Here is a 72,089-nt window from a genome sequence, read left to right as displayed (position 1 = left end):
GTGATTTAGAAAGGTCCCACTTTCTCATGCTGTAGTTCACTCAATGTCCACTTGGAGGCAACATAGTACACTATTTTCTTTACCCAGCCATCAGACTTGACTATTTGTCATCCTATCGCAGAATCATCTTCTATCACACTTGTCACTTCAAAGACGGTATATGTTGATCTAGGTGAGGGATCCACTTAAACAACAGGAACATCAAGACCAGTGTAAATATTTGACATTCAAGAACTATCTGTCAAATGCTTCTCTGGCACGTTGCCCACAATAAAGCGTTTTTCACAATAAAGCTATAAAAGACGGAAGATTCTCTACGCCAGGAAACACATGGCGGAGTAATTGGAAATGGGAACTAATTATTGTTTACACAGCCCGTAGTGTTGTGTAGGAACAAACACTGCGTAATTATAGGGCAGGCTATAAATACATGTATATGTAGCAGAGCTGAGTTTGTCATTAACTGTTTATACCTGGCGTAGCTATATATATATTAGTATAATATAGACCAAATAATACTATGTCCAAAAATACCGTCATACAGTGCTAAGTAATAGTACCGTACACAGTTATTGTTATCAATACTGCATATATTAAGGTGCCCAAATACAAGTGCTCTATGTCAATACAACTACCAATATGGGCTCTGGTGGCCACATAACGCGCCAGTATTAAAAATGGCCCATAGTATATAGGGCTCCTGCTACAGATATTGCCTTAGGACCTTCAAGTTGAAGTTGAAGGTAGTGTTTCATCCAAACCCAGAATATCAACCCAGACCTACAGATAGATAGGTTAAGTTAACCTGCCTATTTATCATTATACAAAAGAGATCTTTCCAGTAACGAGCGCGTGGACACTTATCTCTTTGGAGCAATGCCAACACCCAATCTCTTGCTCCAAAGAGATTTGACCCATTCACAAGGAGTGACGTTCACCTATCTATATGCACAGTAAGGTTCTGGTGACAGACCCCCTTTAAGCCTCTGGCCTAAATAATATGTCATCATAGGCTATTACAGGGTGGGGTGTGACTGTCCCTGCGTCATGGGGCCCAAGGGCAACTCTATAGTCGGTCACATCACTAAATTAAGAGGTAAAACTTTAAGCGCACTGTGTTATATCACATAGTCATCTCTGCTACATGGACAAACACATCCCTGCTATATCTGACTGTGCTGGATGAATGGCCCCGGTTTATAGCATTGCAGCACCATGGCCTCCGGGGTCTCGATGGGTGATTATGATGTTCGGTTGAATTATTTGTGTGTAACACCGTATAATTAATTCCACGGTGACCTGCCGGATTCTTTTTCAGGCCTAGTTATCTGTTATCACATTCAGACTACGCACACATGAGTACTAGGAACATATCTCATGCAGCTGCTGTCTGGGGTGCCCGGTGGCTCTGTCTTCCTTGGCAAAGTCCTTGCAGGGACAGATCAGAACACAAGCTTCTGGAGTTAATTGCTGAGACATGTCCACACCATGGAAGTGTCAAGTTCTAAGACCACCTGTGCTACTGTACATGTCATTGAGTAGAGACAGAACGCATGGAGGGTATGCCAACTGCTTAGAGTTATCTAGAATTCTCCATAAGAACCGAAAATAAAAATTCATTTCACCCCCGTTCATTGCTTAGCCATGTATCTCCCCAATTTTTTATTTATTTATTAAAAACAAATACTGAAGTTTTTCAAATTTTTACCAAAATTTGTAATTTTTTTTTTACATTTTATTTTGTGCACAGGGGGGCGGCCATCTTGCCTGAGCGTCTCCTCTGCTGTGTTAACAGCATTTAGCTATATGCTTTACAGCATAGCCATGGTCATAGGCAGCAATAGACTGGAGTTGGCTCATTGAAGTCTATGGGAGAGTTTTCTAGGCAGGTAGTGGATAGCTGTGACATCATCTACGTGATGTAATCGATAGAGGTGTTATCTTCTATTGTAATCCTGTCTGTAATGTAAATGAGGTCACTGCTGCAAAGAAAACCCTACAGATAAAGGAAGTTTAAGGCTTAGTGATCATTGTAAAACATAGTACTTTTTAAAAAAAATAAATAAATTTAATTTGGTTTAATACATAGTAATTTCCTGGTGACACATTCCCTTTAAAGTGACTGACCAGTAAGGTGTTCGGACTTTATATGTAAGTCAATAGCTATGGGGAATTTTATAAGCCATTTATTTTTCTTATCTTGCCACTCGGTTGCTTTCTAATTCAGTTCTTTTAGGATTTAGCTATGATCTGTGACTACCACTTAGCTACAGCACTTACTGAGAATGTGAAGTAGTCTGAGACACCCCCCTGTCTAGTCATTGGTTCTGGCTGTGATTCGGTTCCTCCCCCTACAGCTCTGCCTCCTCTTATTGGCTGTTTTATATAAATACTGGATTATCAGATGCTCATAGGGAGGTCAGTGAATGGGCACAATGATTCTAAAGTATAGATACTCAACCATCAGGGAATAAAGGACACTGTTAGAGTGGTTATGAAGAGCATGTCCCACTCTGGAGGACCAGTCCCCTCCATCGTAACATAGACATCCCATAAGTTTGAATGGAAATTGTGTAATGCTTAAACTTCCATGTAGGGGTGCTGCAGGGAATTAAAACAGTTACTACCAGCTTTCCAAATGGAGGTCCCAGTAAGGCAACATTTTGTGACCAGCTTATTGTCATGGATTGTCCAGGATGGAAAGTCCAGTGCTGAAATACTAGATGTACTCTACATTCTGTTGTTATATGACATCTGATATATTTCAGTATTAGATGGTATTTTCCAGGCCACTAAACATCAGTGATTATGATGAATTTGCAACTTGGTAATATGACTGAGATATAATGTGCATGACCTCAAATAGAGATGCCTTGGTATAAGACTCTGTGTGCCTTGGCAGGCATAAGGTGTACAGACGTTAAGTAGTAATAGTGTACATTGCTCAAGAGGTTCGGGGACTGTGGTTTTATAATCTAAGGAAAAAGCAGTTGGCAAGATCTAACTGTGTCCAGCAGGAACCATGACATCTAAGATCCATTAGTTCATAATATGGTAATATTGTATTACTAGACTCCCCAGCAGTGAACAAGAACTTGGCTGAATATAGCCTGCTCAAGAAGTATTGGATTTGTTACCTTTACAAAAATAACCAGGTTCCCGCTACCCACATTACCCACAACGTACAATGGAAACATTATTGGGAGTCCACATACACGCACCAAATTGGTTGTCAATATACTGAAGTTTCGCAACCAATAACACTAAGGGTGCATTCACACTGAGTAAACGATAGCTTATTCTGAACGTAAAACACGTTCAGAATAAGCGGCGTCTAAAGCAGCTCCATTCATTTCTATGGGAGCGGGGATACGAGCGCTCCCCATAGAAATGAATGGGCTGCTTCTTTCACTCCGTGCAGTCCCATTGAAGTGAATGGGGAGTGCCGGCGTGTACGCTCCAGCATGAGCAGAGCTTGCCGTATACGCCGGCACTCCCCATTCACTTCAATGGGACTGCACGGAGTGAAAGAAGCAGCCCATTCATTTCTATGGGGAGCGCTCGTATCCCCGCTCCCATAGAAATGAATGGAGCTGCTTTAGACGCCGCTTATTCTGAACGTGTTTTACGTTCAGAATAAGCTAGCGTTTACTCAGTGTGAATTCACCCTAAGGATAAGACATGGAGGAATTTGGAGAAGAATTTGACACCTCAGATTCCTCTCCAAATTATGGACCTTTGGAACCCATGGTGGAAATCCAAAGAAGACCTTCAGATGGTGGAAAACTGAAGAAAACCTTCAAATGATGGAAAGCCGAAGAAGACCTTCAGATGGTGGAAAGCTGAAGAAGGCCTTCAACTTTCTGCCACAGGTTTGCCAACTGATCAGTCTCAGACTCAATGTGGTTTATGAGCCGGAGCCTGACGTGAGTTTTGCAGCTGAATCAGTCATGGAATCCATGGATAGATTGAGCAGGATGATCCATTTTTCAGAATGCCTCTGTCATTATCTCCTCTTGAAAACAATAGCAAGGAGATTCTGGCCAGAATTTGGAGCTTATTGTGAGGCAGAACTGCCTGAAAATTTACTTCTGTTGTCTCCATGTGAACAGAGGCTGAGGCTTTTTGAATATGGCTTCCTTCTGCTGATAGGCCTAGATGGATGGGCTGAATCGGCCCTGGAATCCATGGCAAAATCAAGCAGAACACATTTTTTTTCAGCATTCTGCTCTGATCTATGCCCTCCATGGAATACAATGGGAGGCAGAATTAGGGTGGATTGTCCCACTGATTTAGGTGTAGAATTTGCCTCATCATTAGTAATGGAGGCAGACCGGTTTGCAATTGGGACAGATGGGTTTGTTAGACTTGTCTACAAGCAGCTATAACTAAAAATATCATTCCCTGTTAAAAAGGGGTGTCAACTTTAGTGGACTTCCAAAGCACTTGTAGCTATTTGTAGGCAAATCTGGTACATCAAGCCCCGCCCCTGTTGCACAGACTGATATGCATATAAAGACTATTATCACTGCATTGTACAAATGAGTACATTGTACAAGGGAATTGCCAATACTCCAAAGAAACCCTTTGCATATTGACAAAAAACACCCAATAGCTCAGCAACACAACCCCCAATTCACAAGGGGAATACACTGCCTTGAACCTAACGGTTGATACATTGGGTTCTGGTGATGCACGTCCTTTAAAAACCCCTACACAACACTTTTTTTTGGTTTGGATGTATTATAGACTTGGTACACTCTCTTTAAATCCTTTGCCTTGTAATGTTACTGAGATGTCTCTGCTGATCTTATCTCAGTCTGTACAGCAAAGCTGAAAATAGGAAACATGCTGTATGTGTGAAAACTTGGATATTTTAGGATCATTATTTATAAATACTCATAACATAATGGATTTGTGGGTGCTTTAAGGGAGGAACCATCAACATCAATAAATTTCTGGCACTGACTTTAAGGCAGAGATGAACATACACTGGCCGCCAAAAAATGACTTATTTAATCTACAAGTTGATATATAGTTATGCTATTAATATAGAAAGGCATAAAGTTGTCAATGTGTAACCATCGCCTCCTTAACAACAGTGCTGGATCACTTTCTTGAAATCTGTGGGGGTCCCAGCTGCTGAACCCCCACCTATGAGGCTACAGTCATGGATCTTACATGGATCTGACATGTCATTAAGGTCAATTATGAGAAAACCCCTTTAAGCTCTTGGATATAACCTATGTCTACACTTCAAATACTTTCCTGCCCTCGGACTGTAATATTATCTAGGAGGGGTACATCACTGCCTTGGTTGTCGAAATGACTGAGTATTCCACTGATTTATATCTCAAGAGGTCTGCCAGTATTCGCTGTGCTGTGTGTAATAAAATCTTACTCCAAAGATTTCCTAGAGCTTGAAGTATGTGAAATACTTAGTAACCACAAGGAGCTGACATGGTATATTAAACTGGACAAACTGACAGCTATACCGCTACTGATGGAACTTGTCAAATCTCAACAAACCTGCTATTCAAGGAATTCTACAAAATTAGTATATGGCGGTAAGGTGATACTGGATGTCTGACATTATCTATTATCAGTAGGGAAGCACCAGATGATATACACAATGATGTCATAGTATAGGGATACTGAGCATACATCATAAGACAGGGATAATACACACAGTGATGTCACAGTACAGGGGTAATACACACAGTGATGTCACAGTACAGAGATAATACACACAGTGATGTCACAGTACAGAGATAATACACACAGTGATGTCACAGTACAGGGATAATACACACAGTGATGTCACAGTACAGGGATAATACACACAGTGATGTCACAGTACAGGGATAATACACACAGTGATGTCACAGTACAGGGATAATACACACAGTGATGTCACAGTACAGAGATAATACACACAGTGATGTCACAGTACAGGGATAATACACACAGTGATGTCACAGTACAGAGATAATACACACAGTGATGTCACAGTACAGAGATAATACACACAGTGATGTCACAGTACAGGGATAATACACACAGTGATGTCACAGTACAGAGATAATACACACAGCGATGTCACAGTACAGGGATAATACACACAGTGATGTCACAGTACAGGGTAATACACACAGTGATGTCACAATACAGGGATAATACACACAGTGATGTCACAGTACAGGGATAATGCACACAGTTTTGTCACAGTACATGGAAAATACACACAGTGATGTCACAGTACATGGATAATACACACAGTGATGTCACAGTACAGGGATAATACACACAGTGATGTCACAGTACAGGGATAATACACACAGTGATGTCACAGTACAGGGATAATACACACAGTGATGTCACAGTACAGGGATAATACACACAGTGATGTCACAGTACAGAGATAATACACACAGTGATGTCACAGTACAGAGATAATACACACAGTGATGTCACAGTACAGGGATAATACACACAGTGATGTCACAGTATAGAGATAATACACACAGTGATGTCACAATACAGAGATAATACACACAGTGATGTCATCGCAATGGTGATGTATCAGACACCAGCAGGGTTCAGATTAAGACTGGTGGGACAATCAAAAGCCTTATGAGATCCCCCTTTTTTACTGGAATTGTTTTTCCTTAGCGTTCCCTGCTAACAAAGCTATTCTTATAAAGTGGAGGGTCATGTACAGTTTTCTGCCATCCGGTGTCACCTAATTGGGAGGTGAGCTACAACAGCACAACTGCGTCTGGCTCCATACTCTGTGCAGATATCAGCTGACCTGTGGAGGATCCTTGCGTTGGACCACCATCAATCTAATATTGAAGACCTATCCTATCTGGCTTTGGACAATCTTTATAGTTTAAGGAAATTCATTGGTCAGTAGAAGAAACGTATAATTGTATAAATAACTTCTAGTTCTACCATGATGATTGACCGTAATTATTAAAAGTCTTAGTAAGCAGCAAATGCACATCAAGCTTTTTTGGATTTATTGGGGTCATGAAGAAAGGTCTCAGGGCTACAAAATAGTGAGGTTAAATTACACCACAAGGACATATAGCAGTTGTTTAACAGTCTTTCTGACCCTTCCTCCATTTCTTATGAAATTGGATCCCTAACATAATACAATAATACAAAACGAGATTTATAAATTTTATATATTTGTTAACCCGAGTGGGTCGATACTAGCCACTAACACATATAGAACTATCTATCAATGGATCATCCAGCAAATACAGATAAAAGTACAATATAATACAGAAAATAAAATGGGCTTAAAAGAGTAGAAAAGATATAATACCAAACAAAGTTATGGTTTGGTACGCTGGGGCCTCACTCCTCTGGTCTCAGGGCGCTTTCTTAAATCAGTCCAAAGTACAAGTTGTTCTATTTATTGTAAAAAGACGGATAGGAAGAAAAAAAACCCAAAACATAAAATAGATCTTTTGAGAAAACCAGTTACAGCAGTGATAAGATGTGAATTGATGTTTGGTTATTGTATTCCTATGCCAGCTGGCTGCTCCAAGCTATATACTATCACATCAAGCTCTTCTTGGAAATATGATAATTGTAGTGATTTAGTTGACAGCATGTAGTGAAGAAAGTAAAAAAGAACATGTGATGAAACAAAAGTAAGAAGGTTCATTGCATCTCATTCTCAAACTTTCCATATACAATGAAATAATCGGTCAAAACTATTTAATTCATAGAAGTAAGAAAGTGAGAGTACAGAATCTTTTCCTAAAATTCTGTATTGCGCCATCCCTCTATTACTCCTCTCAGAAATTTATAAATAAATTGACAACTGGGCGTTACCAGTTGGGGGCGTGTCCAAACACCCTCTGACCAAATGATGGCGGTGCCTAGGAGTAATAACATGGGAACGGCACACTGAAAACAATGGTTCTTTTATAGTCAATAGAAGAATTTATTAAAACAGACATGTCAGGAGAGAAGACAAGTCCTGTAACTCTCCCTCTCTCCGCCACTGGCTTCATAAGGTGGAGGACATTAGTGTTATGGAAGACTTCACTGCGTCGCTTCGGGACGCTCGGGAGGCATACATGAAAGCCTGGACCCCGTGGATTCTCTTCAAGGGTACCTGCATGTACAAGGACCTGATGGATTGAAGTGCTTCAAGTTCTGGTGGGTTGTTGGTCGGCACTGGGCGCTGTTATACCCCTTCCCCCTCCCCTGAATTCCTTCCCCCGTCCCTTTTTTTTTTCTCTCTTTTCTCCTTCTTTTTCTCTTCCCTCTTATCCTTACTGTGTCTCTACCTTGGTTTGTTTTTATCTATTTGTCCCCTGTGAGTTAGTCTTATCTGCTCTGTTTATGCCCCATCCTTATGAACATTCTTTTTGTATTATTTGCTGCTTAAAGGGGTATTCCCATAACCCTTGTTCCCCAACCTGAAGACTCTGTGCTCTCTTCACTTCCTGGATTTCTTGGCACATTGGTGGGCAGGGTTTCACTTGCTCTGCTATCTGCTATGTTTGCAGTTAGTAATGAGGCATTGGTTGTAAACGCATTACCACAGTATGAAGCTGGTGTAGAAGCTGATGTAGCAGAGCTGGATTTGAGTCAGCTTGCATTACATACAGAGGTAACGGACTCCTTATCAGCCCTTATCAGCCAATTCAATTAAACATTATGTTGTTTATAAATAAAGAATTTATAAAAAAAAATCAAAAAACTTTCCTACAAACAATTCAGAATTTTCCCCCCATTCATTTCCATAAATTTGTGCCCCCGTGCCAATACTATAATACATATTGAAAAATTCCCTGTACGGATTACGGCAGATCAAAGTGGTCGTTGACAGAACCTGTTTACGCTGACAACTGTTTGATCACACTATTGTATATATAGTAGTGTCAATTTCAGAAGGTCTGGAAATACTAAATTTTTACCGCCAGTGGAAATGGTAAGTGATTCTTCAACTCCGAGGAACATGTTCTCTCTATATCAGATTTATAGCTGAAAATCTACAGCAAATGTGGTAATTATTAGCAATTCCAGAAGTCTGTAGTACAAAAAAACAATACATTAAAATGATATTACAAGGCTTTATTTCAATGGAAATAACAACTAACCAGCCAGACATAAGTCAGCATATTCTCCGCACAGACGACTGGAAGACATTCACCCGTCGTAAATCTTACGGTCAACTTTTTAGGAATTTTGTGCATCAGTGACTCTGGTGTAACCATATCATCCGAGTTCATTAAATCTGAACCTTGGACCGAAATGTTAAGGAATTTGATACATACAATGTATATAGTGCAGCAAAAATTTTAGAATAGTAGAAATAAGCATATGGATGGAGCTCATTCATCAGGTGCCAGGCGGTAGGGTTCAGTAGGGGCTTGAGCTAGAATTTGTAGGTTTTGAGTACAAAAAAAAAACTAATACAGACATAAATATAGACCATACTCATACTAATCAATGACATTTCAGTGGTTAGCACTGTTACTTTGCAATGCTGGAGTCCTGGGTTCGAATCAAGCCAAGGAGAACATCTGCAAGGAGTTTGTATATTCTCCCCGTATTTGCGTAGGTTTCCTCCAGGTACTCCGGTTTCCTCCCACACTCAAACTACATACTGATAGTGAATGTAGATTGTGAGCCCTATCTTGCCTCGTTGGCTATAGTCTGTCTCTCCTGATATAAATATGGCTGCTTCTAAATACCAACATTCAGCATCAAACTATACAGTAGGTATATAAGTTATCACAAAGTGATAGGTGGGAATTGTGCTCAATTGGTTTAATGAGAACTTGGAAAACTTAAATTCCAGCTCTTTTCAATCTTTAATAGGCATCCGTACACAGATTGCGGTGCAGTTGGAATTTTTTCTCTAGCCCCCGCCATTCCCGAGCAATCAATACTGTTAGTTTTGGCACCTGATATTATATTTTGTCTCTGTATTGTCAGGAGGGCGGTGACAGGCAGGAACAGATAAGGGGTGTGATTCTGAGTTGTGACACTGGCTGCCTCTGGTGCTGGAGTCATGTCCCCCTGTTAGCTCCTACATGACACCACCCACTTAGACAATCTAATTAGCATATCAGGCACTAAAACTAACTGCACTGATTGCTTGGGAATGGTGAGGGCTAGAAAAAAATCCAACTGAACTAGAATCAGTAGAGGGTGCCTATAACCAAATGATAAGAACTGGTGTTGGTGAAGAGGGTGAAAAGTCCTCTTAAAGGCTGAAGCCCCATATAGCGGCTCGCTACATGGGGGCTTACCCTGAGACCTCCTCCAACCAAAGTTGCAGATCAAAGTCCGGACACATGCATTTCTATAAGCTCAGACACATGACAACATTTTGTGTCCATGCCATACACAAAGACTGCAAATTACGAAGCATGTCCTATTTTTTCCAACATTTGTGGCACATATGAGTGTAGGAAATCATACAAGTCTTTTTACAGATCTGTGATTGTAGATATGGAATCAGTGTTTGCACTGTGGTCATGTGAAAGGGGCAACAAATATAACAATGGGACAATTTAGCAACATTTCTACAACAGTTTTCTAACATGAAAAAGTCACAAAAAGTGCACAAGCCCAATTTTTGGCAAAAATTTGCAACTTTTTGCACTGTCCATGCCTCTTTTCCAAAAAGTGAGCTCTCTCTACAACTAAATTTATATAGGAAAGAAAATGAATCCTGTATAGATGATTTCATGGTGAATTTAATTTGCTATAACCCTGTGGAATAATGAACCCAAATTCAGTAATTTATTGATACTTTTCAATAGTTTTTGTTGCATTCCTTTCCTTCTCAGGATTCCGCAGATTATAACCACAAAATATCCAGCAATGTAGAAACCATCGCTGCAAGAAAAACACTATTAACCACTTAAAATGGAGACTCATGCTGAGACAATGTTGATCTTTGGTAGATGCCTTGACTTTGGTGACTAGCGCTTAAACCACACGCATTTTTCATCAAATTCCAATAGATCCATGAAAGTTTCTTATGTGCAGTCCAGCATAAATCACTCCACTAGGTCAAATAGAAAAAATGTGCAGATCAGGTCCCAATTTATAGACTAGCCTAGAACGTATCACATGATTTTGTAGTGGCACAAGCTCAGGATTGACTACCAGTAAAAGAAAAATCTAAAAAAAACTGAATGCAAAGATCTAAAGAAAAAACATAAAACTAAAAAAAAAAAGCCAAACTAAAATGTACCGTACTCCAAACTCTAAAACCAGTTATATGTTGCCATTTTATTTAATCCATATCATGTGTTGAGGAATGAATTTTTAAAATTGTATTAACTGGTAGTGACGCGTCTCAAGCCCTTTGTGGAGGCCGCCGATTGGTCTCAGCAGTCACGTGGTGGGGACTTCCACTGGAAGGTAACAATATTGAAGACACTGGAGCAAGGTATGATTTTTTAAGAAATGTTTCACCTCCCCTGGTCTACTTAAATTTTAAAAATTTTGCCTGGACAACCCCTTTAGTTGTAAGCTAAGTTCCTTGTTCATGAAGCCCTAATTGGGCCTGTAGGAAGCTGCTTTTAGTGGGCAGGGGGCCCCCTTACCTCCTGGACTTTCTGTGCAGCTTCAAAGGTTTTACATATGGTGTAACTCCTAATTTAATGGTAGCTTTGGTATGGTATTTCTCACACTTATCAACTCACCTGGAACGTCTGTGAGTCTCCCAAAAAAAGCAGTGACCTCCCAGAGTCCGTAATAGTGGACAAATCTCTCGGGCATGGTGCTGCATCTGCTGTGGTCTCTGTAATTTTATTGCTTCTTATGTGCCAGTCAGATCATGAGGAAGGATTGTGACTGGCACATTACAGGTACATGTCCCAAAACGAGGGACATTTTTGGGGAAGTTTGACAGCGAATTTTGGCAATCATAGGATATCCATTCCCAAGATTTCCTGTATGGAAATTTTAGACAGAATATATCTAGATATAAACTATACAATAAACTTGTTGCTCAGGAATGGTGGGGACGAGAGAGAAAATTCCAACTGTTCTGGAATCAGTTAATAGATAATAAGAGATAGAATTGGTGGAGGTGGTAAAAGCTCCTCTTTAAATTGTCCATACACATTGAATGCATAATGGCTAACCCATTGATTTATAAGGATTCGTTCTGCCATTTAATATGCTTGGGGCCTCCAAAAATATTCCCATCGGCAGATGTTAAGGATTAGGCACTTGGATTTCAACTACCTTATCCTTTTCTTCTTGGTACGATAAGCAGCACTTAGAAGAGAATTGGCATGCAGCTTTTTTGGTCTAGCCCATTATGCATATGTGGGGGGGGGGGTTGGGCAGGGTAGCTGTTTGGCTAATTGCTATCAAGAGTATATGATGTGTTTTAGGCATCATTGTCATAGGGGTTAAACATATTTATCCTCTATCCATATCTGATCCCTGAGACCCCCACCAATCCTGAGAACAGATGCTCCCCTTGCTCCCATTCATTTCAATGGATGTGCCAGAAATAGCCAGTCCAATACTCTGCAATCTCCATCATGCTAATTGAAGTCAAAAGGAGTGGGGGAATATTTGCGCCCAACAGGGAATTTGACCACAAATTCACAGCAGGGGTAACCCATTCCCCAAAACCCAGGATTAGCTAGCGGTCTCCATCAGATCCCCACCTATCAGCCAGCTATTCTTTATCCTATGGATAGGAAATCAAGATGTTTAGTAGCACAACCCATTCTTGGTTTTCAATTCTTCTCAGTATTTGCAGACAGTTTTTGAAGGAAATCGTCAGGGAGGATGTTCCCGCCATCTTGCAGCACTAAGCCCAGATCTATGAATGTAGGCTTACTCCAATCCGTCTGTCTCTTCATGTAATTCCAGACAGATTGGATGATGATGAGATCAGGGCTATGCGGGGGGATATATCATCACTTCCAGAACTCCTCTTCCAAAGGGCAAAGGTCACACCAAATATTGATGGGATTTAGATTTCTCTTTTCTTCACTCAATTCATTTAGATAATTGACAAAAATAAACTATTAACCCTTTCTTTGCGGCATTTTTTTCCCCACACCTGCATAAAGTTTTTATGACTGCATATGAGCATCACATTCAAATCAATACAGAACTAGTGAGAGGTTTTGGCTGCCCCACTTTCACTGTTGTGACCCATATGATAATTGAATTGCCAGAGAACCCAATTATTGGATGACTCGTTAGTAGATAACCGCAGCTGCTGAGCGCACATAAATCTGCAGTGATGGGTATACTGTACTTCGTCTGCGATCATAACCTCAAATCTCTGTGTATTCTGTGTTTTTAACAACAATGTCAGGTTCAGACATCTGTAGAAAACATTACATAGTAGAGACGTGCAGATGGTGTCATCTCAATGCTATGCAGCATGACAAGTATTGATCCCCTTTTATTTAATACATGTTGGAGTCTTGGCAAAAATTACAATCACATCTTCAAAATGTTGCGTCAAGCAGAGATGGGAATATTCCAAAGTGAGACGCGTAATCATCATCTAAGCTGGTAGGATTTGGTTAGAATAATCTAATTTCAGCAAAAAAGATCTAACATTTTTATATTATGTTCTGTATACGAAATCATTAAGCGAACCCAAACCGCACAGTTTGGGTCTGTGCCGAACATCATGGATTCGGGTATTTGAACCTGATTTTCAGTGCTTACGTTTGGGTTCTGATTTGGCTCATCCCTAAAGCTGGTTAATTGATATATGCTGTATATACAGTGTAGACTGCTGTGTATACAGTGTAGACTGCTGTGTATACTGCTATGTATACTATGTAGACTGCTGTGTAGACTGTGTATACTGCTGTAAAGAAAACCAAAAGATGGAAAGGAGTACTCAACATGACACTAGTATTTATAAAAATACTATTTTTTTTTAGTAAATATCATGAATACATAAACAAATAGCGGACAAATAACATCAGACAAAAAAGTAGACTACTGTGTACATTGCTATGTATACTGTGTAGACTGCTGTGTATACTGTGTAGACTGCTGTATATAGCATATAGACTGTGTAGACTGCTGAGCAGCCAATCTACCAGCTTTAACCCCTTCCCGCCGATGGCATTTTTTGATTTTCGTTTTTCGTTTTTGACTCCCCTCCTTCTAAACCCCATAACTTTTTTATTTCTCCGCTCCCAGAGCCATATGAGGTTTTAATCTTTGCGGGACAAATTTTTCTTCATGATGCCACCATTAATTATTCTGTTTAATGTACTGTGAAGCTGGAAAAAAATTCTGAATGGGGTGGATTTGAAGAAAAAATGCATTTCTGTGACTTTTTTACGGTCTTCGGTTTTATGGCGTTCACTGTGCAGCCAAAATGACATGTCCCCTGTATTCTGTGTTTCAGTATGATTCCGGGGATACCAAATTTATATGGTTTTATTTACATTTTAACCCCTTAAAAAAATCCAAAACTGTGTTAAAAAATTTTTTTCTAAAAGTCGCCATATTCTGACAACCGTAACTTTTTTATACGTCCGTGTACGGGGATGCATAGGGCGTCTTTTTTTCTGTGGGGCTGGGTGTGCTTTTTAGTTCTACCATTTTCGGGAAATGCTATTGCTTTGATCACTTTTTATTCAAATTTTTATCAGAATCAAAACAGTGAAAAACAGTGGTTTGGCACTTTTGACTATTTTTCCCGCTACGGCGTTTACCGAACAGGAAAAATATTTTTATAGATTTGTAGAGCGGGCGATTTCTATGGACGAGTACAGGGGGTGTGGACCTCAAAATAGAGATTAAATTATCATAGGCATATAATGGTTTCAAATATTCCCATTTAGGTAGCTATGGTGGAGTGGAGCCCATTTCTAAGCATTGCTATGGTATTTATTACTTCACTGACTGTGATAGGCTCCACAGCGAGGTCATCATCACATGACCAGGGCAGAACCTCATGACCTAGAAATTTACAAGGTTCTTGTTCAACAACATCAAGAAGAGCTAATCATGAAATGGACCCAATAAGGAGAAGACGTTGTGTAACCTTACACATGTTGCTCGCACATCCAGCATATTGATGCCACACATACTTTTGCTATGGTTACAGTAACCCACATTTGCAGAAAATAATCCTAAATTAAAACAATTCCACATTTTCCAAAATTGGCAACTTTTAATGGGTTGTATTCATTTTGAAACTCATGAACATGTCCATACTGTACAAAAACATTCACAGGATTGTTTTTGATCTAACAAAATGATGACATGATCATGTGCCAACTGTTCACTATTTCTAAGGATAAAAGATTAGATTTTAGTTAAAATCGAGGTAGTTGAAGATGACAAGCCAATAGATCAGGGCCCCTTATTACGTATAAGTTTAAGGTCCCAATTAACCATGCAACTTTTTTTGTTACAAATTTTGCTGCGTTTTTTGGACCAAAGTCAAGAGTGGATTAAAGGATTCTACCATTAACATCAAATTTTTTTCTCGTTGACATGTAGGAATAGCCTTAATAAAGGCTATTCTTCTCCTACCTTTAGATGTCTTCTCTGCGCCACCGCTAGAAATCCCGGTTTTTGTCAGTATGCAAATGAGTCCTCTCGCAGCACTGGGGGCGGGCCCCAGCACTCAAACAGCACTGGAGGCATCCCCAATGCTGCGAGAGAACTCTCTAGCGCCGCCTCCATGTTCTTCAGGAATGGCCTCTTCACGCGTCTTCTTCCGGCGCTGGCGGTCAAACTTCTAGGCCTCGGGCAGAGCCGACTGTGCATGTCCACAGGCCACAAGAAAATGGTTGCTTACTTACTGTGTAAGCGTCCATTTTTCTTGTGGCCGCGAGCAATTTGATTTTAATGGTAGAATTCCTTTAAACAGAGGGGAAGCGTCTAAAAACTTCCTTTTTTTCGTTCATGACATCTCTGTGTGTATATAGATACTGTTCAGCTGTTCCAAAGATATAAGCCATTTTAATGTTGATTGATTTGGGTCTACTAGACAAGTGGGTGGTAACACTGTGCTTTCTCTAGGGGAGCAGTCTATGCGTGCTGTATGTCCTGCAGTGTTACCGCCCACTTGGCTATTAGTAATTTGCATCAACACTAACAGGGCTTATATCTTTGGAATGGCTGAACAGATTTGGATAAAAAATACATCAAAATGCTCAGGGTGACAGCACCTATCAGATCATGCATGTCATTGAGCTCTTCACACCTGGTGACGGGGCTTCTTTAATATTCTATGGCTTAGGTTGGTAAACTGACTACATCATATACAATATTTCCGAAACTACATGGAAAAATAAATCTATTCTCCATATAAAAGGTGCAAAATTAATCTCTATAACAGCTTGAACTTTTTCTGGTTCATATCGTGGACTAAGCACGAGCAGTGGTTGTTGATATTGTTCTGAGGGGTGAAACTGTTAAATCTCTGCGGCTTCCTTCAAAAGTAAAGGATGTTTCTAAAACAGATCGAATGGCTGGGCACAATGAATGCACTGTCTGTATTGTGGCGTTGGTCTTCCTGTGTTATCATAACATACCCAGTAGGGGAGTCTTCTAGATAATGGAAAATGCAGCAAAATTGCTGACGCTGGGATTCTATTTCAGAAGGAAACCAAAAGTATTCTAAATTCCTGGCTCTTACTCTGACGCCTTACACACATTTCCTATGGGTATGGGCATTATCATTACAGATATTCAAGAACTGCACATTTGTTTTACAAGTTTTACTTTGAGATTGTTGACATCTTAGTACAATAAACTAAGAAAGAATTCTTGAATATCCAGTATTATGCTAAGTTCACACCTGCGTTTGTGCATTTGGGTTTCTGTTTGGGTGGTCAGCTTGGGGAAGCAGATACCTTCAGAAACCCACAGACCCCATTGACTATAATGGGGTCTGCCAAGTTTCTGCTCAGTTTACACCCAAAAAGGGCAGAAAATGCAGAGAGAAAAGCGCTGCTTGCAGGACTTTTCTCTCTGCATTTTTAATGCTGAATGTGGAATGGAATCCCTAGGTGGAAACAGGGCGCTGGTGTGAACCTATCCATAGCTGGTGGGGTTGCTATTGCCCCCTCCAAAAGCCCTAAATAAAATAATATTTACCATGATTTCCACCATTGTAGCCTATTGCTACTCTTGATCTATACAGAACATGTGCACATCCAAGTTTCAGGTTCGGGTGGTTCAGGACCAAGTTTTGTCTTGTGTTGAAAAAGTTCAGCATGAATCACAACTTAAATTGACTAAGAACACAGTGTATAACACTGTCAGGGCTCCTAGGAATCTCTTTATAAAACATAGTGTATAACACTGTCAGGGCTCCTAGGAACCTATCTATAAAACATAGTGTATAACACTGTCAGGGCTCCTAGGGACCTATCTATAAAACATAGTGTAGAACACTGTCAGGGCTCCTAGGAACCTATCTATAAAACATAGTGTATAACACTCTCAGGGCTCCTAGGAGCCTATCTATAAAACATAGTGTAGAACACTGTCAGGGCTCCTAGGGACCTGTCTATAAAACATAGTGTATAACACTGTCTGGGCTCCTAGGAACCTATCTATAAAACATAGTGTAGGACACTGTCAGGGCTCCTAGGAACCTATCTATACAACATAATGTATAACACTGTCAAGGATCCTAGGAACCTATCTATAAAACATAGTGTATAACACTGTCAGGGCTCCTAGGAACCTATCTATAAAACATAGTGTATAACACTGTCAGGGCTCCTAGGAACCTATCTATAAAACATAGTGAAGAACCCTGTCACGGCTCCTGGGAACCTATCTATAAAACATAGTGTAGAACACTGTCAGGGCTCCTGGGAACCTATCTATAAAACATAGTGTATAACACTGTCAGGGCTCCAAGGAACCTATCTATAAAACATAGTGTATGACACTGTCAGGGCTCCTAGGAACCTATCTATAAAACATAGTGTAGAACACTCTCAGGCCTCCTAGGATCCAATCTATAAAACATAGTGTAGAACACTGTCAGGGCTCCTAGGATCCGATCTATAAAACATAGTGTATAACACTGTCAGGGCTCCTAAGAACCTATCTATACAACATAGTGTAGAACACTGTCAGGGCTCCTAGGAACCTATCTATAAAACATAGTGTATGACACTGTCAGGGCTCCTAGGAACCTATCTATAAAACATAGTGTATAACACTGTCAGGGCTCCTAGGAACCTATCTATACAACATAGTGTAGAACACTGTCAGGGCTCCTAGGAACCTATCTATAAAACCTAGTGTATGACACTGTCAGGGCTCCTAGGAACCTATCTATAATACATAGTGTAGAACACTGTCAGGGCTCCTAGGAACCTATCTATAAAACATAGTGTATGACACTGTCAGGGCTCCTAGGATCCGATCTATAAAACATAGTGTATAACACTGTCAGGAATCCTAGGAACCTATCTATACAACATAGTGTAGAACACTGTCAGGGCTCCTAGGAACCTATCTATAAAACATAGTGTATAACACTGTCAGGGCTCCTAGGAACCTATCTATAAAACATAGTGTAGAACACTGTCAGGACTCCTAGGAACCTATCTATAAAACATAGTGTATGACACTGTCAGGGCTCCTAGGAACCTATCTATAAAACATAGTGTATAACACTGTCAGGGCTCCTGGGAACCTATCTATAAAACATAGTGTATAACACTGTCAGGGCTCCTAGGAACCTATCTATAAAACATAGTGTATGACACTGTCAGGGCTCCTAGGAACCTATCTATAATACATAGTGTAGAACACTGTCAGGACTCCTAGGAACCTATCTATAAAACATAGTATAGAACTTTATTATTGACAATGACAGAGTTAACTGTCCTTTGCCTGTCTGTATTACTGTAGGAATCTGGCTCACACGGCACAGATATTCTCCCTCATTCCTATCTATGATTTCTACCACCATCAGCCTGTAATCACCGTAATTAAATCTGGCAAAACTTTGTTCCACTTCTTCCACTCCTATGATTTTCTAACTGTATCGCAAGCTTTGCTGTGTATTGCTCAAGAAAATGAAATAATTACTTTGGATCATATAGTGATGTGTAACACATCCATCCCTACTTCTACCATCACTGAAATGCCTTCTGTTCCAGCACACAGCATCTTATATGTGACAGCAACCATTTTAGACATTGGATGACTTAATCAATACCCATAATAACCTGGACACCCCCCATCTTCCTCTAGCCAAACGCTATTACCTCAATAGATTCCCTGATACAGCTGGGCTGTATCTTACTCACTGTACTTTACATTTTGCAAAAATTTACTCTTTTTTGAGTAGGTTTACGTTACAATTTTAAAAGTACATTGCTCTCCTCCTATGACTAACTAGGGCAACGAACATTAACCGTAGAATGCCAATAGAGCTCCCCCATCTGGTGTCCATCTGCATTCACAATATGTTAAAAAAATAAATGATGGAAGTTTCTTCCATTACAAAAGTAAACAAACATGACATAAAAAAAATGTTCATCGTGTTATTTACATTAGAGTCAATGGTAAGAGACACAAGGGCTCCCTCTGTGTCCATCATTTTACCTCTGTTAAAGTCTGGGGTTTTTTTTTCCTCAAGTGGAGTGAACGAAAAGTGGGTAATATTTAGTGAACGGGCAGAACCTCCTGTGGCCTAATAAATTTACTATCTATTTACTTTCACCAGGTATTGCTATAAATAATAGTGCAGATCAATACCAGCTCATAGCCAATGAAGATTTTATTTAGTGGTGCAGAGACAGCCAGAGAGTTCACTTCAGATTAAAAAAGACGTTTCATCACCTCTATACAGTCCAGTTCTATCCGTCAGTTAATAGATGCTACTTCACTGATTCTGGCACAGTTGAAATTTTTTCTCTAGCCTCCACCATTCCTGAGCAATTAATGCTGTAGGTTTGGTGCCTGATATACTATTTAGGCTCTTTACTGTCAGGGGGCAGTGTCAGGCAGGAGCAGACAAGGGGTGTGATTCTGAGCTCTGATTGGAGCTCTGAGTCACGCCCCCTGCCTGACACCACCCTCCTGACATTACAGAGCTTAAATAGCACATCAGGCACCAAAAGTAACTGTGCTTGTTGCTCAGGAATGGTGGGGGCTAGAGAGAAAATTCCAACTGCACTGGAATCAGTGGAGCAGCTACTATTAATAGATGCTGACAACTGGTATTGTTGGAGGTGGTTAAAGGTCCTCTTTAAGATTGGTGTATAATGTTAGTCTTATCAAATTCCTCCTAATTTGTTTCAGGTTCTTGCAAACTGGCATGTGTTGCTTTAGTTTTCCCATTTATGTATATGTTTAGCATGTATATATTTACACATCTAGAAAGGAATCTAGTGAAGGCCTTTATGTATAGTACTTTGAAATTATTGGTATGAAAGCCTGAGACTGCACTACTGAAATACAGTCATAAGATATGTTGTTCTGATTCAGAGGCCAGGGGAGGTGAGGAAACATAATAAATACTTATACTTACCTTCCCTCATCTCTCCCGGGCTCTTTCAATGGCACCTAGTACTCATTCACGGACGTCTTTGAACCTCTTCTGACCTCCTGGGTGAAGCCAAGAGCCTTGTGGGACACTTTCAGCCTGTGATTGGACCTCAGGCAATGTCATGACACTATGACCAAGCCCAAGATTTTTGGAAAATCTGTAGAAAGTGGTTCACTCATCTCTAGTAGGAACCCTGATATAAGCCAGCACACATCCTAGAATATGTCACCGTCCTGTTTCCAGGGTCACGCACATATAAAACACGCTTCTGCTAAAGTTCTCAATGTACAAATAAGCAAACCCGCCATTTATTGCAAACATGACATTCATGTGCCTGTTCTCTGTATATAGGAACTGCCTCCGTGTTGACAGGGTTGGCTGCAGATTTGCAGGTGAAACAACGATAGCAATTGTAACGTTCACCATAGATCGCAGTAATACGCTAAATTTCACACAAGGTAAGGACTGAGTGAGTATTCCTACTATAGAAATATCTACTATACTGCAGTAAATGTGGTCAAAGGATCTTAGAAATTTTCATATTGTCCACGTGTCTCACATACTTGGGGCCAATGGTGTCTAGTCCAGGTTTGGACAGAACAGATTGTGTAGCGTTGGTTGGGATATTCTCTGATGGCTATTGCTTCTTGGAGGTTTAGCCAGAATTCTGAGAATTTCTATGCAGCTGCAGATCTGGGAGTCTAAAGCCAATTGTATGAACAGGATCTGACCTTACAATGACATTCTCATCAATGACTGAACTTCTTTTATATTATTTTTTATGGTTTTGGCTTCAGTTTTTCCCATTGATTTTACTGGGGAAACCAAAGCAGTAAAGGAGCCCCCTATAACCAATCTGTGGGGCCCCCAGCAATATTATACATCGACCTTCTTCTATAATATTCTAGTATATTCCATCTTGACTTATTTTCTATCACTTATACCGATCGACGTAGCTAGCCAGACTCATTGGTCCTGTAAACCTGGAACACCTGCAAATGGCTCTTTTAGGTTTCGATGTATATTTACTTATGTACAGAGCCTTTTTATGACTTGGGCATGTGTTACATTTGTGCGAAATGTGTTAATCTAACACCTGACGTGTTAAACCTGGCATTGACCTGATAAGTGTAAAAATGGCCGCTATGCTGAAAACGTCCTGCAAAAACGAATCCAAAATCTGTGAGACTGGTTATTCCTGTTCTATATACATTGTAATAATAATAACAGGGTTAAATGGACTACAGTATTCTGGGGAGGAGGCAAGAGCAATATTGTTGTATGATTCTGTCCTGTTATTCTGAATCCGATGAGACAATATTGTGCTTTTTTTGTGTGCCTGGAAGTAAGCCACACGTATAGTTAGGTTATCAGTTCTGTTTAGTTGCTCAGACGAGCAGGTTTTTTTTAATTTAGTTTTTGACTGTATTTTGTTTTGCTCATTTTGTTCCTGAAGTCAACGTTAATTTATTTTCCTGTTTTTTTCTAAATAAACCAGTTTTCTGCATATTTTGTGTCCCTGTACTGACTGTTTGGGTCTGCACTAGAGATGAGCGAACAGTAAAATGTCCGAGGTTCGATATTCGTTTCGAGTAGCCCCTCAATATTCGACTACTCGAATCGAATATCGAACCCTATTATAGTCTATGGGGGGAAATGCTCGTTTCAGGGGTAGGCAACGTTCGATCAAATTATACTTACCAAGTCCACGAGTGAGGGTCGGGCTGGATCCTCCGAGAAGTCTTCTCCTTGCAGCGTCCCCGCGGCGTCTTCCGGCTGTTCATTCACTCTGCCAGGCATCGGGCCTGGGCAGAGCCGACTGCGTATGCCTGCACTAGAAGCAGACATGCGCTGTTGGCTCTGCCCAGGCCCGATGCCTGGGAGAGTGAATTCAGAGCCGGAAGACGCCACGGGGAAGCTGCACGGAGAAGACTTCTAAAGGTAGGAGAAGAACCAGCATTGATTGGCCGACTGTATAGCATTCGGCCAATCAATGCTGGTTCTGCATCGAACGTTTACATCGAGCGAGTGGTACTCGATCGAGTACGAGTATTTCGAATACCGTAGTATTCGATCGAATACCTACTCGATTGAGTACTACTCGCTCATCTCTAGTCTGCACCACTGCTTCTACCGAGTTAACTTCCCCACAATACATATTGTCTTCCTAGCATCTATTACAATACAGTAAAGGCAATAGTTCTATTGCAGTGTATTGTGCATTTATTACACTTTATAATAGGTGTACTAAGATGGTAGATCTGGAGTTCTTCACGTCAACTCCATTGCAACATATGGAAGATTCAATCTGCGCTCCTTCATTGCACCCATTGTGACATATCTTTTAGATAGGAACATGGCTATGTACTAAGTCTACTACTTTCCAGTATTTACAGCACAATAAAATTTGTGGATTTTGTAGAACTTGTATATTTTCTCAAGTCAAACTCATCTGGTTTCTGCCTTTCTGAGTGATGTAACCATTAACTAATAAACCAACCAGACTTAACAAACAAACACATCACTATTAAATTGTAAAATAATGTCTACCTGTGCCTTGTATAGTATTTGCGCTGGGTCATTTAAGGTTACAATGTGTTACAATGTCAACTGCATATAATTACCTATGAAGTCTAAAGAGCTTTGTAAGATATTGAACTGGTAATTGCAAGTCTGCTTTGTGGAAAATCATGGTGGGATAATTAAAAGTTCTGCTAATGACTAGGCTGGGAAGAGAACATCTGGTGCATGTGTGTCACTCCATCAGAAGAAGCTGAGCTTTGAAACACCAAAGTTAGCAAACTTCTCGAAGCCGAACTGATATACTACTGTACAAGGAGACTTCTAAATCTAGAATTCAATTTAAAGGAGAATCCACACAAAAATTTGTATTCTTTTTTTCACTCGTTAGAAAGGTAGATCATATAAAAAGTAGTGAAGTCATTTTTTTACCCATGGCTGTATTTGTGAGTTATCCATTCCTCTTTTGTGCCTCCTTCCGACGTCCGTTGCTTTCCTCATTGACGACATACGCCCAGGGTCATCACTATGGCCTGTGATTGGGTCACCAGCGGTCAAATGACATGTCATCATACTCGGCTTGCCAATGTCACCACTGAGAGCTCACTAAGGAAGTGGAGAGAGCACAGGGCGCCATAAGGAGGCCCCTAAGTGGTAACAGAAGTTGTGTATGAACGTTTTTTTTATTTTTGTCACCTCCACTGGGCCTTTACCTATTATACTCTGGGGTCTATAATAATGGCGCTTTCACTTTGACATAACTTTGTATATTTCTATCTATCTATCTATCTATCTATCTATCTATCTATCTATCTATCTATCTATCCATTGTGGGGAAGGTAGCTCTGTAGCAGCAATGGGGCAGACCCAACCAGTCAGAGACAGGGACACAAAATCTGTAGCAAACTGGTTTATTTAGAAAAAACTGCAAAATAATTAAACTTTCACTCCGGCACAAAATGAGCAAAATAAAATACAGCCTTAACTTCAAGCAAAAGAATGTCAACCAAAACCCTGCTTGTCTGAGCACTAACTAAACAATAAAGTACTAACTGTACATGTGGCTTACTACCAACCACACGAGTACATAAAAATAGCACAATACAGTCTCACCAGACTCTCAGTGTATCAGGACAGACCCAGGCGCCTCCTCTCCTCCCAGGTTCTGCCCTGAAGTGCAGGCACTGCAGCCTTTTAGGTGCAGACCTACACCTGGGCCGAGGCCTATTCAACACCCACCCTGGACCACACATACATCACAAACATGGGGCTGATATACTGGGACTTTAGCACTCTGCCTGTCACCTTATCTACTTTCTATCTACAGTATACAGTACATATACATATATTTTTGGCAAAACCTCAGTTTATACTTATTTTATTGTTTAGTATATATAATATTAACACAGTCTCAATTCTTTGACTTGTTAACTACACAATATAAGGGGATTACATGACTGTCTTCTCCAAGACATGTATAAAAAGCTGAACGTAAAACCACGGAGTTGTCAAATTCCATGAAATCCTTGAAGGCAGAGCCTGCATACATTTTAAAGCACTCAATAAATCATACTGACATGATTCCCCCCCTTGCTACACAGTCCATCAAATAGTCGCTTGTGTAGGAACCACTTAGAATTTTTGTGAGTTTTGTGGTCACGTTTCCTTTTTTCTTTTTTAATATAACACAACCCTACTATTTAAGATGGAAGGAACACGATCATTTCCGGCTTTTAATGGTTATATAGTCAGCAAATTACTGTATTCTTTCAGTTTACAGGTGGAGTTCCCTCCACGAGTGCACAGAAGGAAAGCATAAAGTAGTTTTGGAATGCAAATATATTGACCCGCAGTGAAAAAGCAAAATGAGTAGGTGCTAGTAAATGACCTGTACAAGCGGGATACTTCCTAAACTATCTCCTATATAACATTGCAGTTTAGGTTTTATGCATATACTTATACCATGACAAAGGACTATGACTTAAATATCCATATGGGTTAACTGTCCTGTTTTGTTCCCATTTTTCCCTAATCGATATATATAGAAGCATGTCCTGCATACTATGTTGTTAAAGGGGTTGTCCGGGATAATTTTATGTTTCTGCCTACTTCTAAATTACTTAGTATACCAAAAATCTATATTTACCTGGATCGCCAGGGCATTTTCTGATTTTCCAGTGATGTTACAGGGAACCTGTAATTCCCATTCCGGAAACGGAACATCACCTAACTAGCTCAACATTCCCCACCTCCTCCCCATCATACTTACCTGTCTTCCAATCCAGACCTTCTAGGCATGGGACATCACTTCTTCTAGACAGCCAGCACCTCCTCTTCTTGACGTCTGCCAGGCGCTCACGCCTGCGTAATAGACCCAAAATGCCAGCATACGATGTACAGGGTGACACACACTCTACTGTGCCGGAACTCCAACTCTATTGTGAAGGAGTGACGTCCCATTATAGACTGGAAGATAGGTAAGTCTGATGGATATAAGTTAGTTAGAAAGGAATAGTAGTGCGTGGGCTAGAAAGGGAAACAGGGAGGGGGTGTGAGTTAGAAAGAGAGGGGGAGGGTCTGAGAGAGGGAGGTCGTGTAAGTCAACTCTGAGTGAAGCCCAAGGCACCATGGTAGTTGTAGGAAAATACAGAAGAGGAAGAAGCCCATGTAAACAAATGCAGAAGATGCCAGGAGCTCCTAGAGAAAGCGAGAAATCCCTCACAACACTGCTAAAGATATTAGGGTGCATGCACTTATTAACCTAGTAATAGCACTAACAGACCTTTCTTGAAAAGGTTTTTTTTGGACATTTAGCCCAAGTTGTCCTTATGTTCCAGGAATATCCAACCCTATATTCCAGATCTTCAGTTGTCCTAGTTGACATCTGAGATGGAATTCTTTTTGCACCCTAAGAAATGATCTCATATGAGGGCATTGGTAGGGGGGGGTTCAATTGCCTGGACTAGCACAATCCTCAGAATTAAAGGACCACAGTAATAGCTGAGCAATGCTGTTTCTTACCAGATTTTCTTCTTCAGTGATGTTCCCACCGCCCGCTGTGCAGGGAACCACAACAAAGCCTTATTTTTATTGTCTTATAGTTGTATGTCATGCCACTGATCAGAATGTCCTGATAATGTACCATGATCTTAGATGGGAAACCCCATTGAATATTTAAGTAATTTTTATTAACAAAATTACATATTACCTAATAAGTGAATGAAATTCATCTGTAGCCACGTCAAGAATGTATGAGCCCGTCCACATCAAATAGGCATAACTAATGCAAAAATGCCATTCATTTCAGACATTAACAAGCTATCTTTACATCAGAACATATGTTATGCACTATGCCACGATAAATCTTAACCAAAAATGACAATAGTATACATAAACTTTCCAAGAAAGTAGAAGCAGCCTCTCAACCCCCATATCCTAAAAATATCATCTGGTGAACAGACTGGAGTCACAAACTCAGTCTGTCTTGTACCCAGCTATATTGGATGCTTGAGCTGCAGCTCGAAAAACAAAAACAATCACAGACCAGACAGACTGTAGACAGGTTTGTGCGAGCTCGGGGATCTGGTCAACTCCAGATGATACAATGTCTTAAAACCATGGGCACCCAAAATTTACTTTGATACTAAAATGTTACTTTTTTGTTAAAGACGTATCTCAGGGTGCTCAATGGTAAAAATGGCGCAGTCTGAAATGCGTTGGCCCCAATATACCATATGTTTGTCGGATCTTGTCTGGCACCAGGGCCCAAGCGTGACCGCTTCCTCTGCATCCATTATGGCTTTACTCTGTTGGAAACTGAAAGCCAATATACAAAATATGGAAAAACCGACTGGAGCCAAGATCATCGTAGATGACTACTTTAGTTCTATAGAGTAGCAGAGACATAGATTTTAATACTGTCTCACACCATGTTGGGAGTGTCTGCTTGGCATTAACCAAGCCAAGGACGTGGTCTGACCTTTGGCCTTCATAATTCCGCAACCTCGTCCTCTTTCATCTTGGGTGAGGGGTACAGTGGTCCCTTACGTCATCATTTCTTGACCTAAAATACCACATTTTGGGGGCAGAACATTCAGTAAATTTTACTATGGTGGGCAATGACCTCAGTGACAATCGAGAAAGTTACTGCATATGGTGATGGGAGTGACTGGAATTGTGGACCTATCATTTGAGATCAACAGTGATCAGTTGGGCTGGGATTATTGATGCTTCCTTCGTTTGGTAACACCCAAGATGGTGCAAGACTGGATTAAACTTAATTTTAATCACCACCTCCAACAACTCCAACTCTTTGCATCATTCAATGGGGACTTCTCCGATAATTCCAACACAGTTGGAATTTTTTCTCTAGCCCCCACCATTCCGGAGCAATCAGTACTGTTAGTTTCAGCAACCAATATGCTAATGATGTTCTCCACTGTCAGGTGGGTGGTCCTGGGCTGGCCTATAGGACAGTAGAGAGCTTACTTATCATATGAGGGGGCTGAAATTAATAACACTGATTGTTCAGGAATGCTGAGGGCTAGAGAGTTGAACTGTGTCAGAGTCATTACAGCAGCACTCTTTAAGGGTGTACTTGGGTTGGCTAAAATCTTCCACCAAACTCCATCATTTATACGTCATATACTTCTTCCTATTCAGATTCTGATCTTATTCTCCAACTCTCCACTTCTGCATTATCGTTCACATTTGTGGCAGTCTCTACATCGTTGGAATCCACCAGGGGGCGCAAACAACAGAGAGACGGACCGCCGTTTCAACAGTTACACACGGACATTGGCAGATTCCGTTGACTGTAGTGGGATCTGCTGGGGGTCCACCATTTCGAAACTGAAACCAGGACTTCTCTCCACTGAGTTTTGGTGGTCTCTGCGGTGGAGTCTCCAATGGAGTAGATGCAAACTTAACCCAATGTTTTTGGTTTTTAATTGACGATTTGAGCACAGAGACTGAATTGGGGTAAGGTGCATATTTGTCACCCCATAGCCCATTGACTCCTTTGAAGAGGGCACTATATACAGTATATAAGATTCTATATAATAGGAATTCACATGAGGGCAGAGAATGATACAGATGATCTTCTCAATGGGTTTGCACATAAGTAAATGCCTTCCTTTAACCTGTCTTGATCCACATAAGATATGCAACTAAAACTTTTCTAGGGTTCTTTTTTCATACAACTGTTCAGACTACGAGCTGCAGAATATTGCCAGAATCTGATAGCCTAAGCCATAATGTGCTAGAAAGCTCCTTGCACAAGAGTGGCATTGTGCTGGTCATTTCCATGCCTCAATCTCTGTCCCTCTGGAATTTTTCTTCTTAAAATAAAGATAAAAACATCCAAACACAACAGTGGTCGGAGTAATTCCAGCGTTCCGTGCCAGGCGGCTCGCACATAGGCTGCCTTCTAATTATTGCTATCACAACAGGCACAAAACAAGGCTCACACTCACTGGAGTCGGCTAGGAAAGACCGTAGGATTTATTTTTGGGTCTTTCAGCCAATCTGACATGGGCAGGTGTAAACAGCCTTTTAATTTGGGAAATTACAGGATATTAACAAGCGGTAGCAGTGAGGTAAATGACAGCAGTGTGCTGAGAAACTAGCAGGTTTATTCACCATCAACATAGCACCGGGATTGGAACCAGAAGGTTAAACTAAGACTACAAGACCTAATATACAGCAGAAGTGACCTACATGTTCTGCCATGGCAGAGGACATGCATTACTAGACATTCACAAATGGTGGTTTTATTTTCAGCACCCAATATGCTAATTAGGATCTATAGTGCCAAGTGGGCGGTCCTAGACTATCTGCTCCATTCAAGAACCGCCTACCTGACAGTAGAAAGCCTAGTCAGGAAAGATGGGGCTAGAGAAAAAATTCTATTGGCACTGGACACATACACTGTTTGCCCAGATGTTGGACCCCCACAAGTCAGATACTGAGAACTTGCCCAATACTGACCCCTATGGTCCACACTAATGAGTGTGACCCAATCTTTCCATATACCATTAAATGGGTTTTCAGAGACTGATAAAAACTTGTGATGTCATGTTCATGATTCAAATTGCAAAGTGAAAGCAGCTAAGCTGCAATACCAGACAAAGCCACTATACAATGTATGGCACTGTGCCTGTTATGAGTATTATGGCTTTTTCAAACTGGTGGGGGCATCGCCGCACCTCCCATGAGGCGCTATGTTAGGGCCCTGGGGAGGACAGCATTTTTGCTGACCTAAGCCAGTCCAGGACAAGCTGTCCTGGACTGGCTTAGCGTCACCGTCACTGAGCGGTGGATTGGGGCGGCCCTGTGGACGCAGCGCTGCTCCAGCGGCCGCCCCTCACGCTCGGCCCCGCCCCCATCCGCTCAGGCGGCAGAAACCCATGGTTCACCCCTGGGTGGGGGTACTGAGCATCGGTCCCCTCCGCTATCCCCGATCTTATTTTGATGACCTATCCCAAGGAGCGGACATCCATATTATCACCCTAGAAACCCCTTTGAAGGCCATATTACATAGACCAATCAGGCTTATATAAGCAGAGAGTATCAGTCCTAGACGAAGCGCCAGTGATCTCCCTACAAACAAGCAAACGCTCAATTGATGGGTGATCGTGTCTTTTATGCTTCATAAAAGCTATTTGTCATCAGGAGATGATCGCATATAAACAGGAATGTGCTGGTAACAAATGTATATAAAGGATTGATAAAAGATTCCTTCATCCCCCATACAGTAGTGAATGCTGTGTGTAAGTACAGCCCAGGAGTGGGGACATAACCTAGAATCAATGTTCTTAAGAACATCCATTACTGATCTTTGTCCCACTCATCAGCCCCTGTACATTGGCTCCTAACACCATCTTGTAACAATACATGCAGTATATTGAAGATAATGGGCTAGCGATGTCTCTACATCCCTCCACCACCTTCTACCACCTTTCCAACCCTTCTGTGTTCCAACCCCCCCCCCCCCCACACACACACACACACACACACACACTCTGACATTTCACCTTCCTATGTAATAAATTTATCAAACAAGAAAATATTTTATATTTTTTCATTTTTTTAGTAAACAATTCTGAAAAGATAGAATAAAACACAGTAAAGATGATGATGATGGTGTCCTCCTCTTCTTCTGAAGATCAGTTTATGGTTCCTTCAGGGTCTGTCTTGACCGGTGACAACGGTCACGTCTTCAATGTCTTGAGAGGTTCCAACTGCGGCTCTGTGGAAGGGTTGTTGTTGTTTTGTTTTTTTTGGTGGCGAGAAAGGGGATTATATAGGGCAGTGATGGCGAACCTATGGCACGCGTGCCAGAGAGGGCACGCAGAGCCCTCCATGCTGGCACGCGTGCGGTCGCCCGGATCGCTCACCAACAGGGAATCCGGTACAGGATTCCCCGTTGATGAGCGATCACTGCCTTCAGTTGTATGTGCAAATGCACATACAGCTGAAAGCTGTCAGGGTAGGCCGCGGATCGTGCGACCGCGGCCTACACTGGCTGCAGAGTTTGACCTCTGCCCCGACGCGGGCGCGATGACGTCATCAGCGCCGCCAGTGACAAGAAGGTGGATGCCGGCGGCTCTTCAGGGGTGAGTATGAGAGTGGCTCACTGTGTATATGATGTTGGGGGGAGCGCTTATAATACTTGGTGGGGTGTATGATACTGGGGGGAGTGTATAATACTGGGGGGGCTTATAATACTGGGTGGGGTGTATAATACTGGGGGGAGTGTATAATACTGGGGGGAGTGTATAATACTGAGGGGGCTTATAATACTGGGGGGAGTGTATAATACTGGGGGGCTGATAATACTGGGGCGGCTTATAATACTGGGGGGTGTACTAAAGAGCATATAATACTGGGGGGGGGCCTATTTATAAGCACACAATACTGTGTGTGGATGCCACTGTGGAGCATATAATCCTGTGGGGGGGGGGGGGACACCTACTGCGGAGCATATAACACTGGGGGGCTACTGTGGTACTGTGGAGAATATAATATTGTGTGGTGGGCCCACTGCAGAGCATATAATACTGTCTGGGGTCCCCTCACTATTTATATCACACAGTATCTGTTTTATAGCAGACGTGATATTAGTACAGGATGTAAGAATATTACACGGTAACTATAAAACAGATCCTGTGCGATGTAAATAGTGAAAATTAATTGTTCAAAGTACCAAATGCCGAGACCTTTACATTTCAGTACAACGTTGTTTGTATTATTGAAAGCTCTGTAAAGCCCCACATGACTGTAATTTTTGGTCAGTAACTGTCCGCAATTGTGGATCCGCATAGTATTAAGTCTATATTGTCGTGTTGGCACTCCGCGAAAATTCTGTGGGTTTTGGGTTGCAGTTTGGGCACTCGGTCTCTAAAAGGTTCGCCATCACTGATATAGGGTCAGGATTATTTTTTCTACAAGTTGGTTTATATGAATGATGGTCATCTCCTTTTTCCTGAATATCATTAACCGCCAAGAATGGTCATTGTTTAGATTTGACGGATCCCTGTTGTCCCTGCAGGGTATTTTTTTTTAGGAGTGGGGTAATCAAGATTAGGTTGGTTTTTTTTTTGTATTTTTTCTTTTTTTGGGGGGGAATAGAAAGGGTTAAGGAAGTGTGGTAAGGTGTATGGTAAAGTGGTGGACAGGGTGTATATGGTTTCCTCAGCCAGGCAAGGTAGCGGAAATCCAGAAGGATACTTGTTGCTTTAGCACAGGGGTAGGGAACGTACGGCTCTCCAGCTGTTGCAAAACTACAACTCCCAGCATGCATACTTGCTCTGCTGTTCATGGAACTCCCATGGAAGTGAATGGAGCATGTTGGGAGTTGTAGTTTCACAGCCGCTGGAGAGCCAAAGGTTCCCTACCCCTACTTTAGCAGTATATAGTCCTTTAGGGCTCTTTATTTAAGTTATATGGGCTGGATTTCCTGGACTGGAGGGCAGGTTGGTAATCGTAGTGTTCCAGTCCACAACTATAGTCCACTATGGGTTTTTCCCTAGTCCCAGGTGTTCTCAGATGAGGCTTCCTGATTCCTGGTTTGCTTCCAGTCATTATTGGGGTAGGAAGCCTGGTGAAAGGAGCTTTTCAGCTTGTGGTAGTTAAGGTCAGTTTTCTACTGTAGGCCTGCACTAGGTTAGTGCCAAAAAGGATTAGGTTCTGTTTTGTTCGCATACTGAATAAAGCAGCCTTGGAGTTTGAAACCTACTAACAGTGTGAGCCCTGTCATTGCCACCTCCATTGTTTGAGCTGATCCCTACAGAAGTTAAACTGTAGGTTTGAGTGGCTGATGGTCCCCTCCTGTTTTTCCTGAACCTCATTGCCAGTCCCAGTAGGGAGCACCAGCTTGACCATTGATGATAGAGTAGCTTGTGTGTGCACAATATATTCAGTACAATACTTAGGATCTCCATTTAGATGATGACTGCACCACTTACTACCTAGGCTGAGCAAACTAGAGCCACATTATATTATCAGCTTGTGGTAGTCAACACCAAGTGAAAAAATGGCAGGATGTGCAGACAAGGGATTTCCATCCAAGGAGATTTACAGGATGTGATTTCATCTTCGCTGTTTGAAGTCAGTAAAAGACTCACAAGAGACATCTATTCTATTCACATTGTCATGATTTATTCCTGGTCATAAGTGAAGCAGCATTATTCTTAAAGGGTTCAATGTGGAAACATTCCTAGATCTGTATCCAGAAGCCCTGACAAGATTGTTAAGTACCACAGCCCCCTTTCCCGAACTACAGAAGATGTGCATATGTATTGGTGTCTCCCTTTACAGGGTTCAGCCTCATTTGTCCAAGGATTATGTCTGGGAATGCTACTACACTACTGAGTTGCAGTACCTTGCACAACCTGAGGACAGATGTGGCACTATATTTATAAGAAAGCAGCATTATTTTTCTATCCCTGGACAATGCCTTCTATAACAATCTGATACACTTAAAGGGTTAACTCCATTTTGGCTAACCCCACAACCACCAGGATTGGATTTATGGAAACAAGTGATCAGCGCTGCTCTATGTTGTTTGCATTTGTAAGGTTTTGTAAATAATAATAAAAATTTGGAATATTTGGGATGGACCCGACTCACTATGAGCTGATTCGCTCATCTGTAATATTAATGCTTGCTCTGTGTAATATTGCTATATTCATGGATTGGATGGTATTATGTACAGTATATGAAGACATCTTCTATATACTTACTGCTTATTCCATGGTAATGGCGATAGTAATGAACTAGATAATTAGTCGGAAGGAAACTGGAGCTGGCCATGAAGGAATAAACACTGCAGCTCGGCAGGAAAGTTATGTAGTCGCAGATCGGATTAATTGGCGGTTTTCTGATAATTATAACCAAGTGCACAGAAATGCTGATCCGGCTGCTGAGAATAACTACAATCCTCCAAACAATGTGTCAGAATGTTTTCCTATAGAAAGGAATGTGAGGCTTTAACTTGTTGGAGTGACAGCGTCTACTACAGTCTGTGATGTCATCCATCTCTTTAAGGTTGAAAATTAGGAATTGCCCAAAATAATTCAAGCACGATAGAAAAAATCTGTGCAAAGATGTGACGAGCGGTTTCCTGGCCCTCAATCTATAACAGACCCTCCACGTGTAACATTTATTATATACAGTATGTCTCTTTATACTGTATGTGACAGCGTCTCTTGGCCCCTTCAGGGAAACAGGAACGGACATTGCTGGTAGGGCTGAATCAATCGTAAAAAAAATTGGAAATTTTCATTAGCTTATTTGAAAGCTAAACTAAAAACCAATTTTTTTTTAAGGTTTGACATCCTCAACACCCTACAGTGTTGCTATCAGTGTGTCAAGAGTGGGAGAAGAGGGTTGCGTTGACAATCCAACACAATGAGCAGCACTTTGAACACATTTTATAAGTGGTCAGAAATTTGTAAATAACTCATGAAAGAATAAAGTTACGTTAAAACCAAGCACACCATTGTTTTTCTTGTGAAATTCTCAGTAAGTTTGATGCCACGTGACCCTCTTCCTATTGAAAAAAACTTAAAGTTGGATCCAAAATGGCCAACTTCAAAATGGCCGCCATGGACACCACCCATCTTGAAAAGTTTTTCCCCTCCTGTATGCTAATGTGCCACAAACAGGATGTTGATGTTACCAAACACTTCCATTTTATTTAGGTTTTTCCATATAAATGGCCCACCATGTATAAATATATTATCATCTACATCATTATTATTATTTTGATTATTATATTCTGGGGTCCCATCAGAATCCCAGAGCCCTCAGAATATAACAATTGGAAGCCAGAGAGGAAGAAGTCTTCTTTCCTCCAATCTTCAGAGTCTTCTGCTGAGGCCTGTGATTGGACTTTATCCGTCACATGGGTGGCATTGACCTCATGACAACTTGACGTGCTGTATCAGCAAAGTGTCATGACATTGACTTTTTTTAAATGTCCTCCCTAGGTCCAATCACAGGCGTCAGCAGTGATTTGGGACTGATGACATCAGGGGGAGAGTTGGAAGACACCAAGGACGCCTGTGTACAAAAATAAGACAATGTAGAGCAGGGGTGCTCACACTTTTTGAGCATGTGAGCTACTTTAGAAACTGACCAAGGGATAAGATCTACTATCCACTTCTTGTGGGCGGGGGTGGGGCAGGGCCTGTGGGCAGGGCGGAGCGTGAGAGCAGGAGACAGCTCTCCAGTGTCTGCTTGTTCACAAAGCAGGCTGAGAATCATCTCTGGACACTGGCAGGCGGGGCCGCCGCAGCCCTGACTACGAACGAGTGCAAGGCCCCGGCCTACCAGTGTCCGGAGATGATTCTCAGCCTGCACTGTCAACAAGCAGATACCGATCCCGTGATCAACCCATACGTCCTTCGCGATCGACCGGTAGATCGTGATCGACTTATTGGGCACCCCTGATGTAGAGGAACCCCATAAAGGTTCATCTAAGTTTACTCATTTTTACGGACCCTCCCTGTGGTCAGAGTATAATAATAGCATTGATTCAGACTGAACAAGTTTGGTCCAAAGCAAACCTTCCAGAGGAACCTCATGACTATTTGTGAAATGAATCTCACAAAGTTCTGACCTGCTGAGAATAGCATGCCTTTCTGTGTAACCAAAAAATTTCCAATCTCACTTCCTGAAAGCTTTTCACAAAGGGATCAGAATTTCCTATCATAATTACTGTTGATGATGAGACAACTCCCGTCACACAGTTATAATGAAGTCAAAGACAGTGTATCCTTCCTGGCTGTATACTTGTGGTCCCTTAGGTTGTTTGGGAGAATACAAAAAAGAAAGAATGACACAGTCCCCAGCAAGCAGATATGGTATAGTTCTCTAGCTATCCATGTGATGCTGTGTTGAGGTATCATGGTGTTGATAACAGAGCCCAGAGAAATCTAAAACCCAAGATAGCAGAGGAGAAGGTAGACTTCAGAGATATGAGACGTATATTGTATTAATGGGACATGTTGATCACGGGAGTTGATATAATAGACAGATTCGGACATTAATATTAATTCTCTAAAAGCATTTTAACTAATATTAAATAATTTACCCATCTATATATATATATATATATATGTTTGTGAAAAAAGATAATATACAGGAAGTTTACAAGTAAACTTTTAGAGACAGAATGTTAAATAGCCCTCAAGAATCTAGGTAAACTTTTGACAGTAACCCCAGATTATACTAAACTTTTCAGTATCCTGTTTCTTACCCAAATGTCTGGATTTTTTCAGACACCATTTTTTCCCCTGCAGTTTGATTTATGGTCTGACCTGTGACATGGAAAATATGAACAGGTTCTGTAGGGAACACTGGTAGTGTATATCCGAGACTTATTTTACCAGAAAAGAACTTTTCCACACTAGGCATGCTGTTAGTGGAAAAAGACTCTCCAAAATGTAAAGCGACTCTCCAGGAATCTTCCTTATTGAGGCTCCTGTGCCATAATATATGTGGAAGGCAGAGAAATTATGAAAATATGTAGTGGCGGAGTGCTAATGGGATTCTGCAGTAATCCGAAATCCATGTCATATCTTATCAAATACTCAGACTCCATCTACTTCATGCTTTACCCTGAAGCTCTGCTTGTTTCGATCAGGATCTCTAATGTAAGATCCCCAGTAGGTGTTTATTGCAGCATTAAGAAGTGACGTGAGGATTACAGTACTGTATCAATTTAAGAGGTATCCTTTTTGATCCAACTGTTAGGACACCCACTGATTACAAGAACAAGGGATGTTGTTCTCCCCCCCCCCCCATTTGAGTAGAATGGAAGGTTGAACAGATTCAACAACTAGAGATGGGAGAACCTCGCAGGATTCGTCTTGTTTAGGAATCGAGTGATTTGGGTTCCAGATTCTTTTCAGGTCACCGAGTTTAGTATGAACCACAACTTAATTGGCTTAAAACATAGTGTATAACATTCTCAGGGTTCCTAGACCCGTATTTATAACACATAATGTAGAACACTGTCAGGGCTCCTAGGAACCTATCTATAAAACATAGTGTAAAACACTGTCAGGGCTCCTAGGAACCTATCTATAAGACATACAGTAGTAGTGTAGAACACTCTTAGGACTCCTAGAAACCTATGTACAAAACATAGTAACTGTCAGGGCTCCTAGGAACCTATCTATAAAACATAGTGTATAACACTGTCGGGACTCCTAGAAACCTATCTATAAATCATAGTGTAGGACACTGTCGGGACTCCTAGGAACCCATCTATAAGACATAGTGTAGAACACTGTCAGGGCTCCTAGGAACCTATCTATAATACATAGTGTATAACACTGTCAGGGCTCCTAGAAACCTATCTATAAAACATAGTGAAGAACGCTGTCAGGACTCCTAGGAACCCATCTATAATACATAGTGTATAACACTGTCAGGGCTCCTAGGAACCTATCTATAATACATAGTGTATAACACTGTCAGGACTCCTAGGAACCCATCTATAATACATAGTGTATAACACTGTCAGGGCTCCTAGGAACCTATCTATAAAACACAGTGTATAACACTGTCAGAAATCCTAAGAACCTATCTATCCAATTTCTAGCTCTCTAAGCCGAATGCAGCCAAAGTTATGCCAAAGTGACAGTGAAATTATGACAATATGTCATTAGGGTGCCCATGTGACCTTTGGAGGCTCAATCACAAGTCTCAGCATTGACCCTGAGCGCATGATGTCACCAGTAGAGCACGAGGAGGCCATTTTATTTACCAGAGATGACTCTCCATTTGTTCAGTTTCATATAAGTTGGTTCACCCATCTCTAGTCGTGACCATATATGTCTACCAGGTCATGATGAATTTCAATTTATGCAGAACCTTTCACCCTTGAAAAGCTATATATAGATTGGACCTTTTCTTAGTAACTCACAAAGTATGGTTGCCAATACTAAACTGCCTACAACAACACATGACCTGAAAATTCTTCTTGGAAGTAACTCATCCAAGGCAATAAAATAGGAAGCTTTTTTTTGTGATCAGTTCTACCAATATATTGATAGACGGTTCAGAGATCTTCCCTGAGGACGGGGGAGATACAGTAGTAATTTACACCATATGTCTACAGTTGGATTCATGAACTATACAGAAATACTGATGGTCTTTTTTATATTCATTTATAATAGAATTTCCATTTTGTTTCCTTGGAATCCATTGAATTCACAAGTGATAGATCTGAATGCTTTATGGTCAATTCTATGACAACATAGACCTCTGTGGTCTAACTTCCCGGTGGAACAATACATGACGTGTTAACCATACATACCTAAGGAGTGTTGCAAAACCACAATAGGACTTCAATGTAGAAGGTTCTTTGGCCTCATAGACTTTCTCCTATGTGTGAGGTACCTTTAAATTGGGAACAGATTGTCAAGTGTCATAACTGAGTATGCAGAGCTCAGAAGAAGAAAAGCATTGCGATAATATCAGTCTACAACTCATAGCTACTCTTCTGTTTCTTAGGTTGAGGGCATCTATAGGTACAGTGTCACAGGCAGGATTTATTAAAATACAGCATCATCTTAAAGAAACCATATTTTCCAGTATGATTCAGAGTTATACCTCACCTTGGATGAATACCAAATAGAAACCTCTGCTCCATGTATCATAAGCTTCAATACATCAAGGCCAGTGGCGTAACTAGGAATGGCGGGGCCCCGTGGCGAACTTTTGACATGGGGCCCCCCTGACACCAAAGATCTCGACCGAGTCCCTCCTACGCATTCCTGCGCGCTCTATTATGTCCCATAGTGGCCCCTGCACACAGTATTATGTCCCTTAGTGGCCCCTGCACACAGTATTATACCCAATAATGGCCCCTGCACACAGTATTATGTCCCTTAGTAGCCCCTACACACAGTATTATCCCCCATAGTGGCTCCTGTACACAGTATTATCCCCCATAGTGGCCCCTGCACACAGTATTATGTCCCTTAGTGGCTCCTGTACACAGTATTATCCCCCATAGTGGCCCCTGCACACAGTATTATGTCCCTTAGTGGCCCCTGCACACAGTATTATGTCCCTTAGTGGCCCCTGCACACAGTATTATCCCCCATAGTGGCCCCTGCACACAGTATTATGTCCCATAGTGGCCCCTGCACACAGTATTATACCCAATAGTGGCCCCTGCACACAGTATTATGTCCCATAGTGGCTCCTGCACACAGTATTACGCCCCATAGTGGCCCCTGCACACAGTATTACGTCCCATAGTGGACCCTGCACACAGTATTACGTCCCATAGTGGCCTCTGCACACAGTATTATCCCCCATAGTGGCCCCTGCACACAGTATTATCCCCCATAGTGGCTCCTGTACACAGTATTATGTCCCATAGTGGCCCCCTGCACACAGTATTATGTCCCTTAGTGGCCCCTGCACACAGTATTATGTCCCTTAGTGGCCCCTACAGGACTAAATACTGTCACCGCTGACCGCTATACCAGGACAAATTGTGGATAAAAAAAAATCTGGTCCTGTGCATTACAATTTAGTAACTCCATGTGCCTCATATTAATAGAAGTTAACCCTATCATGTCCCTCACATTAAGCCTTGTGTACCTCACATAAGAGTTACTGATATGTGAGAGACATGGAGGTAATAATAAAGTATCTTCATTACTATTACCCCCATATGTCTCACATATCAGTAACTCTTATGGTGAGGCAAACAGGGGTTAATGTGAGGGAGATGATGGGGTTAACTGCTATTACTATGAGGCACATGGAGTCACTAAAACACAAGTAATCCCCCCAAATGCCTGATAGTAATAAGTATAGTAACCCCAGTACGTACCTGTGTAGCTTCAGTTTCATTTTCCTGGAGCAGCTTCTTCCTCTTCTCTTCTGTGCTGGACGGCAGGGATAAGCCCCGCCTCCTCCTCTCATTGGTGGGCAGAGGACAGCAGAGAAAGGGAGGGGGGAGAGAGGGGGAACGTCCTGCAGCGCTGACAGGAGCCAGACCTGCAGCTCCTGTGTCTCCGTTGCAGCAGCTTCGGGGCCCCCTGTTGGTGGAAAGTATTCCACCAACAGGGGGCCCCGATCATTATACTCGGGGGTCCGAAAAGACCTCCGAGCATAATGATAGCAGCAGTAGCAGCTGTCACCGGGCCCCTAATGTCCCGGGCCCTGTGGCAGCTGCTACCGCTGCTATGGTGGTAGTTACGCCACTGATCAAGGCGACCACAGCAACTACGTACTGTCACCCCTGCAGAGAATGGAAAAAACTTTGATTCAGATGACTCTAACCTATCTATGTGTTGGGTTCTACCGACAGACTCCCTTTAAGCCATCTACTATATGTATTACATGGCTGACCTTTCACTTGCAAGGTAAATCTATAGTACATAGCAAATTTCTTCAGAAAAATGAACAGCATGCTGAGTCCGGAAACTGCAAACCACCAAGATTTTTTCACATTAGATTCAGGGAGAACAAGGAACTTGGTCCCCAGACCAAGCATTACCCGTAAATAAGCATTCAGCGTTTCTGGACATACACATAGAGGTTCATATTGAGATTACTGATTCATTCATCTACCGAGTAAAATATTTTTGGGTTACAGCTGGTATCTTATATCTCCTCCAGTTACCTTACAAGAACAGACAATGATACTTAGAATCTACACATCGGATCTTGTTACTTTATGTTTGTTCTACAATCTTCCCCTTTACATCCACCGAGGAACGGGAATATATATTTCTGAAAAGCTTGGTTTATTATTTCTGTTTTTCCAAGCAGCCCCCTCGTGTTACTGAATGTTTTCCTAATAAATGACATCATATATACCTCCCAGAGCGGAGTGAGGAGATGTATAGTCACGGGTCTCCAAGACAGGACCTTAAATGCATGTACCTATGCATATATAGTGTATGTTATTTGAAAAGGATCATGCTTCAAGGCAACCTCAGGAAAAGCCATGAATGGAGTCCTGTGACCCCACAGTATATAGAATTTATTATGTGTATATTTAGTGAACTAGGGAAAAAATACTATTGACTACCTCCTGCAACTGAAATATCCCGGATACCTCCACATTACATCATAAATGACATCCCATTCTTTATCTATATGATGTTGGTCCCCTTTTGCAGATAAAATAGCTTCCACTCTTGTAGGAAAGCCTTCCACAAAAGTTTGGGAATTTTTGCCCATTCACCCATAAGAGCATTTGTGAGGTTGGACAAGAAAACCTGGCTCGTAATCTCCATTCTGATTCATTACAAAGGTCTAAGATATGGTTGAGGTCAGGGCTCTTTAAGAAAGAGTCAAGTTCTTCCACATCAAACTCACCTAACTATACCTATGGTGTGATAAAGAGCCCCTCAATGATGTATCTTTCTTTGAAATGTATTTTTATTACTTGTTCATATCAGTCCTACAGACGGATGTTTTGTTTAAGTGGTGTTTGCATTGGGGTCAATTAGCTTCAGTGGTGTCATATGTATACCATGGGACATGGCTCTTTCTGGCCAGCCAGTTTATTGCTACTGGACAGCAGATGTCTAGGGCGGGAGAAGTCACCCCAAGTTCACCCCCAGACACATCTCTCCCAGCTCCTAGGAGGATATCCCTCTTTCCCAGCGTTCTGCAATGGGGGAAGGAGGAGGAGGCCTACCTAGGAGGGAGGTGTGGATGTGGCACTAGCCATATGATGAAAGAAAGATGGAGATTCTGGGTCACTCAGCAAAGAACTCTGGAACAGCACGCTTTTTTTGGACTGACTGAAGAAAGCGCCTTGAGGCCTAGGAGTGAGGCCCCAGTGAACCAGACCATAACTTTGTTTGGCACTATATCTTTTCTACTATTTTATTCCCATTTTATTTTCTGTATTGTATTGTACTTTTACCTGTATTTGCTTGACATTCACTGATATGTACTTCTGTATATGTTAGTGGATAGTACCAACCCACCCGGGTTAATAAATATCTAAAATTTATAAAGCTCATTTCATATTATCCTATGAACTCAGACACTCACAGGGCATTAGTTGAAGGTTAGAAAGCTGATCACAGTTATGCTAAGTGGCTTGGTAATGTGAGATCCTTCACATATGGTTATGGGAATTGCTTTGGTCATGCTGGTACAGAAAGGCATTCCCCAAACTGTTTCCACAAATTTGGAAGCATATAATTGTCTTGGCATGCTTGTCCACAGGTTGCATTGTGCTTTACTCCATTTGATGCCGTTCATTGTGTTTGGTGATGTAAGGCTTGCATGCACATGCCCAGCAATGAAACCAATGCCATGAAGCTCCCATTAAGAACAGTTTTTGGGGTGATGTTAATGCCGGACAAGGTCTGTAGCTCTGCAGGTATTGAGTCATTTGGTGATTTTTAGGCACATTGCGTCTCAGCACTCAGCAACCCTACTTGGAAACCATATGTGGTCTGTCACTTCATTGCTGAGTTGCTATGGTTCCTTTCACTTTTTAATCACAGTTGATCATGAAAATTTAGAAATTTCAAAAACTGACTTGTTGCAAGGAAGGCATCGCCCTATTATTATACCACGCTGGAGCTACCAGATTATTATTGATCAGATCTGACTTTCAGGGTCTGTGTCACTACCATAAACTCATTGCTATGAAGCTTGTCCAAGACAAAAAGTTATCACCAGGGAACCTGCTACAGAGGAATTTCATGGCATCCATTCAGATGAATGTAATTCACTTTGGCTTAAAGAGGTGGTCTTGAAGGGGTTGTCCATTTTCAGATCAGTATTGAGAAACCAATGTTATTGTTTGTGTAATAAAATGTTGTAGAATTTTTCAATATACCTTCTGCATCAATTCTTCAGTTTTTTAGCTCGCTGTCATTCATTCTACTTACTCTCAGTGGATAAAAATCAGTCCATGGTCATGTGATGGACAGTTCATGGTCAACCGATGGACACACAAGTTAGACTGTTATCAAAAGATCTAAAAACACTGAATCAGAAAATTTTGTGAAAACCAAAATTTGTATCCATTTCAAAATTTTTGCCCACCACTGTATGCCACTCCATAATACACTATATAAAACTTCCTAGCCCAGAATGCTATCAGAATCTGGATATGAGACTCCCAGCTGACGTGATGACCTATAGAGGCTCATGTACATATATAAATAGTATTGGCTGACACATTGTATCCTAAGCAATAGAGACATTTGTCAATCAATTCCTGACAGCCGTCATATTGTTTCTGCTCAAGGTTAAGTTGTGAGACATGTATGAGATGCCTCGCACCTTGTAAAAAATCTATCACAGATGCTTCCATTTTTAAAGAAACTACAAGGGGGATAAAGGCATGATGTGTCGGAACAAGGGCATAGCTATGGAGGCTGGTGGGTTGTGTACCCTTTGACTTGTATTCTATTAAGGGAGCCCACAAGACTCTCCACCTTGGTCAGGATGTTCAGATGCAGGTCTAGGGCACTGAACTGGTTCTTTGCTATAGGAGTGCAGAGGTAAGAACATGGGATTTAGCTGGCGGATAAAGCTTCCATACATATGAGGTGAAGGATGACTTTGGCAATACCAACTGACTGTCTTATGTGTACGGAACCTCCTGACCCTACTGGACCCACATGGGCAGAACGGTGGCTCAGAGATCACCAATGTGGTTGTTGGAGTACTAGGTTCAAACCCAACCATGGATGACCTCTGTCTATATTCTCCTTGTGTTTGCATGGGCTTCCTCCCATCTACTCAAGACATACTCATACTCAGAGTTTAGTTTATGATACAATTTCAGTAAAGCATTGGTGCTATACAAGTAAGAAGAATTACATGAAGGTGTCATACATCGAAGGAATTGGATTTTTTTGTTTTCGAAGACTGTAATCTGCTGCCGGAGGTGTCTGGCCATGGCTTACCCTCCTCTCTCCATTAAAAACATGCAACCCATCCAAGTGTGTATGTGCATGGAAGGAATAGCTGTCAGACGAACGACCGTTCAGCCAACGACTACTAAAGCTGCGGCCACCTTAAGACGTCAATGCATTGTTTGTTGGTAACATGTGGACATATGGATTTAAGATCCCTCCCGTATTCCTCTTTACAAAGAGCACTGGAGAGAAACAGCAGCTCGGAGAGATCTGAACAGTCGTCTGTGGATAGGGGGATGGGTCTGGGAGGAATCACATTTCAGTTTGACATCACTACTTCTCATTCAAACAAGAGACAGTATAAAGGGTATTGGAAAAGCAGAGGCGCACACTGCAGAGGTTGTAACCCTTTAACACATCAGTGGTAAAACAAACTACTAGTGACTGATTCCCAGCACCTTCCTACACACAGTACAGTCTGCCCGACAGGCAGTCACATCCAGCAGCCAGCTGTGCCTTCCAGCAGGTAAGGGCGCTCTTGCTCTCTCTCATAGTTGCCACTCTGCTGTCTCTTTGCATCTATTGTATCAATTCTACACAAAATTGCAATTGAGTAACATTTTTGTCTTCTGCCTATTTTGGAATAAATTCAGATTGAAGACATTGATACATGGGTAATGTTATATAATAATCATGTTGTGAATGGAATATAGAACATGTGGATACAATAATAGAATGTATCTAAATTGCATATTAGCATATTATATTCTGAATGTTATGAACAATATACAGATATAGAATATATTACAGACAGTGTTATCATATCATGCCTGAAGATATTCTATATCATGTAAGCATACAGAAGTAGTGGAGCTGGGTTGTGCAACCAATACACAGTAGCAAAGCCATCCTATGTGTTGAAATATACAGATGTAGCCAAGTTTAAATAACTCATAAGTTGCAAATCACTTTAACTAAACTTTTTTCCATTGCTTTCATCGACTTGTGTCCCCATCTTGGAGACCCATGGTTAAAGGGAAAGAGGGGTAATGCATGCTTTCTACATACACTTATACTTGTATGTTGGTGTAATGTTATATTACATATGTAGTGTTCAGTTTAGTTTTTTGCTACTTTTGGACCCATTTCTTTGGTTTGTCTACTACCTCCCATATCCTTCTCCCCTGAGAACAGCTTTTGGGGGGCCGAGCAATATGTTACATAGATTGCACCTCTTAGTTACTGGTGCTTTTGGTTTATGGCAGATCAATTGACCCTTTTGCATCTAAGGACATAGGACTACTTGTATTTGTTTTGTGTTATGACTGACATGACTCTTTAATATGAGACTCTTGGTTTTGTTGGCTATATGAGCAGCAGTTCTATAGTATTGCATCCTCCAATGCTGCATTATTATTGCCTTCCAGGAACATAGTGTCAAATTGTACATGTGCTTTGGTGTCCGGCAAACACATGAACCTGGATTTCATTGTACTTTATGGGTGAAAGGTCTATTTTGGTAGAAGGAGAACCTCATCTCTGTAGCTGTAAAACGCCTCCTGCTCTGTGATCTTGATGTAATCCAGAAGAATGTAAAAGAATACTTGACTTTACACCAGCTTTTAAACCAAACCAAATAAAATCTGCTTTATTGGAAAATCCTGCTGCAGATAAGAAAGTGTCTTATGGCTTACTGAGACCTTGTACAAGATTAAAGGGAAGCTTTGGTTTGGAGTCATTGTAAGGGGGTTGTCTTAAGTAAGACTTATTGGTGGGATCTGACCATTGGTAATCCTTCTATAGATCCACAAAAACTTGGTGATCTTCAGTAGTTGATACCTTTTTAATGGCTAACTCATAATGATGACAAATGGCTAACGTTTCGAAGCGCAAAGGCTCCTTTGTCAAAGCAAATTTTCTTTTTCGAAATTTGCTTTGATAAAGGAGCCTTTGCGCTTCGAAACGTTAGCCATTTGTCATCATTATGAGTTAGCCATTAAAAAGGTATCAACTACTGAAGATCACCAAGTTTTCGTGTTTTTTTATATTTCCAACCCACTGGCTAACACGGTACAACAACGAACATTTTCCTTTTATAGATCCACAGGAATAGCGTCCAATGGGATGGAGTAGGTTACTGGTTATTAGAGTCTCTTATCATTTTGGAACAGCCAAGCATGGTTGCTGTGTTATTATGCCATAACTGTATAGCATACATACCTTTAGACTCTATGGATATCCTAGAGATATCCCTTTAATAGAGAACTTAGTCACCTCTCCACGGAGAAAGTGGAATCACACTGTAAATCTTGGGGGAGTCTCTTCAAGTCCCAAGGTGGTTCTGAGCATTTAGAGCCACAGATGAGCGAGTTATGGCACATAAATTCAAGATGCAAAACTCCTTACAGAGGTTTTCAGGGACTTTAAAGAAGTTACCCAGGGATTGTTTAAAAAGTTATTTCCTTTTAAAACAACCTTGGGTTTCCAGGGATGGTTCCGACCTTGGATCACATGATAGAACGAAGAACTTGGTCTCTGAGTTGATCCACCTTCTCTTTGCTATCCTCTGTTCATTGCTACTTACTTGCACAATTGGGGCTGGAAGATGAGATTATTATAATAGTAAAACTAGCCCCCATAGTACAGGTAACTACCTATGAACATGACGGAGGAGGTGGATTGACTTGGGTCCAAATCAGTGTGGGAAGCAGCAGGAAACCCAAGGTTTCCTGCAATAGACCCCTGAAGAAAGGAAGTTTTTAAAGAGTTCCCTTCAAAAAGGACCTTTCACGGTTCCACCATTTGACCCTTTAATAGGCATCCCTCCACTGATTCTGGCACAGTTGGAAAATTTTTTCTAGCCATTACCATTACCAAATGGCCAGTGCTGTTAGTTTTGGTGCCTGACAGGCTAACTAAACTATCTAATGTCAAGTGGGTGTGTCAAGCAGGAGCAGGTAAGGGGCGTGATTCTAAACTCTGACTCTGTCCACCTTTGCTTGTAGCTTTTAGTCATGCCCCTTGCCTTCTCTTCCCTGACACCACCCACTTGCCACTAAGAGAGTCTAGTTAGCATATTAGGCAGCAAATCTAACAACAGTGATTGCTCAGGAACAGTCGGGGCATGAGAAAAAATTCCAACTTTGCTGGAATCAGTGGAGCTTGATCTATTAAAGAATGTACATACATTTGGTAGGGACCCAACTCCTGACACCTGCACTAACCAGCCGATTGAAGATGTCAGGATGCTTCGGAACTATGCACAGCACCATACATCGTGTAGTGGCTGTGCCTGGTTACTGCAACTCATTTCAATTATATTGAATGATACAGAGTCACTACACAATGTACAGTACCTGGTTATATTAGCAGATTGGTGTGGATGGCAGTACTCAGTTATCAATGATGCCAAACTATATAACCCAACGTAGTGTGAATAAGCCCTAACAAAGCAGTAACAATCATTTTGCTATGGGTTATATAATATTAATACTGTAGGAGATAAGAGGATTGACACACGAGTGCATTTCTCCATCCAAGCCTTAGACACGCGCCTCCGTATTGATATAGTAAGTTTAATTAAATCCAGACTTGCAGAGTTTCCTGACTACTTTGCCAATCGTGTCACTTTTTGGGAGTTTAGTTCTCTAAATGGATCATGTGGTCATTTCATTTTTAGCCTTGGAAAAATAGTTTTCCAGCTCGAAGGCAAAGAAAAGATTGTTCTGTTTTAATCAGTTGAATCTTAAGTGTCGCCCTTTCCATCAATGAACGTTTCATTGGTTTACTTTATATTGTACTCAATGAAAGACACAGACTATTCCAAGGATTTCCTGGTTCCAGGTTGTTTAGGCAAAAGTCAGACTGACACCCAAGGCCACCTTGTATGATCCTGTGCTCTGGTTCCTCTGAGACAAATGCCAATTTCAGCACAGGCTAAAGAAACTGGAAATTGTATCCGGAGGATGCCAAGGAGCAGGGAGGACGGCCAAACTATTTTCATACTTTCATTACTGGACATTGCATCCAAGTATAAAAATAGGGTTCATCATTTTTTGAGGTGTCGTAGCCTAGTTGTGTAAAAATCAAGGGGTGTAGTTGGGGAAATGTATTGGCAGGGTAGGGTACCGCAATGGGCACCAGCAAGATATTCTGACCCCAGACCAGACCCTTAATTTGGACCCAAGATTAGACACAAAAACAGGCTTTTACTGACCTCTCATTGCTCCTGATGGGTCTTATTTTTAGGGCCACTACGTTCAACATCCTGGCACTGCATCAGCACCTTGTGTGCTGGTCTCTTATGGACTCAGGGCTCCAAGGACTATAGACAGCTGTGACTGCTCCGACCCCTACAAAGGAAACTTTTTTACAATTTTTTTTACATCTTTGCTGCAGTGTTTTTAAGCTGTATGTCACTACATGTAGCATCAGCCTTAAAGGGTTGTTCCAAACTCAGTCATGCATCCCACCCACATAGTACCCAGGATATCAGGGACTCTTTTTTTTTTTTTTTTTTAATCTCAGCATCAAATAAAGATTCTACCTCCAATAAAATCCCATTAGCACCAGGTTATGAAGCAAATGCACTTCAAGAAAAAATTTGCAAATACCTTTAAGCATTAGGATTCCTCCAAAAATCTGTCTAATAAAAAAAAATCATGAAGCCCAGGAATGTTAATGTATCTGAAATGGATCTGTTCCGAGATGTAAACTTCTCTTCAAAGGTCATGATACAAATCTTTGTATACTATAATCTGAGCGGAGGAGCTAAAGGGGACCAACATCTGTTGCTTCAACAGTTTAGGATCCAAAAAATAAAATGTCATTTACTATGGAGAAAAAATTGTTTACACTAAACCAAAATTATATGGGTGAACCGAAACAAAACCAGTGTTGGGAATGAGTAAAAGCTCATCACAACCAGTCTGAATCTGGATTTCATTGTTTTCTGGATTAGAAGTAACATTGGTTGCTTTCAGTCACCGCTTTATCTGTCCTTGATAAATATCCTCTAAGTCTCAAGTCTGTCTTTACAGATTTGGCCATTCACTTACAATAGATCTCGGCCAACAGCTGTTCCGCTCAATTCCTCAAATGGGGACATCATAGAAGAAGGATGTGGCATGAAAGTAAGGACCTACCCCTCCGAAACAGACCCCTTAGAAGTAATGAGAATGCATGGGTTCTATTAGAGAGATATAATTCGAAGTTTTTGATAACTTTTATTATTTAGTATTTTTCTGTTCGCCCACCATCTTTTTGATCTTTCCAGCAATGGGAGTCATTTTAATGGTTAAAGGCTTAGATAAAACCTACACACAAGTAAGACTAGATGGTCTGGATTCGGGCAAGGTCACCATGGCTGACTCCACTTGTAGCAGGTTACATGAGGGCTTTCATTCTGTGCCTCTACCCGGCCGGATAACTTCTGCACACATTGTTCGTTCCAGGATACTATCCTTCATAGCAACCACACATTCCTTTTTGTACTTTTCCATTGAAGTTTTTGGCAGGATACGCCACTTATTGAACAGGTTTCAGAGGTTACATTTTAATTGTGGTTTAGAAAGACAAATCCAGAAGCCATCCCTCAATTCCTGTCCGTTTTGTTTCCATTTGATCAACTGGTTTGACGTTCTAGTTCTAAATCTGGCCAGGAATTTGCAGCCAAGAGCAGAATCTCGCAACCTTCTTATCATGGGAGATTTTTCCTATCGCGGGGAACCCACAAATATTCTGTGGTTACTATAAATGTGTCAACTTTTTCTGTTTCCACCAAATCAAAGTCTACATATCCACGGCTGGAGTATGGTTTTTATTAGAAGATATTTTTTCTTCTATGTTACTCCTGGATCCCTTTACTGTGCTGTAGGTACAAATAAAGCTTTATGGCATACAATATAGCAAGCAGATTTGGGTCAGTTACTTATAATATCTAATTCAGGTTCATATACTGTATTTTGGAGCAGGATTCCTAAGTAAAAAGCAGAGTAAATCTTGAGAGGATTCTTAGAAGAGTCAATAAGAGTCCTCTTTACTCAACACACATTGGATGATTGACAACTTTCCCTGTTACAATGTTCCAATTGTAAAACATGAGCAGTGAAAATCAATATGGGAATTTTTTAAAATAAATCTTATTAAAGAAAAATGCTTCTTTCTCCCTATGTCAGAATGATTTCTTCCCCTCTTTTCATTCAATTCCTTAGGCAATCTGTATCCGGAGAATACGATGTATTACAAAGTTTCTTAACATTTGTATCATTCATTTATAGAAACTTGCATTATAACTGAGCACTATGATAACCTAAAGACGCTGATGTAACATTGGGATTTTTCACATTCCAAAAATGTCAGCACAAAGACACCTTTTTGCCATCTGTTTGCCCTTTAAAGTCTATGGACCTAGTCTAAACCTGGATTTAATCTTAATCCCTAATTAAACTATGTTTCCATGTGGCATATTTGCAAATCCACAATATACTGTCTCTATAGCATATTCATGGATTTTACAAACCCCATTTATGTGTATGAAACAGTCTCTGACATTCTGCCAAATATGAACACATTCTTATTATATCAATTCATGTGATTGGTTAATTTTTTACTATTGAAATCAATAAGACATCTGGAAACCTAAGGAACCTATGGCAATGTTATAGGAGTAATGAATATGTCGTATGTAATTTATGAAGTTATTTAGTGGCATAAAATCCAGATTAGTGTTCTCATATATACAGCATGAGGATTATCTCCAATGTCAGATCCAGTGTCATGGGCAATAAATAAATGAAAAAGACAAATGTCACATAGTAACTGTATTCCTGTACTTGGATTCCTACAATAGTTACTGAAGAACAGTGTCTGTTCAAGTAGCCGAGAGGAATTCAGACCTGAGACTTGGCATGTATATTAAGTGAAGATGAACCAGACTATTTTAGGCATGCTTCGATGGGTATATAGCTAGTACATGTCTAACACTAGAGTTAACCACAGACCAAATATAGCATAAGAATCTGTCTAATATACAGTGGTTGAATAAGTATCATAGAACCCTGTATATACGTAATGGTCAAGACTAACAAAAGTATACGCAAACAAGTGTATCACTTTGTGGAGGTCTTTAAAGGGGCTGTACAGGATAAGAAAACTATAGTTGTTTTCTTCCAGAACAGAACCATTCCTATGTACATTTGTATCTGGCATTGCAACTCAGCTCCAATAAAGAGAACCTTTCAGAATCTCCAACAACCTTTAGTAGATGGTGATTCCACCATAGTTGGAATGCTAGTTTCCGCCATAGTTTTTTCTAGGCCTCACCATTCCAGTGGAGAGATACAGAGTTAGAGTTGGTGGGGATGGTAAAATGTCCTCTTTAAGGGGCGTTCACACTTGCGCCTGGTGTCCACCCTGTGCCATTCCACCAGGTTTCCATCCTCAGCCTCAAGAAACTGGACAAGGGGTGGCTGCTACAGGTGGACACCGGTGGTCACCTTTAAAAACCCATTCAAATGAATGGGTTTTAAAGCTGACCATCGGGTAGCTGACCCCGTCAAGTTTCTCGGGGCTGAGGATGGAAACCCAGCAGAATGGCACAGGGCGGACACCGGGTGCAAGTGTGAACGTCCCCTAAACTGCAATAACACATACAAGTTGTGGACAGGTGTGGCACTTTGGTCTATACCCAGGTTAGATCGTACCAACCTTGGATAAAGAGTAATGGTGCGCTCTGCAATTGGGATGGAAGCTAAAACTTTGTGGATATTTGATAATCCCCTACACAAGTAAAATTCCTTGGTAGCTATCTCTGGCTTCTGCTATATTTCCTAGACAACTGTTCTGAGGTCCCTTATTATCTGCTTAACAGAGATCTGCATAGCTGAATATAGATGAAATGCCATATAAAGGAAGCTCTTGTAACAGGAAATCAAAGAAACATTTCTCTTCTTTTCAGATCCACTCCTTAAGAAGTTGGAATTATTGATAGCAGAAATGCAGAACTTCAAATAATGAACCAACAAGTGATGGAATTTAGCTGTACAGTCCAGGACAACTCATGAAAATGTATAGATGTGCCACATGGACCTGTCGCAAGCTCTTCCTCTTGTTGTTATACCTCAGTTATCTCCAGTTATTTCCAAGCTTGGCATTTCCCAGTGTCCCTGACTACCTACAACGTGGCTGGCAGAGGTTACTGGAGGAAGGAGAGAGCTGTGGTGACTGTCGGCCAGAAGAATGTCCTACTCCAAGAGGATGTCTTGCTGGAGTTGTGCGGGACACTTGCGATTGCTGCTTGGAATGTGCCAATTTAGAAGGGCAAATATGTGATTTGGACAACACTAACCACTTCTATGGAAAATGTGGAGATAACCTGGAATGCCAGTTGGATATGGGGGACCTAAGACATGGAGAGGTGCCAGAACCTCAATGTGTCTGCTTATCTAACACAGCTGTGTGTGGATCTGATGGCAAGACCTATCCCCAGCTGTGCAAATTTAAGGAAATGGCCAATTCACAGCCTGGGAGAAATCTTACAGTTGTCCATGAGGGTCCTTGTGAATCAGGTATAGTAAACTTTGTCATGACCACAACAGTTTGTCCCAAAGGGGAGTTCAATTGCTTCTCACTTACAAGTATCGTGTTCTCAGTTTGTTCAGAAATATTGAGCCTGGTGAGAACTAGACTGTAAAGGTCAATTAGTTCAAAAGTAGATGCCATTGGGTATAAATAACAGCATAAAAACATTTATACCGCACATGTAGACCAGTGATGTCACTCTAGTGATGTCACTATGTAGAATTTCTATTTTGGATATAAGTAGTGATGTCAATTATGTCAGTTCATGTAAAAAAATGCAACTTTATAACATATATTGTGGATACACTTTAAGGGTGTATTTACTGTCATTGAATAGAAAAATCCAGAGGAGGAAAACCTCATGAACCCTAATAAAAATTAATTGCTGAAACCCTTTAGAAACCTAATAAACTCAATACAGTTGAATCCAGTCTAGACAAACTCCATGTGATAGGCAGTCACACACCTGGCTTATACATTTCAGCTGCACTGATACATAGTAGCAAAACATAGCAAGGAAATTTGTGATTTTGATACAGTTAATTGGTCACGAACTTAACAGCATAGGCGATAAGTTCGATCCCCAGAAGACCAGTCACGAATCATTATAAGGAAGATCCCAAGTCACCCAGGAGCTTTAATACAAAAGGCATGGACCTGATGATCTCTATCGCTAAAGTATTTTGTGTCCAATGGTCTACTAGTATTGCACCTAATAATATCAAGTTCACATTTGTGTTTGGGTCATTCCCTTCCCCGGAATGAAAAATGCGGAGAGAAAAGCACTGCAAGCGCAGTGGGTACCAATTGCAGGTATTAGTGACGGGTCTCTGCTGTATAAAACAACAGAGACTCGGCAGCTATGGCAGCTGCTCAACTCCCAAGTGGCCGCCATATTTAAACACCCGACATCCGCCGTAATAGTACTTGTCTGGAGTCCTGCTTCTCTCCAGTCCTGTTGGCCTGGCACAAGGCCAGTATACCCATTGTTTTTTTTCATTAGACAATATGTTCTACTGTTTAATGTTGGGAAGTAATAAAGTGATTTGAGATTTTAGCACTTTGAGTTACTTCTTAATTATTAAGAACAATAATAAAAGTGAAGTTTTATTCTATTAGTGTCTCCAGTCTGAGGCATCTGTGATCCTAGGAGTAGCAATGCTACTACTGTCATAGGGTGGGTTCACATCTGCACCCGATCTCCGCTTTGCAGGTTTCCATCTTCTGCCTGAGAAACTGGGCAGGAGACAGAAACCGGCAGTCAGTTTTCAAACCCATTCATTTGATTGGGCTTGCAAAGTGTCCGCCCGTGAGTGTCTTCTTCCTCTCCTCGGCGCAACCATTTTTTTTGCGTCTCCTGTCCAGTTTCTCGGGCAGAAGACGGAAACCTACAAAGTGGAGACCGGGCGCAGATGTGAACCTGTCCATATTCTGTCATTTGTTCATTACTCTGTGCTAATGTACACTTGCTAGCTTAACCAGAAGCCAAGGATAGATAAAAGAGAATAGGTCTACAGGATCAGACTACACTGAGTATATGTTTGTAGTCTGTTCCCTTGGAGATGCATATTCTACCTAGGAGCTGTAAACCCTAACTTCTAGAGAAGTCTGAGGCTTCTATGATCCTGAATTAGTTGAGGTCGTATGGTGTTATTGAGTGTGTGATCTTCATTGCTACTCCTAGTTACACTTGACAAAGGGCAAAAAATCCCCGAAACAATACGGTATTTTGGATTTCATAAAGGTTATTGGATACTCTGTACCTGGGTGAAGCAAGGTTCTTCCACTCCTGGCCTGACCTATTGGCTTGGAATCCGTTTTCCCTCTGTACATTGAAGTAAATGGGAGTGGTATGCATCTCTGACCACCAGGGGGTTCGGTTACTTTTTGCACAGCTGGATGCCGGTGAGGGGGAGCAGAGGATAAAAAAAACAACCTTTCTCAGGATCCATGGAGGTCTTAGGAATCAAAACCCCACCAATCAGCAATTTATCCTCTCTCCTATGAATAGAAGGTAAATATGTCTTGTGGCTTAACCCTTTATATAGAATTCAGTTATATCAACATCATTAGTCTTAATAGTTGACAACTATCCCAAATTCCTAATCCCAAGAAATTTAGGCAGCCTGACCTGGACAAGGCTGTGGCTAATGAAGTCAACCAGAACTGGATAGTTGTGTCCAATTTATGGGTGGGCTGGGGGTATGTCCAGGGTGAACTTTAACTTGAAAATTGGTATATATGCATTAGGATACAAATAAAATTGAGAGTGGTAATCTCTGGGACACCAGGGGCATCAGGCAATACACCTGAGGAAGGTACCCCTGGTGCCCCTGGTGTAGCTGGTCTCTGATGTGTAAGTACATTGCTCCTAGAAGTTTGCAAGCACCATCATTAATGGGATCTCAGGTACTTAGTGTAGATTTGTCTTATGAGTCACCCATTTACATGAAGCATTTTATTCACTAGTGGGTAAAAGAAAACATCTCTATTAATTTATTACTGGACATTTCTAGCTATCATTCATCGGGGTTGCACATAATACGTACCAGATCAAGCCTCACAAAACTACACTTTGTGCATTCCCTCCTGCAAGATTGCAAAAATAACCTAGAATGTGGAATTAAAAAAGCAGTAGCCGAGGAGTGTCACTCAACCCCCGAAACACTTCATACTTCTAAGTGTAAAAGTCTACAAACCATTGGACACATATTTCACTTAATAGGGGAAATGGAGCTATTTGCTTTAATCACAGAATGCCTGGTGTCTGCGGAGCAGAGAAAGCCCAACAATCGTAATGACTCGCAGATGTAGAATTCCATATTCTCCTCACTTCTGCTAGGTTGACTTTTCGCTTTCACTAAAATCAGCTGAAGCAGAGTCTGGCTGGTGTCAGGAATCTGACCTGTGGCTCCCTGGACATAAATCACTGGGTGTTGAGGTACAGTACAAATAACCCTCTTCCAGTCTTAGTGGACTTCTTGATTTCAGCAAAAATGTCATGGATCTCCCATTAAGTTCCAAAGCTTAAATGGGTTGTGCTACAAAGACCCCCAACAATTCTAAGAACAAGGGGTGTTCTCCTTCCTGATTGTGACCAGAATAAATGTGTCACTTGCTGGACAGTGCTCCCATTCACTTCAACAGAAGCACCAAAGACATCCAAGTGCTGTACTTCAATTATACCCGACACTCCCATTGAAGTGAATAGGAGTGCAGATCCATCAACCAAGTGATACCCCCTGTTCTTTGCATCAGCTATTTATCATCTTTCCTATGAATAGAGGAGAAATATTCTTGGTGGCATAACCTCGTTCACTGAAGAATTATTAAACGGAACCTGTTAGGGTGACTTGCCCAGAAATGAGTCTGATGAATCGGATCAGACTCATCTCTTCTGCTCCTGGGACCTGCAGAATTGTTCCGTAAAGCCATAAAGTACATATTGACTACTCTGCACATGCGCCTGAGGTCTGACATATGCACAGTGAATCATACACAGAGTACAGATACTAGGTAGATATAAAGGTTTTATATTCTCAATGTGGACAAAGACAGATTTACAACAGGACTATTTAGGACACTAAAACCTTGGTCCATTTGGAACTGTGGGTGGTCTAGTGTCCCAACCCTGACAGGTTCTCTATAGCAACAAAGATATCAATGATATATTATTTATGTGTTTTAGACTACGTTTAATTCCATGTCCTTGTACATATGGAATGGTCTTATACACATAGAAGGAATTTACTAACCCATCTACACCAGTTTTATGGCAGAGACGAGTACAAATATGGTGCATATTTTCCACAGAACCAATTCTTGAGCCATGGATGCCTCATATTGTTCCTTCTGCTCCATGCTTGTGACATGCATAAGATTGGAAACCAAGGTCGGTTGGAGTAAGGACTATATATTTAAAAATTACAGGAACCGACATAGATTGCAATTCCGGTCCTGTACTTTGGCATGCAAGACAATTAAATAGGAGACCATAGAAAAGGGTCTTGTAGAAGTCTAAGAGGGAGACCAGGGCAGGCACTAGACTTTTAGTTGACTCGAGGTTCAGGAAAGATCAGGTACAGGAAATGTTTCTGTGGAGGCAGTAGATCACAGTAAGGGCTTCAATATGTGGCGTGAAGGTCAGGGTAGTTCAAAGGTCACCGTAAGACAGTGGCGTTGTGAGAATGGGGAAAATATGGAACCATTAACTGTGAAGAGCGAGGAGGGGAAAGATGATGTATTCTGTCCATGTTAAGTTTTAGAAAGCAAGAAGACACGAAGGAGGATATAGCAGATAGACATTCCGGGATTCTGGACAACAGAGCAAAAATTTAAGAGTCAACAGCATTGAGGTGGTTCTTACTGAAAACCATAGGACTGTACAATAAGATGGAAGGAGCACAGGTCCCAAAACAGAACCTTGAGGGACACACATTGGTATTAATTCTCCAGCCGTGGACCCCATCAGACAATTGTTCTCATTCTTTTGGTTAAGGGATAGGTGTATCCAAAAGAACCCCCTGCCCCCCTCAAGACAAGCCATTAAAATTCTCAAATTCTTCATCCCCCTCATAATCCAGGAAGTAGCTAAACTAAACTGGAGCCATAAATTACAGATTCATCCAGTCTTCATAGTCCTAGTACTGTACCTACTTTGTTCTTCTTTCCCCCGTTTTTCTCTATGGCTTCTCTTGTGAGGTTTTATACTGAACCAATGTAGTGTCTGTTTTATGGCAGCCTGAAAATGTCAAACAGATGAAAAGTGAATTTAAGTGACCCCTATAAAATTGGGAAAATACTTCAAGTTTCCTGGTTAGATACATCAGGTAGAGGTTTTAAGACTAAAGCAGGCATTGTGCTCATCTAAGTACTGTATGATGGATAAATGCCAGCCAAGACTGGAGAAGAGCGTATCCGTATGATCAGGGGTCCAAAACCAATTGGTGACGCCACTAACTATGCAGGTAAAACTAAAAACTTTTGGGGTGGTGTCTTACAGGAACAGTCAACCCATAAAAAAATTTTCTTTTAATTTTGGATCCAAGATGGTAGCATAAAACCGAATACTGATTTTACGCGGCCATCTTGAATCCAGGATCAAAAGGGAAACTTGTTATATAATTTGATATCAATTGGTTATAGTTTATAGAGTTCTAGGCAAAGCTGATAAGTTCAGTAGTAAGTGTACATAGTTACATAGTGGAGATTGGATGAAGACATCAGTCCTTCAAGTCCAACCTATAACCCTACAATCCCCTACAATGTTGATCCAGGGGAAGGCAAAAAAACCCATGAGGCTCATGCCAATTGCCCCATTTCAGGGGAAAAAATTCCTTCCAGACTCCAATCTGGCAGTCAGTATAAAAACCCTGGATCAACATGTCCTTAAAATCCAGAATCCATAACCCGTAATATTGTAGGTCAAGTAGAGGTGAGAATATGCAGCAGTCAAGAGAACAAGTCAAAACCTTAAAGTGGTAGGACAAAAACTTTTAGTTTGGACTTTGTAAATGTCAGCTTCACGGGACAGTTGATCCCGGTCCCTGTAGACTGGCGGGGCACTGGGACAAGACTATTGCTTACAATGGCCAGTGGTGGTTAGACTGAAATTTACCATCTTCAGGAAAGCCAACAAAATTCCAATGGCATTGACATAATGTTACAAAAATAGCCAACTACTTATAATTGTTGAAATTCTAAGTAAGTTCTGTACCTTTTTTACAGCACCTCAAATCCTTTCTCCACCCTATGACATCTGGAATGTTACTGGGAAGGATGCAATTTTTGGCTGTGAAGTCTTTGCCTATCCCATGGCATCTATAGAATGGAAGAAGGAAGGGTCAGAGCTGCTTCTTCCAGGAGATGACCCCCATATCTCTGTACAGGTATTTTCTTATATTAATGACTGAATCTCACAAAAACCCAGGAATTGGTAACGTTGCTACTACTGAGTGATCTCCACTAGAGATGAGCGAGTACTGTTCGGATCAGCCGATCCGAACAGCACGCTCGCATAGAAATGAATGGACGTAGCCGGTACGCGAGGGTTAAGCGGCCGGCCGCCGTCAAAGCGGAAGTACCAGGTGCATCTATTCATTTCTATGGAGCGTGCTGTTCGGATCGGCTGATCCGAACAGTACTCGCTCATCTCTAATCTCCACCCTTTTCCACCATTTGAAATATCAAATTCTTACAAAATTTCTCTGATGGTGTTGGTGGTACTCAGCACTTCCAAACATGCCCCAACAAACTGGATCTGTCCATTGTAATACGCAGAGCTCCATCTTTCATATAGTGCCTGCTGGTTGCTTTCCATCTTTATATTGGCATTGAGATACTCACACATAGAATTAGGAAATTCCTGAAAATTACAGAAATTTTTTGGAAACTAAAACAATAAGCAAATTAGAGTAAAACTAATTTTTCAAGTTCTCTTGTGACATGTGGCTCTTAAGATTTAATTCAAGACCCCCCAGGTACACAACTGGATATGTCCAGTAATAAACAGGGCTCCATATTTCTTTTTTGGGACTCATACATTGCCTGCTGATTGCTTTCCTACTTTATACTGACACTGAGTGATCTTGACTAGAGATGAGCGAACAGTGTTCTATCGAACACATGTTCGATCGGATATCAGGGTGTTCGCCATGTTCGAATCGAATCGAACACCACGTGGTAAAGTGCGCCAAAATTCGATTCCCCTCCCACCTTCCCTGGCGCCTTTTTTGCACCAATAACAGCGCAGGGGAGGTGGGACAGGAACTACGACACTGGGGGCATTGAAAAAAATTGGAAAAAGTCATTGGCTGCCGAAATCAGGTGACCTCCATTTTAGACGAATAGTGGATTTCAAATCCGGGTCATATGAGAATGTGAACTTTGTGACTATGAGACAGGGATAGCTGTACAGGCAGGGATAGCTAGGGATAACCTTTATTTAGGGTGGAATGTTATTAAAAATAACTTTTTGGGGCTCTATCGGGTGTGTAATTGTGATTTTTGTGAGATAAACTTTTTCCCATAGGGATGCATTGGCCAGCGCTGATTGGCCGAATTCCGTACTCTGGCCAATCAGCGCTGGCCAATGCATTCTATTAGCTTGATGAAGCAGAGTGTGCACAAGGGTTCAAGCGCACCCTCGGCTCTGATGTAGCAGAGCCGAGGCTGCACAAGGGTTCAAGCGCACCCTCGGCTCTGATGTAGGAGAGCCGAGGGTGCACTTGAACCCTTGTGCACCCTCGGCTCTGCTACATCAGAGCCGAGGGTGCGCTTGAACCCTTGTGCACACTCTGCTTCATCAAGCTAATAGAATGCATTGGCCAGCGCTGATTGGCCAATGTATTCTATTAGCCTGATGAAGTAGAGCTGAATGTGTGTGCTAAGCACACACATTCAGCTCTACTTCATCGGGCTAATAGAATGCATTGGCCAGCGCTGATTGGCCAGAGTACGGAACTCGACCAATCAGCGCTGGCTCTGCTGGAGGAGGCGGAGTCTAAGATCGCTCCACACCAGTCTCCATTCAGGTCCGACCTTAGACTCCGCCTCCTCCGGCAGAGCCAGCGCTGATTGGCCGAAGGCTGGCCAATGCATTCCTATGCGAATGCAGAGACTTAGCAGTGCTGAGTCAGTTTTGCTCAACTACACATCTGATGCACACTCGGCACTGCTACATCAGATGTAGCAATCTGATGTAGCAGAGCCGAGGGTGCACTAGAACCCCTGTGCAAACTCAGTTCACGCTAATAGAATGCATTGGCCAGCGCTGATTGGCCAATGCATTCTATTAGCCCGATGAAGTAGAGCTGAATGTGTGTGCTAAGCACACACATTCAGCACTGCTTCATCAAGCCAATACAATGCATTAGCCAGTGCTGATTGGCCAGAGTACGGAATTCGGCCAATCAGCGCTGGCCAATGCATTCTATTAGCCCGATGAAGTAGAGCTGAATGTGTGTGCTAAGCACACACATTCAGCACTGCTTCATCAAGCCAATACAATGCATTAGCCAGTGCTGATTGGCCAGAGTACGGAATTCGGCCAATCAGCGCTGGCTCTGCTGGAGGAGGCGGAGTCTAAGGTCGGACCTGAATGGAGACTGGTGTGGAGCGATCTTAGACTCCGCCTCCTCCAGCAGAGCCAGCGCTGATTGGTCGAGTTCCGTACTCTGGCCAATCAGCGCTGGCCAATGCATTCTATTAGCCCGATGAAGTAGAGCTGAATGTGTGTGCTTAGCACACACATTCAGCTCTACTTCATCAGGCTAATAGAATACATTGGCCAATCAGCGCTGGCCAATGCATTCTATTAGCTTGATGAAGCAGAGTGTGCACAAGGGTTCAAGCGCACCCTCGGCTCTGATGTAGCAGAGCCGAGGCTGCACAAGGGTTCAAGTGCACCCTCGGCTCTCCTACATCAGAGCCGAGGGTGCGCTTGAAACCTTGTGCAGCCTCGGCTCTGCTACATCAGAGCCGAGGGTGCGCTTGAACCCTTGTGCACACTCTGCTTCATCAAGCTAATAGAATGCATTGGCCAGCACTGATTGGCCAGAGTACGGAATTCGGCCAATCAGCGCTGGCCAATGCATTCTATTAGCCCGATGAAGTAGAGCTGAATGTGTGTGCTAAGCACACACATTCAGCACTGCTTCATCACGCCAATACAATGCATTAGCCAGTGCTGATTGGCCAGAGTACGGAATTCGGCCAATCAGCGCTGGCTCTGCTGGAGGAGGCGGAGTCTAAGATCGCTCCACACCAGTCTCCATTCAGGTCCGACCTTAGACTCCGCCTCCTCCAGCAGAGCCAGCGCTGATTGGCCGAATTCCGTACTCTGGCCAATCAGCACTGGCTAATGCATTGTATTGGCTTGATGAAGCAGTGCTGAATGTGTGTGCTTAGCACACACATTCAGCTCTACTTCATCGGGCTAATAGAATGCATTGGCCAATCAGCGCTGGCCAATGCATTCTATTAGCGTGAACTGAGTTTGCACAGGGGTTCTAGTGCACCCTCGGCTCTGCTACATCAGATTGCTACATCTGATGTAGCAGTGCCGAGTGTGCATCAGATGTGTAGTTGAGCAAAACTGACTCAGCACTGCTAAGTCTGCATTCGCATAGGAATGCATTGGCCAGCCTTCGGCCAATCAGCGCTGGCTCTGCCGGAGGAGGCGGAGTCTAAGGTCGGACCTGAATGGAGACTGGTGTGGAGCTATCTTAGACTCCGCCTCCTCCAGCAGAGCCAGCGCTGATTGGTCGAGTTCCGTACTCTGGCCAATCAGCACTGGCCAATGCATTTCTATGGGGAAAAGTTAGCTTGCGAAAATCGCAAACTGACAGGGATTTCCATGAAATAAAGTGACTTTTATGCCCCCAGACATGCTTCCCCTGCTGTCCCAGTGTCATTCCAGGGTGTTGGTATCATTTCCTGGGGTGTCATAGTGGACTTGGTGACCCTCCAGACACGAATTTGGGTTTCCCCCTTAACGAGTTTATGTTCCCCATAGACTATAATGGGGTTCGAAACCCATTCGAACACTCGAACAGTGAGCGGCTGTTCGAATCGAATTTCGAACCTCGAACATTTTAGTGTTCGCTCATCTCTAATCTTGACCCATTGTCCTGGGAATTTCCTGCAAATCAGAGCAAATTTTTGTAAACTAAAATAATAAGAAAATTGGAGTAAAGTTAATTCTTCAGGTTCTCTTGTGACGTGCGGATGTTAACATTTAATTTGTGTTGACAACCTCAAATTACAAACATTCACATTTGGGAAGATGTTGTCACTGATTAAAGGGATTATATTGGTAACCCCCTATGGGTAAAGTGGTTTGGTTTTCATTTGTCATGCTATATGTCTTCTGATTCGCAGGAAGGCTACAAATTCACTAACTTGATGACATAGGAAGGAACTAACTCAGAATTCTAGTTCATTCTACAGCATGAAACAAGCAGTATTTACTATTCCAAGATGCCTGTATATACTATATAATAACTTATATGCATTCAGAAGACCTAAGCCCAGTACGACTGGCTGTTTGATACATTTAAAGCTGATATAAGCATAAAGATTTCCCACCGATTATATGATTTTTGGAATACACAAAACCAGATTAAGGTTTTTCCAAGCCCCTGGGCAAAAAGGTGGGCTCCCACTGTGGTAACTGATATAGCGCAGAGCTAAGTAAGGAGGACTAAGGCTCTACTAAAATTTCATTTTTCCTTCTATTGGAGACAATTGGAGGAATATATCCCAATGATGCTGTTTAGCAATATAGGAAGATGTGGAACGGTGACTGAATAGAAAGAATGAGGTTCTGGCTCCATTTTCTTTGCTCAGGGATGAAGCCAGTGTTGGATTGCCCCACCAGAATACAGGCTATAACACTATTACGATCCAGCCAAAGACACCCAGAAGGGTAATATGTAGAGATGAGCGAACAGTAAAATGTTCGAGGTTCGATATTCGTTTCGATTAGCCCCTCAATATTCGACTACTCAAATCGAATATCAAACACTGTTATAGTCTATGGGGGGAAAATGCTTGTTTCAGGGGTAGGCAACGTTCGATCAAATTATACTTACCAAGTCCACGAGTGAGGGTCGGGCTGGATCCTCTGAGAAGTCTTCTCCGTGCAGCGTCCCCACGGCATCTTCCGGCTCTGAATTCACTCTGCCAGGCATCGGGCCTGGGCAGAGCCGACTGCGCATGCCCGCACTATAAGCGGACATGCGCAGTCGACTCTGCCCAGGCCCGATGCCTGGCAGAGTGAATGAAGAGCCGGAAGACGCCGCGGGGAAGCTGCACGGAGAAGACTTCTAAAGGTAGGAGAAGAACCAGCGTTGATTGGCCGACTGTATAGCATTCGGCCAAACAATGCTGGTTCTGCATCGAACTTTTACATTCGAACAGCGAGTGGTACTCGATATACTACGAGTATTTAGAATACCGTAGTATTTGAGCGAATACCTACTCGATCGAGTACTACTCGCTCGTCTCTAGTAATATGGTCTATTTCCTAAGGGTTGTTGGAGAATGAGCCCTCAGAGTTATTTTATCTGGTGGGCCCAAGGAACCTCAGTCCAACACCAGATGGAGTTCGAAGGTAGTATAACACCATATTTTGTAGAATGAACAGTTTTAGACACCAAATAGATACAAATATTGCAAACAGCCTTTGCTATGTCTATGGGCAGCTTTATCATTTGTAATGGAACTGAACTATAATGGAAACATTGGATATGGAAGCTACCAGTTATCGATAAGAGATCCACGACCATTACTGCCCAGCGTCCCAGATAATTCTTAGTCAACCCGGATACCTCCATAACATTACAAATTATTGGACATTCAGGACTTATACTCGATTAAACTTTCTTCTCATATAGAATTATCTACTAGATCTATAGTTATTGACATCAGGCTTCTCATAATAACGGTACCATATGTAGAGTCATACTGCGCATATGTGAAATTTCTTCATGCCACGTTATATTTGACAGTATTATTTTTGGCACCAGATACTGTAGGTATTTCCAACAGGCTTTGGCTGTCTTCACATGGATGACCACAATAATGTGAAAGTTTACTGTTAACCGCAAGGCGATAGTTTCCAAGTCTAACCTTCTATGCTAACTCGATAACTTTTTGGACTACATTTTAAGGTATTAAACCTATCTCTGTGTGTTTTGTAGCTGCTACTCATCTGGAAGTTGATACTATGTCATTTTCTTGTAGAATGAACACTATATAATGGGCTCTTTTACTCCTATTTAGGGATTTCCTGTCTGTCTAGAAATAGGCTTCAGAATATTGGAATTGATGAGTCTTGCTTTCTGTACAGCATCAGTGATGATTGTTTGACCTGGATCTGACTGCGCTATGAAGTCCCAATGGGCATTCTACTGTTCTAATAGCATCCAACTGTTGAGTCTATGTCAATGTAACACATATAACATACATTTGCTTGGGATAACCTTTTGACCACTGTTTAAGTAATATTCACATATGATATATCATAACCTGAGTAGACATTTTGCATGAAGCGTTAAAGGGGTATTCCCACGTAGCATACTTACCAGTCTCACTTCTGTAAAATCTTCTTTCTTCCTGGTTTCTTGCGTCATTGGTGGGCGGGGTTTCATATGCAACCTGCCGTTTCACTACACCCCCAAATTAGCATGTAGCTCCGCCCACCACATAGCGTGATCCTATGGGGTGGCTGAAGGGCCTGTGATGTCATCAAAGGTCCTCAAAAAACACTATATGCACAATATTGGACTATGAAGTACAGGCAGGAGCAACTCCATTCTGTGTTACATACAGACACTGCCTGTCTCTGCCATAATGAACACAAGCTATTAGCTAACCTGATAACTGGGAGAACAGAAGATGAGTCCAGAAATGAAAGCAGCTCCTCTCCTCTATCTAAGAGCAGGAAGCTAGGTCACATGGTGTAGACACAGGAATAGCTAGATACACAGGCTCGCTCCCTGCACTTAGCCCCTCCTCCCTCCCCCCTTAGAGCAGGCAGATACATCACTTGACTCATGAGCAGCTAAGTCAGGACTGTGGCCACAAACAATTGAATAAAGTAAGATAGTGGACAAACAAAGCAGTTTTGCTGAAGCAGTGTATTTAGGAAAAGTCTTACATCCACATTAACAAGCAGTATAGATAGGATCCTTGTGATGGGACAACCCCTTTAAGTTTTTTTGTTGGTCCTGAATTCAAGACCATTGTGACTGGCAGAATGAAATGACTTCTGGTCTTTGTGGGCCTTCACCTAAATTTTGAGATAAAAGGACAGTTTTTAGTCGTAGGAAAAAATGACGGACACCTGACATACCCCATTACATTCAATAACATCTGCAGGGCTCCATGTCTAACCACTGTTTTAGCAGTCCACCTCATTATTGTTCATTTCCCTCTACGGATCCGAACAACGAAGAGTCACTGCTAGTGTGAACCTAGCATAAATGAAGAAAAGAGAAATCTAAATCTCATCAATATTTGGTGTGACCTTTGGAGGAGGAGTCCTGGAAGTGACGATACGGCCCCCGCAGAGCCCTGATCTTAACATCCTCCAGTCTGTCTGGGATTATAAGAAGAGTTAGAAGGATTGGAACAAGCTTACATCCACAGAAGATATGTGCTTAGTTCTCCAAGATGGTGAGAACAACCTCCCGCTGAGTTCTGTCAAAAACTGTCTGCAAGTGTACCGTGAAGAAGTGATGGAAGGCAAAGGGCAAAGGTCACACCATATATATGTGCCATGAACTGGGATTCAGATGTTTAAAGCATTTTCACTCCCTAAATGTGCTGTTAATTAATATTTTTTGCATAAATATTTCAGACTCTTGAATAGAGAAAGTTGGGATTTCTCACCTATTTCTATATTTCTGAGAACTAGCTATGACTATGCCCCACACAGGATGTTGGAACAATGCATATGCTGGAGAGCTGATACTTTCAAGATCAAATAGAAAAAAAAATACATTCTCTATTTTGAAGTTTGTCCTTAAATATCATCAAGGTCCACGTAATCTTGCAGCATATTGGCGCCTATGTGCCTGACAGTCCACTGTAGACACATCTTCACAAAACCTCAAGTCGGCATGTTGTCTGCAGCTGTTGCTACTTTTTTACTGTTCAGTATTGTTTCTGTTCAACCCATTGTGTAGAGAGAATGAGCATCGCTTGACATACACATTGGTGAATAAAGCAGCAGGTAGAAGCTATGACTTTGTAACCCTTTGACATAACTCAGCTGTGTTTACCTTAGAGAGTTGGAAATTGGATAGATAGGATCCTAGGAGCCCTGACAGTGTTATACACTATGTTTTATAGATAGGTTCCTAGAATTCCTGACAGTGTTATACACTATGTTTTATAGATAGGATCCTAGGAGCCCTGACAGTGTTATACACTAGGTTTTATAGATAGGATCCTAGGAGCCCTGACAGTGTTCTACACTAGGTTTTATAGATAGGATCCTAGGAGCCCTGACAGTGTTCTACACTATGTTGTATAGATAGGTTCCTAGGAGCCCTGACAGTGTCATACACTCTGTTTTATAGATAGGTTCCTAGGAGCCCTGACAGTGTTCTACACTATGTTTTATTGTAAAATGTCCTCATTTGAATACAAGAGAAGTATTATTTACCTGCCTGTTCTAACACAGAAGTTTTATTTTGCTAACTGGGTTTATCAGTAGTGAGGTCAGGTTGATGACATATACCTGCTGCAGCCATTCACCAGTCTCAGTGGTCACGAAACTGGCTTGAACATTCACATCCCATCAACCTGATGTCACCACTGATAAACAAAGCCTGCTGAACAAAAGCGATCTCAGACCTTTAATGTATGAGTATAAAAGGAAACAACTTGCATCCAGTCTTGATTTTAGAAAAATGCTACTGTTTTGTATATGCAGCTCCGATACATATAAAGTCACAGACTATAAACTAATTCCTCATGCACTACAAAGCACTGCCACATGGTTCTCGCATATGGTATTGTATCACTAAGGCATTCTCTGATAGAAGCATTGGTCATAGTGGAGAATATGTATACAGGGTCTGACGGAACATGACAAAATATATAAGAGAAAAACATACATATGAAATTATTGGAGATGTAAAGAGAGAGTATAAGATCCCATCACACAAAAGTGAAGAGGTGGTATTTCGCTTCAGATTCCTCTCCACTTTCTGGTCCATGTGCATCCCATAGCGGCGCCACTGGTTCATGTGCATCTCCACCAGTCATAAGAATAGGAATGCTCAGCATCCCGGACTGAATAAGACAGCTGTTACATGGTGGATGTGCAGGAGATCTCCAGCGATCCTATAGAAATGAATGAAGAGGTAAATCCCTTGGCGGACCACCACTCCATTCAGAAGTAATTGTAAGGCAGCCTTGTTCTCGTGAAATGTGGGGGTCTTAGTGGTTGAATCCCCACTGATCTCAACCTGTCCCCTATCCTGTGGCTATAGGATTTATTGCCATTGCTGGCAAACTCCTTTGGGTTTCTGGTGGTGCAAATATTTACTATCCATGGCAGCCAACATCTGGGTGCGACATGCCATGACAAGCTAGAGTGCTCCTTATTTTCCTTCTGGACATAGCTCCATCAAGTTTTAATTTGATGGGGTTCTCCCTTACTGTATAACCAGCACATTACAGACTGGGCTATAATAGACACTGTGTAGTCCCAACATATGTTCTCATTCTGGATATTTCAATGTCTGGAGTTTAATCATCAAGACAGTTTAATGTGGAAATGAGGATTACTAAGGGACTTGTCTCCAAGCCAAATGTAGTGGAAACTGCTCGGCAGATTTTCATGAAGCCTAATTAACTTTTTAATGAAAACTTATTTGTAAGTTAAAATCACAAGCTTTGATTCATTCAGCTAAACCAGATGCCAAGTGAGAGATGTGAGAAGGACAAAGTGAGAGATGTGAGAAGGACAAAGTGAGAGATGTGAAAATGGCAAAGTGTGAAGCCAACACTGCGCCAAACCTTCACTTATACAAAAATACTAAAGTTATTCTACATTGTGGAAACTGAATATATTTTACTGCCAAGCAAGTTGTCCATCTAGATAACAATTTAAAGGGGATGTTCCGCCAGCTCCACCAACTCCAATGCTTCGCATCCTTCTCTAGATTCCAATCCCCTGATTCCGACACCGTTGGACTTTTTTCTCTAGCCCTCACCATTTTCGAACAATCTTGCTGGTAATTTCAGCACCCCATATGTGAATTAGGTTCTATATTCTCTACCTGATTAACATATTGGGTGCTGAAATTAACTGCATTGATTGCTCTGGAACAGTGAGGGCTAGAGAAACAGTTCCAACTGTGTCGGAATCAATGGAATGGCACCTATTGAAGAGTTCAAAGAACTGGAGTTGATGGAGATGGTGAAAGGTCCTCTTTGTCATGGCTACTGCACTTTATATGGCATTGTACTTTCAGATAGCTCATTGTATACTGAACTAAGCTTGGTTCTGGTACATGATGGACTTGCATTAACTGACCAGTCGGGATGCTGGGTGTCGGAATACAATGATTTTCAAACAATACCCTATACTAAGCATAGGCTATCAGTAGTAAAGCCCAGGAAACCCATTAAAGCTCACTACTTTTAATTAATGATATTCGTTTTGTCATGTTTCTAGTTTAGAGGAGGTCCTCAGAAGTATGAAGTGACTGGATGGCTTCAGATACAGTCAGTCCGGGTGACAGATGAAGGAATTTACCGATGCTTTGCCAAGAACAAGATTGGTGAAGTTGTGGCAGGAGCTACCCTTACGGTGCTTACTCCAGGTATGTGTGTAGAACAAGAAACGATAGTTCAGTAGGGACCAGAAGAAAATGGAGTAGGATTGATGAAGTAACTGTATTGTCAACTGTTGGGTTGACCGATGTTGATCTACAGCAGATATTGGGACTCAGAAGAAGGCAAGGACAGTATGCTAGCAGCGGCTTATCCCTTTCGACCCATTGTAAACACATCACACCCTTGGGTGTATATGGGGGAATTTAGTGGGATAATTGTTTGCTGGATAAGTGTCTCATGCGACAGATTTTTTTTGTATAGTAACAAATTAACAGTATACGGCCTAACATAGTGACCAACTTTTTCATTGGTAAAATCTGGACATGTAAATATAGAGCTTGTCCATCAATCTCTTGTCCCCCCTTCCCTTTTCCTGGCTGAAGGCAGAATGAATTGTTGTTGAAAATTTGGGATAATCTTGGCAAACTTGGAACCGTAGGCATCAAGTGTTTTCTTAAGTTATTCACCAAACTGATTCCAAATATTCCTATGCATAAATGAATTAATTCGTAAACTTTGGTGCACTCTGTGCTCGTCTTAATAAATTCCCTCCATTATGTATATAAAAAGATTTTTTTCTATACTATAGTGGTTTATTTTACTCATGACAGTGACGTTTTCAAGTTCCAGAATCTTCTCACTGGAACTGAGACATACCAACTTGAAATGTAATTTTTTGCTCCTTAAAGGGGTTGTCTGGCGAGTGTTTTTTTTTCCTGAAAAGTTAAGAATGGGTTAAATATAATAAAATAAGCAATCCTCATCTCATTAATCCCTCCTACTCCTGTTCCAATGGGGTCCCCTGTAGTCTCTACTTCCTAGTCCCTACTAATACACAGGAAATGACTGATTAGCCACTTCCTGTGTGTGGGGGGGAGGGACTATGGAAGAGCTTAGCACATTCAGAACAGAAGTGAGGTTAGTATTGCTTATTTTATTGTCATTTATTTGCCTATTTTGAGCCTTTCCTAAAAGATTTTTACCGACTGGACAACCCCTTTAAGATGAAACAACACATTATGTAAGCAGGAAAAAAAAAGGGGGAAAACGTTTCCTCTGTTAAGCTTTATGTATTTTATATGACTTTTTTTATATATTTTATTCGGGCTCTGTACATTTTACTGCTAGGAACAAAAAATACTTCACACTCAGTAAAGTGCAATGTCTGCTCTTTCATTTCCTTAGATCAATTGAACATGACGGGACTGACTCTGCCAAAATTCCGAAACCAGTTACAAGAAGACGATGCTGACAGCGAGGATTCCGATTATTACTGAATTCAGTAGTACTATGGACACAGTCATCTGCTATGAATAAGAAATCCCATGATGAAACTATATGTTGTGACAAGGGACAAATTGAAAGCACTTTATATTTCTCGACCCGCCTTGGAACGCTTTTGTAGAATAGCCTTTTTTGATTTTTTTTCAGTATTAATATGACAATTTTTTTTTTTATAATGAGACTGGAATGGACAGATTTTATGTGCTATTTGTACATACAGATTACAAAAGAATTTCATATTTTTATTGCCTATGTCTATATATTGTCTGTAATGACCATCATATATTATTTACAACCATCCGCTCAGCCTAAACCACAGTGTTTGTGCAATTTGTTGTTTTGGCAGTAGATGTGGAAACTTGTGTGTAGTGTGACTCCGCCAAGTATGCAACCCATCATTATTTTATACTTGCTAGAGCAATGGTAGGAAAATTATATCTACTAGAAATAGGAAAGGATATGGAGCACTTTGTAATATGGGAGGTGCTAGACTGGGGTTCTTTGGGTCCACTGGAAGGAATTATTCTGAGGAGCCATCCTCCTCCTACTTAAAGGTCTTAGCTCGTCCATCATAATCCTTGTTTTTGTCATGGTCTACACAGGACATTTCATCTCTAACATTCACAACTTATAGTCGTGGACCTAGTCAGTCCCTACTAGATTTGGCATAGCGTAAACCAAGGAGTGGAGTCTAGTGAATTGTGAATTCTTCTCCCATAATCTCTGCAAGAAGGTATGGAAATCGCCCGGTGGCCACTTCTGAGTAGTCTCCATTGCAAAGGCTGACATTGTGATTGGCAAAAAATCACAAAAAACTTCTCTCTGCCTGTGGGTGACTTTGCTCTTCAGATTATGAGTTTAAGAGTTTGGTTTGCTATTTGGTGATTCTAACATTTGTTGCAAAATTAACATACGGTACTTGGGATATAACTGGATAGTTGTCAGGGCTGGACCCCCTGGCAATAAGGGTCACAAACCTCTTACAGCCTTATACATAGTGGTCCCTGGTGAGGGAAACCTGGTGTCTAAGGATGGGATTTCCTAGAGTCAATGTTAGGAAGGATATTGTACGCAGCCTTTCCTTCCTTACCAAGGCTTTTACTACACCAAAGAATGAACTAGTGCCTGAGGAAGTACATCAGATGCTAGGAACCCACATTGGAGTAGATTACTTGCAACCATTTTACATAATTATATATCTAAAGTCACCTCCAATGGCTCTCCAGTAGTTGTATCTGCTTAACTTGTCGAGGTCATCGATTTTCATTTACATGTATTGACCAAAGCTCTTCTTCTTGTTTACTTGTCCTACCCTCATTGGAAACATCTACATCCACTTATGTCCAGCTGTGCCAAAGAGTGAAAAATCATTTTGTGACATCGATGGGAAGTGCAAATTTTATTTTCATATTAAAAACCGTGACTTAATATAATTGCTAAGCCAAGATTGCAAATAACCAAATATACGGCTGTGACATGAACACAGCTCGAGCTTACTAATAAAACAAAAATGACTACATTATCTGTATGATATACATGCTGGTGTAAAGAATAGCTCATGGTCAATAGGTAACTACATGGCTCAATTCACTCCTTTTTGTAAAATTCAAGGGAACAAGTGGTATCTGACAAGTCTACTTTCTAGAGGAAACAAATGGCACCTCAGGGTGTAATACATTGGTAGTAGAGCGCTCAGAATAGGAAATGTATAGACCACGGTTGACCTGATAGTGAGTGGATGTCTGCACTTGAACTTAGTGGTAAGTAAATAGGACCAATATTAGCTAAAAAAAATTTGGGACTTGTGAGCTTTGCTTGGTGTTATGTATGCTATTTAATTTAATTTAATTGCCTTTTGACACTGAACTTGTGTCTTCTTCAGGCCGACAGAATGGATATGCCACGATTGAACAAAGTGTGTGCCACAGTTGCTCTTCAATGATATTTTACATTGGTGGTCATTGGCCGGTGGGGGCACTACTCCTGGAGCCTCCCTGTGAATCATAAGAATACAAGGATACTGGCACTTGTCGGAGCAACTTCAGTGAGCTTGACCAATCTCGAGTAACCTGGAATAATAGACATAGACACATGCATAAGTGTTTGGCAATGAGAAGGAGCTCAATAAAGTGCTACTATACCATTGTCTAGATCAAATCTAGATCAGACCATGATCTAGACTCCGCATGAAAATGCTCCGGGACCATTCCAAATGGTATTAATCAGACTGGGTGGAATTTAGTAATCCATCTATTCCAATTTTTTGGTGTAAATGGATATACCTACTGCACATATCTTTGGCACATCAAAGATGAGCCACATTATTCCTTCTCTGCCCCACTTGCCACTCTTTAAAGGAGACCACGGGCCATAGCAAAGACTTCCTCTAACTCTAGCCATGAGTTATACCTGGAATCTATGCCCGTTCCCAACTGACATAGATTACAGTT

The 72,089-nt window shown here is 41.5% G+C and overlaps 1 protein-coding gene across 1 annotated transcript; it reads left to right on the top strand.

Annotated features, from left to right (window-relative positions):
• The first annotated feature begins 43,836 nt into the window (after positions 1–43,836).
• KAZALD1 (Kazal type serine peptidase inhibitor domain 1) lies at positions 43,837–69,849 on the top strand. The gene is made up of 5 exons (XM_075288014.1): positions 43,837–43,945; positions 51,377–51,986; positions 57,727–57,887; positions 68,195–68,342; positions 69,541–69,849. The coding sequence occupies exons 2-5, from the start codon at positions 51,479–51,481 to the stop codon at positions 69,630–69,632; spliced, it is 909 nt and encodes a 302-aa protein (XP_075144115.1). The 5' UTR covers positions 43,837–43,945; positions 51,377–51,478; the 3' UTR covers positions 69,633–69,849.
• Positions 69,850–72,089: the final 2,240 nt, after the last annotated feature.

This window comes from Leptodactylus fuscus, chromosome 10, assembly GCF_031893055.1.
Source record: "Leptodactylus fuscus isolate aLepFus1 chromosome 10, aLepFus1.hap2, whole genome shotgun sequence".
NCBI classification, from domain to species: domain Eukaryota; kingdom Metazoa; phylum Chordata; class Amphibia; order Anura; family Leptodactylidae; genus Leptodactylus; species Leptodactylus fuscus.
This window is presented reverse-complemented; position numbering and strand designations above follow the sequence as displayed.

Coding starts and splice junctions, on each gene's coding strand:
- KAZALD1 (XM_075288014.1), top strand. CDS start 51,479: ATGAAAATGTATAGATGTGCCACATGGACCTGTCGCAAGCTCTTCCTC. Junction 51,987..57,726: donor TGAGGGTCCTTGTGAATCAG/GTATAGTAAACT, acceptor CCTTTTTTACAG/CACCTCAAATCCTTTCTCCA. Junction 57,888..68,194: donor ACCCCCATATCTCTGTACAG/GTATTTTCTTAT, acceptor TCATGTTTCTAG/TTTAGAGGAGGTCCTCAGAA.